The sequence below is a fragment of the Scyliorhinus torazame genome, chromosome 8, assembly GCF_047496885.1.
Source record: "Scyliorhinus torazame isolate Kashiwa2021f chromosome 8, sScyTor2.1, whole genome shotgun sequence".
Classification (NCBI taxonomy): domain Eukaryota; kingdom Metazoa; phylum Chordata; class Chondrichthyes; order Carcharhiniformes; family Scyliorhinidae; genus Scyliorhinus; species Scyliorhinus torazame.
The window spans coordinates 92864770-92936858 of record NC_092714.1 but is presented as its reverse complement, the minus strand read 5'-3'; the positions used below and the strand labels follow the sequence as shown (position 1 = coordinate 92936858).

Below are 72089 nucleotides of genomic sequence, written 5' to 3'. Positions count from 1 at the left end.
ACTGGATCATGTTTACACCCAGATAGGGCATGCAGCTCATTAGCATATTGTATAATAAATTTGAATCTCATTAAATGGCTTACCGTCGCTACTTCTGCCCTCATCGTAGCGTCCCATCAGCCGACATGCATCATGTCGGTGCAAATCACTACTGGCTTGCAAAAATAAAAACCAGTTGTGTTGAGCTAGGCTCATATTAGGCCAGAACTTGAAAAGCTCCCCAAGTTTACTTCAAGGCAATTAATGTCCAGACAAAGTAATTTTAAGCAACAGTATTTAATCTTTCCCCAACAACCAATAGTCGTCTCAACACAGAGCCAGTGTGTTAACTTGTATCACACTTCACAACCCCTCACTAAGCAACTTATCAGTTAAGGTATTATCACAAAAAAGATCACCAAATAATTACAAATCCTGTATCTTTGGAATTAAAAAAAAAAGATCCATAGTTGCTCTATAAGCAATGTACTAATTTCTCCTTCTGCTCCATCTCAGCTGACAAGCCCATCATCTTTCTACAATCTGCCCGACCCAATCCTGAGACTTTTTTAACTGACATTTTCTCTTTCTTATTTGATCTTGTATCATATAGCTCAATTCCCTGATTTATTTTATTCTTCATAATTTAGGAATGCTAAGCTTGAGGAAGTAGCCAACACAGATTTTAGGAACTTCATTACCTTTTCTCCATTTACTTACTTTCTGTCCCAATCAATAAGTCGATAATTAAAATCGTGCAGACAGACATACCTATTATATATCATCAGCTGTCTAATTTGACTGCGTATCTCCTGTACCCTTTTCTTCTCAACATTTTAATAGACTATTGGCAAGGCAACAAGACTTTTAATTCTTTGAGCTTTGCCTTCCTCATAACTTCTCCTTCATTACGTCGGAATAGACGCATTTCTGTTAAGAAATCCATTTCTTGAGTCCAAAAATGTAACTTCCTCCACTACTCACTTTGTGCAGGAGGCCTCTTTTGAGAAGCTCCAAACAGAAAGAGTAAAGTCCAGACAAATTTCTACAGGATTTCAGATCTCACAATGATAGATACCCTCATAAATAGGGATACAGTGGGGCTGCTCAAACCAGCATTTACATATTGGCAGTTTTCTCAGAGGTCATGTCTGTGGTAATAACTCTGGGGAACAACCTAATATGCAAGCGGCAGTGAGGGCTCCAGACAGCAAGTTTTCTAAACTACAATTATTTAAAAATGAGAATTTTCATGATCATTTTTGAGATAAAATTGAGGCTATAGTTCACAATACCCATTTTCTACGCATTCTGCTGCAAATGGGAGGTTTTTGAAATGAAAATGCAGTCATTGTATTCTTTATTGGAACTTTGACATGGTAATTATAATTTCCCTGTCCAGACTGAGCCCAGTTCATTCCTTTCTTAGCAGGAGTCCTGATTTTTAACAACTATGTCAATCGCTCTATAATAAGATCCATAGGTGGTAAATGATAATTTGGGAAAGTGCTTCAGTAAGTTTGAACTAGAAACAAAATGAGACGTAAATATCTGATGGATAATAACAATAGAAACAAATTTTCCACTGGAAAATGTGTCTAATACAGCCTGTTTTATGATTGCAAATGGAAAGATTGTAGCGCACAATGACTTACGAGAGAGACGAGTAGAGATGAAGTCGATGAGGCTTTATTAAGCGAGATTTATCCCCAGCAGTTCAGCAACAGAATGGAGCGGCGGGGAGAAGCTCGGGTTCTTATACTCCGCCTTCAGGGCAGAGCCAGGAGTCAACAGCCAACCAGGACCCGGGACCTGTCAGCCAATAGCATCACGGCTTCACAGTCCCACATGACCCCAATACATACTACCACATTCACCCCTTGTTAAAAATGAACCCGGTGGGGTGGTGGTTCGCATGGTGGTAGGGGTTTACAAGGCTGGTCCTGGGAGGAAAATTTCGGGCATGTCATTACAGTTTTAGTAAGAGAAAAACATTTTTTTGTTACAGTCCAACAACATTCTTGGTGTCACGCCGATGCCACGAGTCGAGCGGGCGGTCTGGTCTTCCTCGTCCATCTCCTCAGCCCCGGTGGTGGTGCAGGTGCTTGTTCCGGCGTTGTCGTCTCCGGGAGCATTTCGGTGTTTGTTCCTGTTTCACTCCTGGGCGGACACGGGAGGAGGACCGATCCTCCCGGGAAGGGGGCGGTCGCGGGGTGCGCCGGTGGCAGGGAGGGGATGATCGGTGTCGGGGGGGTGTGTGTGTTGCTGGCGGGCGCCAGGTCTCGCAGGGAGACCATGCTTGTCTGCCGTCGGGGTACGCCACGTAGGCGTACTGCGGGTTCGCGTGGAGGAGGTGAACCCTTTCGACCAACGGGTCCGACTTGTGCGCCCGCACATGTTTCCGGAGCAAGATGGGTCCTGGGGCCGCCAGCCAGGTCGGCAGCGACGTTCCGGAGGAGGACTTCCTGGGGAAGACAAGGAGGCGCTCATGAGGCGTTTGGTTAGTGGTGGTACACAGCAGCGACCGGATGGAGTGGAGAGCATCCGGGAGGACCTCCTGCCACCGGGAAACTGGGAGATCCCTGGACCGTAGGGCCAGTAGGACGGTCTTCCAGACCGTGCCGTTCTCCCTCTCTACTTGCCCGTTCCCCCGGGGGTTGTAGCTGGTCGTCCTGCTCGAGGCTATACCCTTGCTGAGCAGGAACTGGCGCAGCTCGTCACTCATGAAGGAGGACCCCCTGTCGCTATGGATATATGCGGGGCAACCGAACAGTGTGAATATGGTGCTAAGGGCTTTAATGACTGTGGCCGCTGTCATGTCGGGGCAGGGGATGGCGAAGGGGAAAAGGGAGTACTCGTCCACCACGTTCAGGAAGTTTGTGTTGCGATCGGTGGAGGGGAGGGGCCCTTTGAAATCCAGACTGAGGCGTTCAAAGGGGCGGGAAGCCTTGATCAGGTGCGCTCTATCCGGCCTGAAAAAGTGCGGTTTGCACTCCGCGCAGATGTGGCAGTTCCTGGTGACTGTACGGACCTCCTCCACAGAGTAGGGGAGGTTGCGGGACTTTATAAAATGGTAGAACCGAGTGACCCCCGGGTGGCAGAGGTCCTCGTGGAGGGCTTGGAGATGGTCTATTTGTGCGTTGGCACATGTGCCGCGGGATAGGGCATCGGATGGCTCGTTCAGCTTTCCAGGACAGTACAAGATCTCGTAGTTGAAGGTGGAGAGCTCGATCCTCCACCTTAAGTTCTTGTCATTTTTAATTTTGCCCCGCTGTGCATTATCGAACATGAAGGCTACCGAACGTTGGTCGGTGAGGAGAGTGAATCTCCTGCCGGCCAGGTAATGCCTCCAATGTCGCATAGTTTCCACTATGGCTTGGGCTTCCTTTTCCACTGAGGAGTGGCGGATTTCTGAGGAGTGGAGGGTTCGGGAGAAAAAGGCCACGGGTCTGCCCGCTTGGTTAAGGGTGGCCGCCACGTTGGAGGCGTCGCTCTTGACCTGGAAGGGGAGGGACTCGTCGATGGCACGCATCGTGGCCTTTGCGATATCCGCTTTGATGCGGCTGAAGGCCTGGCGAGCCTCTGTCGACAGGGGGAAGGTAGTGGACTGTATTAGCGGGCGGGCCTTGTCTGCATACTGGGGGACCCACTGGGCGTAATATGAAAAGAACCCCAGGCAACGTTTCAGGGCTTTGGAGCAGTGGTGGAGGGGAAATTCCATGAGGGGGCGCATGCGTTCGGGGTCGGGGCCTATTATCCCATTGCGCACTACGTATCCCAGGATGGCCAGCCGGTTTGTGCTAAAAATGCACTTTTCCTCGTTGTATGTGAGGTTCAAGGCGTTAGCGGTCTGGAGGAATTTCTGGAGGTTGGTGTCGTGGTCCTGCTGATCGTGGCCGCAGATGGTTACGTTGTCGAGATACGGGAACGGGGCCTGCAACCCGTGCTGGTCAACCATTTGTTCCATCTCCCGTTGGAAGACCGAGACCCCGTTCGTGACACCAAATGGGACCCTTAGGAAGTGGTATAGACGCCCGACTGCCTCGAAGGCTGTGTACTTGCCGTCACCTGGGTGGATGGGGAGCTGGTGGTAGGCGGACTTGAGGTCCACGGTGGAGAAAACCTTATACTGGGCAATCCGATTTACCATGTCGGATATGCGGGGGAGAGGGTACGCATCTAGCTGCGTGTACCTGTTGATGGTCTGACTATAGTCTATGACCATCCTTTGCTTCTCCCCGGTCTTTACTACTACCACCTGGGCTCTCCAGGGACTATTGTTGGCCTGGATTGTGCCTTCCTTCAGCAACCGCTGGACTTCAGACCGAATAAATATCCGGTCCTGGGCGCTGTACCGTCTGCTTCTAGTGGCGACGGGTTTGCAATCCGGGGTGAGGTTTGCAAACAAGGACGGCGGTTCAACCTTGAGAGTTGCGAGGCCGCAGATAGTAAGTGGGGGTATTGGGCCGCCGAATTGAAATGTTAGGCTCTGCAGGTTACACTGGAAACCTAATCCCAGTAATGTGGGCGCGCAGAGTTGGGGAAGGACGTAGAGCCTGTAGTTTTAAAACTCCCTCCCTTGCACCGTTAGGTTCGCGATGCAGAACCCTTTGATCTCTATGGAGTGGGATCCTGCAGCTAGGGAAATCTTTTGCGTACTTGGATGGATGGTCAGAAAACAGCGTCTTACCGTGTCGGGGTGGATGAAACTTTCGGTGCTCCCAGAGTCGATCAGGCATGGTGTCTCGTGTCCGTTGATCAGCACCGTTGTTGTCGTCGTCTGGAGCGTCTGGGGCCGTGATTGATCCAGCGTCACCGAGGCCAGTCGTGGTCGTAGTGTCTCGGCGTCTTCTTCGGACCCCGTGGAGCCGTCGATGCTGGGGTCCTTTGTTGTCATCCAAGATGGCGGCGTCCATGAATCGCACGCGGCCGGGGGTGGACAAAATGGCCGCCTCCATGGATCGCACGTGGTCGGGGGTGGACAAAATGGCCGCCCCCATGAATCGCACGTGGCTGGGGAGTCACAAGATGGCGGCGCCCATCCTCCCCTCGTGGTGGCCGGGACCCAAAATGACGGCGCCCGCGGGTCGCACATGGGGCGCTGGGCTCGTTCTTCTCCGGGGATTGCGGCAACCCCCCGGGTAATGGCCCTTCTTGCCGCAGCTTTTGTAAACAGCTGCGCGGGCCGGGCAGCGCTGCCGGGGGTGTTTCGCTTGCCCACAGAAATAGCAGCGGGCCCCCCCGGGATGATCTGGCGCTTTAACCGTGCAAGCCTGCGAAGGAGGGGGGGTGTTTGTCGCGATGGGGGTCCACGGAGCCCAAGGGGCTGCCGCGCGGTCGGGGACGTAGGCGCGGGCGTTTTGCGAGGTCACATCTAGGGAAGCTGCAATGGCCCGTGCCTCTGAGAGTCCTAGCGACTCTTTTTCTAAATGTCTTTGGCGGATTTGGGGAGAGTTCATACCTGCCACAAACGCATCGCGAATTAGCATGTCCGTGTGTTCAATCGCGTTCACCGGCGGGCAGCTGCAGCCCCGTCCCAAAATTAGCAGCGCGGCGTAGAATTCCTCTAACGATTCTCCGGGACTTTGCCGTCTCGTTGCGAGTTGGTAGCGTGCGTAGACCTGGTTCATGGGGCGAACGTAGATGCTCTTCAGTGCTGCGAACGCCGTCGGGAAATCCTCTGCGTCTTCTATGAGAGGGTAAATTTCCGGGCTTACCCTCGAATGCAGGACCTGCAGTTTCTGGTCTTCTGTGATCCGTCCGGGGGCCGTTCGGAGGTAGCCTTCAAAGCAAGCTTGCCAGTGTTTAAAAACTGCTGCCGAGTTCGCTGCGTGGGGGCTGATCCGCAGGCGTTCCAGCGCGATCCGGAGCTCCATAGTCCTTTAAGCTCGCTTAATAAATTGTAGCGCACAATGACTTACGAGAGAGACGAGTAGAGATGAAGTCGATGAGGCTTTATTAAGCGAGACTTGTCCCCAGCAGTTCAGCAACAGAATGGAGCGGCGGGGAGAAGCTCGGGTTCTTATACTCCGCCTTCAGGGCGGAGCCAGGAGTCAACAGCCAACCAGGACCCGGGATCTGTCAGCCAATAGCATCACGGCTTCACAGTCCCACATGACCCCTAATACATACTACCACAAAGATGTGCAACCGTTTTGGTCCGAACATCTGAAATTAATCTTTCTTGTTTTAAAATAGTAATGAAATTATGCTGCATGGAAGAGAGTTGAGAGAAACTGAAGCAAATCAATACTTACATTTAAATGGCACCCAACATAATTTCTCAGGCATTTATTCAAGGCATGACTTGTGGTCAAATTAACAACCATCTTTCACATAGAAAAATCCTGGAAGCAATGATGAGATAAATGACCAGCTAATCCCTTTCTTGTATTTTGAGTGAGGGAGGAATGTTGTTGGAAGTAGTTCTGAAAGTAGTGCAAAAGGATTTTTAATAAGCACCTGTGTTGGTTTGAGGCAATACTAGGTAAACGTCAGTGAGGAAGAACGGATGAATTATTGGCAGCTAACAAGGGTAATGCATATACAGGCACAGAGTGTCTATTCAGTTCTTCATACTTTAGGTCCCGGGTTCATTCAGACCATAACCCTGCTTCCCAGGTCCCGCACCCTTTCCCCATTGGCCAGCATTTGCGCACTCCCACACAGTAAGTCCCAAGCCAGTCATATGGACCGCGGGCGCACGCACTTGGAGGGGTCACGCCACCACATCCCTCTCCCCTTAAATCACTCAATAACATAAATGCAAATAAGCTATTTAAAGTACCTGTAAGACTGAGGAAATCAAGGGGAGAGTCCAAAACAATCCATCACAACAATAACGCGTTGGGGGATTCCTTGGGTTTCGTAGACTGCCTTAATCCTACAAGTGGTTCCACCAACTCAGAGGTAATGATGTCGTCATTTTTGGCAGAATGTTCCTGAGTGTCAACCAGCCCCGCAGGGTTATTCCCTTTCCGTAGCTCATTCTTGGATCATCGATGGGGCCTTCGCAAGGGTCCTGTATTCTCTCTGACTCCATCACTGGAGCACTGGTGCTGCCTGCCGACTTCTCACTTGGTCGACGTGATTCCACACTGTCCTGCTGTTCAAATCCACTGGGCCTGACTTGGACACAATTCAGCTTGGTAGCCATAGTTGGCCTGAGGCAAAGTTTCTGACGAGGATCAGATCACCCACTTGGAATGATCAGTCTCCTTTTTGTGAAACGTGCTGTTTCCTCTGGAAGGCCTGCCAAGTCTCCACTTTCCCCACCAAATTCGGGAAAGCTAAGACCAAATGGGTCCGGAGACAATGGCCCATAAGCAATTCTGCCAGCGTGAAGCTTGTAGTGGCATGGAGGATTGTATTTCTCAGACAAAAGAAAGTTGGCCAACCTAAGACATAGTGGTCTGCTAGCCTGCTTCTTCATAGCTGCCTTGAATGTTTGCACAGTTCTCTCCGCTAACCCGTTTGAGGTAGGGTGATCGGGTATAATGATGAACTTTCGTGTATGGCGAATGCCATTCATTCTGACAAAGTGCTGAAAGTCCTCACCAGTGAAGGGAGTGCGTTTTCAGACATTAATATTCGGGGATGCCATTAGTAGCAGGGACTCTACTGTGGCTGTTGAGGTCGTCGTTCCTATCTCTTAAACCTTCAAACACTTTGAATGAGCATTGACCAAAATGAGGAACATCTTGCCCAAGAAAAGACTAGCAAGGTCCACGTGTACCCTTGTCCATGGGCGACCAGGCCACTTGCAAGTGTGGAGGTTGGCTGTAGGTGGCAGCATCTGCTGTGTCTGACAGGGGTCACATTGGTACACTATGTATTCAATGTTCTTATCTATGCCAGTCATCAAATGTAGCCACAGGCGAGCATTTTCATTTTTGTTTGGCTCGGATAGGCACTGTGTAATTCTTGCAACAATAACTCTCAGGCCAGGGGTGGTACTACCATTCAAGATCTCCAGTGTATGACTCCAACCTCACAACTAAGTTCATCCTTACAAGTACGGTAAGATCTTTATTGGTCAGATTTATCATGTCCTACCCTGTTAAGATAATGCGTTTCATTTTGAACAGGGCTGGGTCTCTTGTGCCCAATTCTTTATGCAACTTGGGGAAACAGGCAAGGTGTTTAAAAAGTTCAATTTCAACATGATTACTTGAGGTACGAGTGGGAGTGCCAGGTTCTTTGCAAATGGGAGCAACTCCATGCATCAACATTTTAAATTTGTGTGCATGGCCTATGCTGAAAGATGTAACCGTAGGCCGCCAACCCTGTTGAAGGCAATTGGGGGTACCTGCTTATCTTCATGAAAGAGCTCCACGGGGGCTTGTGGTCCATTATTATTGTGAAACATCATCCATAACCATACTGGTGAAATTTCTTGATACCGTATTTTACGGCATAGCCTTCATAGAACATAGAACGATACAGCGCAGTACAGGCCCTTCGGCCCACGATGTTGCACCGACATGGGAAGTCAAAAAACAAAAGCCATCTAACCTACGCTATGCCATTATCATCCATATGCTTATCCAATAAACTTTTAAATGCCCTCAATGTTGGCGAGTTCACTATGGTGCAGGTAGGGCATTCCACGGTCTCACCACTCTTTGCGTAAAGAACCTACCTCTGACCTCTGTCCTATATCTACTACCCCTCAGTTTAAAGCTATGTCCCCTCGTGCTAGCCATTTCCATCCGTGGGAGAAGGCTCTCACTGTCCACCCTATCTAACCCTTTGATCATTTTGTATGCCTCTATTAAGTCTCCTCTTAACCTCTCTAACGAAAACAACCTCAAGTCCATCAGCCTTTCCTCATAAGATTTTCCCTCCATACCAGGCAACATCATGGTAAATCTCCTCTGCACCCGTTCCAAAGCTTCCGCGTCCTTCCTGTAATGAGGTGACCAGAACTGTACGCAATACTCCAAATGCGGCCGTACCAGAGTTTTGTACAGCTGCAACATGACCTCCCGACTCCGGAACTCAATCCCTCTACCAATAAAGGCCAACACACCATAGGCCTTCTTCACAACCCTATCAACCTGGGTGGCAACTTTCAGGGATCTGTGTACATGGACACTGAGATCCCTCTGCTCATCCACACTTCCAAGAATTTTACCATTAGCCAAATATTCCGCATTCCTGTTATTCCTTCCAAAGTGAATCACCTCACACTTCTCTACATTAACCTCCATTTGCCACCTCTCAGCCCAGCTCTGCAGCTTATCTATGTCCCTCTGTAACCTGCAACATCCTTCCGCACTGTCGACAACACCACCGGCTTTAGTGTCGTCTGCAAATTTACTCACCCACCCTTCTGCGCCTTCCTCTAGGTCATTTATAAAAATGACAAACAGCAACAGCCCCAAAACAGATCCTTGTGGTACGCCACTTGTAACTGAACTCCATTCTGAACATTTCCCATCAACCACCACCCTCTGTCTTCTTTCAGCTAGCCAATTTCTGATCCACATCTCTAAATCACCCTCAATCCCCAGCCTCCATATTTTCTGCAGTAGCCTACCGTAGGGAACCTTATCAAACGCTTTACTGAAATCCATATACACCACATCAACTGCTCTACCCTCGTCTACCTGTTCAGTCACCTTCTCAAAGAACTCGATAAGGTTTGTGAGGCATGACCTCCCCTTCACAAAGCCATGCTGACTATCCCTAATCATATTATTCCTATCTAGATGATTATAAATCTTGTCTCTTATAATCCCCTCCAAGACTTTACCCACAACAGACGTGAGGCTCACCGGTCTATAGTTGCAGGGGTTGTCACTACTCCCCTTCTTGAACAAAGGGACCACATTTGCTATCCTCCAGTCCTCTGGCACTATTCCTGTAGCCAATGATGACATAAAAATCAAAGCCAAAGGCTCAGCAACCTCTTCCCTGGCTTCCCAGAGAATCCTAGGATAAATCCCATCAGGCCCCGGGGACTTATCTATTTTCAGCCTGTCCAGAATTGCCAACACCTCTTCCCTACGTACCTCAATGCCATCTATTCTAATAGCCTGGGTCTCAGCATTCTCTTCCACAACATTCTCTTTTTCCTGAGTGAATACTGACGAAAAATATTCATTTAGTATTTCGCCTATCTCTTCAGACTCCACACACAACTTCCCATCCCTGTCCTTGACTGGTCCTACTCTTACCCTAGTCATTCGCTTATTCCTGACATACCTTTGGAAGGCTTTTGGGTTTTCCTTGATCCTACCTGCCAAATACTTCTCATGTTCCCTCCTTGCTCGTCTTAGCTCTCTCTTTAGATGCTTCCTCGCTACCTTGTAACTATCAAGCGCCCCAACTGAAATTTCACACCTCATCTTCACATAGGCCTCCTTCTTCCTCTTAACAAGAGATTCCACTTCTTTGGTAAACCACGGTTCCCTCGCTCGACGCCTTCCTCCCTGCCTGACCGGTACGTACTTATCAAGAACACGCAGTAGCTGTTCCTTGAACAAGCTCCACATATCCAGTGTGCCCAACACTTGCAGCCTACTTCTCCAACCTACCCCTCCCAAGTCATGTCTAGTGGCATCATAATTGCCCTTCCCCCAGCTATAACTCTTGCCTTGCGGGGTATACTTATCCCTTTCCATCACTAACGTAAACGTCACCGAATTGTGGTCACTGTCCCCAAAGTGCTCACCTACCTCCAAATCTAACACCTGGCCTGATTCATTGCCCAAAACCAAATCCAATGTGGCCTCGCCTCTTGTTGGCCTGTCAACATATTGTGTCAGGAAACCCTCCTGCACACATTGTACAAAAAACGACCCATCTAATGTACTCGAACTATATCTTTTCCAGTCAATATTTGGAAAGTTAAAGTCTCCCATAATAACTACCCTGTTACTTTCGCTCTTATCCAGAATCATCTTCGCCATCCTTTCCTCTACATCCCTAGAACTATTAGGAGGCCTATAGAAAACTCCCAACAGGGTGACCTCTCCTTTCCTGTTTCTAACCTCAGCCCATACTACCTCGGAAGAAGAGTCCGCATCTAGCATCCTCTCCGCCACCGTAATACTGTTATTGACTAGCAGCGCCACACCTCCCCCTCTTTTGCCTCCTTCTCTGAGCTTACTAAAACACCTAAACCCTGGAACCTGCAACAACCATTCCTGTCCCTGCTCTATCCATGTCTCCGAAATGGCCACAACATCGAAGTCCCAGATACCAACCCATGCTGCCAGTTCCCCTACCTTATTTTGTATACTCCTGGCATTGAAATAGACACACTTCAAACCACCTACCTGAACACTGGCCCCCTCCTGCGAAGTAAAATCTGTGCTCCTGACCTCTATACTCTCAATCTCCCGTACCCTAAAACTACAATCCAGGTTCCCATGCCCCTGCTGCATTAGTTTAAACCCCCCAAAGAGCACTAACAAATCTCCCCCCTAGGATATTTGTGCCCCTCAGGTTCAGATGTAGTCCATCCTGTCTGTAAAGGTCCCACCTTCCCCAGAAAGAGCCCCAGTTATCCAGAAATCTGAATCGCTCCCGCCTGCACCATCCCTGTAGCCACGTGTTTAATTGCTCTCTCTCCCTATTCCTCATCTCATTATCACGTGGCACGGGCAACAACCCAGAGATAACAACTCTGTTTGTTCTCGTTCTGAGCTTCGATCCTAGCTCCCTGAAAGCCTGCCTGACATCCTTGTCCCCTTTCCTAGCTATGTCGTTAGTGCCAATGTGGACCACGACTTCCTTCCTTCTCAATTTGTGCGTATTTATGCTGAGCATCAGAAAGTGTTCTAGAGGTGAAAGCAATTGGCCTCTCTGCGCCATACTCCATTTTATTGGTAGGACTGCCCGTGTCTCTCACGGTGATGCATCACAAGTCAGAATGATGGGTTTTCTTGGGTCAAAGTGAACCAATAGGGTCAATGACTGTAAGTTCTGCTTGACGTGTTCGAAGATTTGCTCCTGTGGTTCTTTCCAATGCCAAGAAAGGTGTTTTCTTCAGAGTAAGTGTAGTGGCACCAATGTCGTTGCTAGGTTGGGAAGTAAATGACCAGAGTAGTTTACCATGCCTAAGAAGGACTTTAATTCTGCCATATTCTTAGTTGCTGGGACTTCTCTAATGGCTCTCATATTGTCTTCAAGAGGGAGCAGGCCTTTTCAGTCCAGTTTGAGTCCGAGGTAAGTGACCTCATGAGCTTGGAAAGTGCACTTCTCATGTTCCAATCGGACCCGCATCTCTGAATCTTCTCAAAACCTCTTCTGAGATTGCCAGGTGCTCCTCATATGATGTTCCTGTTATGAGGACATCATCCAGGTAGAGCACAACCTTCGGGATGCCCTGGAGAAGATTCTCCGTTGCATGCTGGAATATCACAAAGGCCAAGAAGATGCCAAAGGGTAATCTGGTGAAAGGAAACAGTCCTTTAAGTGTGTTAATTGTTGCAAACTTGCAGAATTTGTAGGGCAGATGAGCTTAGAGCTTGGATTAGTACTTGCAACTATGATGTTGTTGCCATTACAGAGACCTGGTTGAGGGAAGGGCAGGATTGGCAGCTAAACGTTCCAGGATTTAGATGTTTCAGGCGGGATAGAGGGGGATGTAAAAGGGGTGGCGGAGTTGCGCTACTGGTTAGGGAGAATATCACAGCTGTACTGCGGGAGGACACCTCAGAGGGCAGTGAGGTTATATGGGTAGAGATCAGGAATAAGAAGGGTGCAGTCACAATGTTGGGGGTTTACTACAGGCCTCCCAACAGCCAGCGGGAGATAGAGGAGCAGATAGGTAGACAGATTTTGGAAAAGAGTGAAAACAACAGGGTTGTGGTGATGGGAGACTTCAACTTCCCCAATATTGACTGGGACTCACTTAGTGCCAGGGGCTTTGACGGGGCGGAGTTTGTAAGGAGCATCCAGGAGGGCTTCTTAAAACAATATGTGGACAGTCCAACTAGGGAAGGGGCGGTACTGGACCTGGTATTGGGGAATGAGCCCGGCCAGGTGGTAGATGTTTCAGTAGGGGAGCATTTCGGGAACAGTGACCACAATTCAGTAAGTTTTAAAGTGCTGGTGGACAAGGATAAGAGTGGTCCTAGGATGAATGTGCTAAATTGGGGGAAGGCTAATTATAACAATATTAGGCGGGAACTGAAGAACATAGATTGGAGGCGGATGTTTGAGGGCAAATCAACATCTGACATGTGGGAGGCTTTCAAGTGTCAGTTGAAAGGAATTCAGGACCGGCATGTTCCTGTCAGGAAGAAGGATAAATACGGCAATTTTCGGGAACCTTGGATAACGAGAAATATTGTAGGCCTCGTCAAAAAGAAAAAGGAGGCATTTGTCAGGGCTAAAAGGCTGGGAACAGACGAGGCCTGTGTGGAATATCAGGAAAGTAGGAAGGAACTTAAGCAAGGAGTCAGGAGGGCTAGAAGAGGTCACGAAAAGTCATTGGCAAATAGGGTTAAGGAAAATCCCAAGGCTTTTTACACGTACATAAAAAGCAAGAGGGTAGCCAGGGAAAGGTTGGCCCACTGAAGGATCGGCAAGGGAATCTATGTGTGGAGCCAGAGGAAATGGGCGAGGTACTAAATGAATACTTTGCATCAGTATTCACCAAAGAGAAGAAATTGGTAGATGTTGAGTCTGGAGAAGGGGGTGGAGATAGCCTGGGTCACATTGAGATCCAAAAAGACGAGGTGTTGGGTGTCTTAAAAAATATTAAGGTAGATAAGTCCCCAGGGCCTGATGGGATCTACCCCAGAAAACTGAAGGAGGCTGGAGAGGAAATTGCTGAGGCCTTGACAGAAATCTTTGGATCCTCACTGTCTTCAGGTGATGTCCCAGAGGACTGGAGGATAGCCAATGTTGTTCCTCTGTTTAAGAAGGGTAGCAAGGATAATCCAGGGAACTACAGGCCGGTGAGCCTTACTTCAGTGGTAGGGAAATTACTGGAGAGAATTCTTCGAGACAGGATCTACTCCCATTTGGAAGCAAATGGACGTATTAGTGAGAGGCAGCATGGTTTTGTGAAGGGGAGGTCGTGTCTCACTAACTTGATAGAGTTTTTCGAGGAGGTCACTAAGATGATTGATGCAGGTAGGGCAGTGGATGTTGTCTATATGGACTTCAGTAAGGCCTTTGACAAGGTTCCTCATGGTAGAGTAGTACAAAAGGTGAAGTCACACGGGATCAGGGGTTAGCTGGCAAGGTGGATACAGAACTGGCTAGGTCATAGAAGGCAGAGAGTAGCAATGGAAGGATGCTTTTCTAATTGGAGGGCTGTGACCAGTGGTGTTCCACAGGGATCAGTGCTGGGACCTTTGCTGTTTGTAGTATATATAAATGATTTGGAGGAAAATGTAACTGGTCTGATTAGCAAGTTTGCAGACGACACAAAGGTTGGTGGAATTGCGGATAGCGATGAGGACTGTCAGAGGATACAGCAGGATTTAGATTGTTTGGAGACTTGGGCGGAGAGATGGCAGATGGAGTTTAATCCAGACAAATGTGAGAATATACAGTGAATGGTAGAACCCTCAAGAGTATTGAAAGTCAAAGAGATCTAGGAGTACAGGTCCACAGGTCACTGAAAGGGGCAACACAGGTGGAGAAGGTAGTCAAGAAGGCATACGGCATGCTTGCCTTCATTGGCCGTGGCATTGAGTATAAGAATTGGCAAGTCATGTTGCAGCTGTATAGAACCTTAGTTCGGCCACACTTGGAGTTTTGTGATCAATTCTGGTCACCACACTACCAGAAGGATGTGGAGGCTTTAGAGAGGGTGCAGAAGAGATTTACCAGAATGTTGCCTGGTATGGAGGGCATTAGCTATGAGGAGCGGTTGAATAAACTCGGTTTGTTCTCACTGGAACGAAGGAGGTTGAGGGGCAACCTGATAGAGGTCTACAAAATTATGAGGGGCAAAGACAGAGTGGATAGTCAGAGGCTTTTCCCCGGGGTAGAGGGGTCAATTACTAAGGGGCATAGGTTTAAGGTGAGACGGCCGAGGTTTAGAGTAGATGTACGAGGCAAGTTTTTTACGCCGATGTTAGTGGGTGCCTGGAACTCGCTACCGGAGGAGGTGGTGGAAGCAGGGACGATAGTAACATTTAAGGGGCATCTTGACAAATACATGAATAGGATGGGAATAGAGGGATATGGACCCAGGAAGTGTAGAAGATTGTAGTTTAGTCGGGCAGCATGGTCGGCACGGGCTTGGAGGGCCGAAGGGCCTGTTCTTGTGCTGTACATTTCTTTGTTCTTTGTAAACCTTCATCCAGTTCAAATAAGCATAACTGAGGTTGTGTTTGGTGTGCATGAAGCACCTGACAATTCTGCATAATGATCTTCAATTTGTGGAATTGGGTCATTATACACTTGGCCTGCCTGGTTGATTGAAAGCTTGTAGCCCCCGTATATTCCCAATTTTAACATAGGGATGCTAGGGGTTGTCCATTCCAAAAACTGCATGGGTCTGATAATTTCCAGTTCTTCCAGGCATTTAAGCTTGGTTTCGACTTTTGGTGCAAGGCATAAGGGGCTGCTCTCAATCTAAAAAACTTTAGTGTTGACTTTGAGTCGACGTAAATCGTGGCATTTACTCCCTTTATTTGAATCAACTCATTTTGGAACATGTCCTTGTATTTGCATAAAAATTGCTGTCAGACTCTGTCTGAGATTGTGAAAATTTCCAACAAGGGAGACGGTGGTGTAGTGGCATTGTCACTGGACTGGTGATCAAGAGATCCAGCTTAATACCCTTGTTCAAATCCCCCCCATGTCAGAAACTGAATCCAATAAATACCTGGGACAGGATTCTCCGTTTCTGAGACTAAGCGTTGACACCAATGCAGAATTTGTGGACTTTCATGGCAACAAAACTGGTGCTGAACCTGGATCGATTCAGCAAATGTGGATGGGCTAGCACCGGCACCACGTGGAACACAATCAATTCCAATGAAAAACAATAAGGGAGTCACCGGGTCCGTGATTGACACTAGGGAGGCTGACAAGCTGCAAACCATATACACACTTCCCTCCTCACACACACTCATCCCAGCTAACAAAATGACATTGGTTGTGCTGGAGCGTGCCCATTTAGCTGATGGGTTGGCTGAGGCCAAAGGGCACAGAGGGGGATGGCCTGGGGGACACACCTATATGACCTATGGCCCTAAGTTCACAGTGGGCAGTCAGTGACATGCACAGCTGCCTTTTTGGTTGCGGCAGAGCCTTGAAAATGCCAGCAGTGGTACTGCCAGGCCACCATTCCGGCAGTGCCAATGTGCCTGGGTGACAACAGCTGTGCCAGGATGCCATCCTGCCCAGAGAACTCCACGAGTGCCATTCCATTTAATAATCAATAATCTTTTATTATTGTCACAAGTAGGGTGTGGTGTTCTTTGTGTTGCTTATTTCAAGATTTTTTTTCCCTAAATTTAGAGTACCCAATCATTTTTTCCAATTAAGGGGCAATTTATCGTGGCCAATTCACCTACCCTGCACATCTTTTGGGTTGTGGGGGCAAAACCCACGCAAACACGGGGAGAATGTGCAAACTCCACACGAACAGTGACCCAGAGCTGGGATCGAACCTGGGACCTCAGCGCCGTGAGGCAGCAGGGCTAACCCACTGCGCCACCGTGCTGCCCTTATTTCAGGATGGTTGGCGTAGTGTTCATATAGACCACAAAATATCTTTGATTTGAACAAAGCTATACATTTATTAACAATACTAATTTGGTTATGACACGTGCTCCTAAATAATACACAGATGATAATTAACATATAATCTAACTCACCTACATCTAATCATCAGACTATTATAAACTATGATCTACTCTTCCACTATCTTTCCTTCAGTCTGTACTCTAGCTAACTCTGTCACTTCTCTCCCCCATAAGGCTTCGCATCAATGTCTTATATACTTGTAACTCTAGCTCTCTCCAGTAGCTGATCTGGACATTTATTTAACCTTTGCAGTTCTTACATTTATGATAACACTACAGTACATAGAACATAGAACATACAGTGCAGAAGGAGGCCATTTGGCCCATCGAGTCTGCATCGACTCACTTAAGCCCTCACTTCCACCCGATCTCCGTAACCCAATAACCCCTCCAGTAGGCTTACATTAACACTGCAATTAAGTTACTGTGTACCTAGTCGCCACACTCCGGCACCTGTTCAGGTGCACTGAGGGAGAATTCAGAATGTCCAAATTACCAAACAGCATGTTTTGCGGCACTGCCAAGCTATACGGGTGGCACTGCAAAGCCGGCAGAAGCACTGCCAGGGTGCCAGAGTGGCAGTGCTAAGGTGCCAACCTGGCATTGCCAAGGTTCCCTCATTCCAAGGGGGACAGGAGGCCACCCTGCCCTATCCCTGACAACCCAGGGGCCTCCGAGGGTCTGGGAAACCCCCAAGTTGCCCCACATTTGTGTGGACCAAGACTGAACTTCACCCACCTGGGGTCTCCCAGTGAAGGCCTATAGATGCTGGGAGTCCAGTAGATCCCGAGAAATCATGCCTAAATAATAATAATAATCTTTGTTATTGTCGCAAGTATCATAGATTATCAGAGAATGTACAGTGCAGAAGGAGGCCATTCGGCCCATCGAGTCTGCACCGGCTCTTGGAAAGAGCACCCAACCCAAGGTCAACACCTCCACCCTTACATTAACACTGCAATGGCATAACTGTGAAAAGCCCCTAGTATTCACACTCCGGCGCCTCTTTGGGTACACAGAAGGAGAATTTAGAATGTCCAATTCACCTAACAAGCACATCTTTCAGGACTTGTGGGAGGAAACTGGAGCACCTGGAGGAAACTCACTCAGACACGGGGAGAACGTGCAGACTCGGCATAGACAGTGATCCAAACAGGAATCGTACCTGGGACTCTGGCGCTGTGAAGCAACAGTGCTAACCACTGTGCTACAGTGCCGCCCATGGTTTAAAGGTTTGAAATGGGTTTAAAGCACTCTGAGGCTTGCGAGACTTGGTCCCACCCATTGTGAGTGTGATTCCGATTGCGACACCTCATGCGATCTCATTAGATACTGCAAGGTGTACTGGCTGTCAGTGATCAGTCAGCGATCATGGCCCTGAGCCAGTCACATGGACTGCGAGGGCACACCCCTTAAAGGGGCCAGGCTGTCACAACCACCTGATCCTGAACAGGCAGAAAAGGCTGGAGTGTTATTCCTCCTCCAAAGAATGGCACCTGGAACAACAGAGTACTCCCTCAGTGTTGCATTAATGTGTCAGCCTAAATTATATGCTCGATAACTAGAGTTGAGTATCAATCCACAACCTTCTGACAGAGTCAAATGCCATTGCCGACAGCAAGCTGACACCTTAGCTCAGTGTTAATAAAGGACTTTCTTAAGAAAGCTTGTCATTTGGTTGGAAATCATTTTTTCACATCTAACCTCCAATCTCACTCGCTCTCCATTATCAATCTTCTTGTCTCTGGTTAATTTGTCAATACTGTTGTGATGATCACACGTGGTGGGGAAGAATGTACCTGTGAAAAACAAAGCTGAAACATTTTATGGCATTGTACTACCAAAATTATCATATAGTGGCAAAACATGAACTCATCCAACCACAACAATTGACAGCCTTCAACATCTTTTTTTCTTCTATTTTTTAAATTGAGAGTACCCAATTTTTTTTTTTTCCAATTAAGGGACAATTTAGTGTGACCATTGCACATCTTTTGGGGTTGTGGGTGTGAGGCACACGCAGACACAGGGAGAATGTGCAAATTCCACTCAGGTAAGTGATCCGGGGTGAGGTTCGAACCCGTGTCCTCGGCGCCGAGCCTTCAACATCTAATGTTATTATTTAACAATGCCCATTATAACTCCTAACCAGGTGACAATTTACCATCCACCAATGGCCTGATTCACTAGCTGGAGTACGGCCAAACGGATCATTGTTTTATTTTGGCTTGACTATGCCAAAGGTGGGATTTGCAAGCTCCCAAGGGGTGGATTGGCAAGTGAGGGGGGGTCATTTAATTGAGTGCCATGTCATGGGTGCCATTCCTGACACCTACATATTGGTGCTAAAAATGTATCCATGACGGGCGAGGCATTGGGAATGCCAACCTCCTTTTGCTAAATTGAGGCCCCCTCTTGCCACTGCTGAGATTTCAAAGTGAGCAGGAGGATGCTGCTCACACATGTGCAGCATGGCAACTAGAACATAGAACATACAGTGCAGAAGGAGGACATTCGGCCCATCGAGTCTGCACCAACCCACTTAAACCCTCACTTCAACTCTATCCCCTTAACCCCATAAGCCCTCCTAACCTTTTTTGGACCCGAAGGGAAATTTAACCTGGCCAATCCACCTAACCTGCACGTCTTTGAACTGTGGGAGGAAACCGGAGCACCCGGAGGAAACCCACGCAGACACGGGAAGAATGTGCAGACTCCGAACAGACAGTGACCCAGCTTGGGCTGGTGACTGGTGTTTTTGAAAACTCACCACTATTCTTAGAAGTCCCCCTATACCAAAAAGGGCCGACATTCTAAATGGTGATCAGGGATTCTCACTCCCCGACTCCGATGCAAGCTTCAGTGGGTGCTATTCAGGTCAAACTATATTTTCAAGTTATCCCCCGGTATAACCCATACCTTCACCAAAGATTTCATCTACTTACCACTTAGTAGCATCGATCCTGGGTCCCGCATTGCTAAGTAAGTAAAGTAGACTTTGGAATAACCACTATTTCAGGTTAAATTAAGTTATTTTATTATTATATTTTTTCTTTTAAAAGCTGCAATTACTGTCTTTACAGAAAGGTAAAAGGTCTTGCTTCTGCATCCTTCTGGTTGGTTGAAGGGACCTTCAGGCCCAACTTGACAATCAATCTTCTTTTTAAAGTCTGGTCTTGTTTAGGTGTATTCGCTGGTTAGCTCGGTTGCTGTGTTCTATCTTTCCCATGTACAGAGCTGTGAGAGCTGACTCTGCTGTCTATCTCTGAGCTGACTCTGAGCTGAGTCTGCCTACTCTTTAAATTCTAGTCTTCCTTAGATGTATTAGTTATTTTAGCTTGGCTGCTTTGCCCTGTCCCTTTCCCATGGCCGAGCTGACTGTAATCTGACTCTGAGCTGCTTCCCTTGTTCCTTCTCTGATTCTCTCTGAGTTCTGGTTCTGGGTAGTTCCTGTGTCCCTTTTCCTCAGGTTTATATATTTTTCTAACAGTTATTAAGTTTTTATGACATTATTGGAAAGTAACATTTTTCACTTTGATTGTAAAAAGTATCTTTGATCTGAACTTTCTAATCCAACTAAGTATTCATTTTGACATGACTTCATCTCATTGATCTGATTACATTGTTTCCTTTGTGATTTGACTTCAAGAGGTGTTACTTTTGGTTTGGTTCCTGCCATTTCTATAGTTTTATTTTCCAATTGTGTCCTCAGCTCATAATTTTGACTTTGATTTTGGCTTTGAATTATGTTTCTCGTAGACTGATAGTCTCCAGTTTTCTTTAATTTACCTGGTATTTGCAAATTTTCACACCTAGAATTATCACCAAATTCAACTGAACCTCATCCATTCTTTTCCAGCTGTTCACTGAGATAGTTACTTTCAATGAAGGAGTGAGCCATTGTTTTGGGCTTAATTCAAAATCCTGTTTGTCTTGTTTGCTAAGCCTGCTTGACCAAGGCTATCTGCATTTTACAATCCTTCCCTGACAGCTGCTGTTAACCCTTTGTGGGATCTTTCCCTACATTCTCTCATGTTTCTCTCAGACCAGATATTGCCAGACTTCCATGTTTCAAATTACACATCTTTCCATATTTTCAATTACACTGGTCAAGGCGTTGGTAACTGCTTTATCCTGCGCACGCTGCAGATCACCGCCCTTGGTCTTCCTATAATTGTGTTTCCTCTCCTCATTGCTCTGTCCATTCCTCCCCTTCAACCCCCATGCCCCAGCCTGCCAGCTGGGCTTGCCAATACTCCTCCACTTATGTTTGTGTCCGCTTCATCGACGATCCCCATGAAGGAATGGATGCACTCCCAGCAGTAGCTATTTGTCCCGCTGGTGTTGTTGGGACCAGAGTGCTTCCAGCCATTTTATTGGCCAACAATGTTCTGCGGTAGGATCTTCATCCTCATGGGGGAAAAAGTCCCAATGGGTGAAAAACCCCCAACAACTGTTAAACAGATGTGGAGCAAGCTGGACAGTTGGGGTGGGCTCATAAGACGTCTTACTGTGCTCAACCACACCCGACATTTACACTACAGACGCAGGAACTCTGCCTCATAATAAAATTCCATTTTGGAAGTTAAGTAGAAAATCCTTCTCAATCCAAAACTGTTATATTTCGTTGTTGCTGAAAAGAGAAAAAGTATGGAGGTGCGGAAACTCTGGATTCTTGTCAGCACAATGAGAGTCTGAGGTGACTTCCATGTAATTGGCAGCTTCCCCATGCAGCAGGGGCCCACTTAATTGCTACCAGGCAGGCTAGAAAAATAATAATCAATCAGCCCTTTAATTATGATGTGGAGATGCCGGTGTTGGACTGGGGTGAGCACAGTAAGAAGTCTTACACACCAGGTTAAAGTCCAACAGGTTAGTTTCAAATCACTAGCTTTCGAAGCACTGCTCCTTCCGCAGGTGAATTGAGAGGTAGGTTCCAGAAACATGTATATACACAATTCACACCTCTTTAACCTGGCATTACCCCTCTCTCTGGATCTGTAAAGACTTAATTACCTGCAAATGCTCGCATTCAAAGTATTGTCTTGCATCTTGGACTTTGTCTATATATATGTTTCTGGAACCTACCTCTTCATTCACCTGAGGAAGGAGCAGTGCTCCGAAAGCTAGTGATTTGAAACAAACCTGTTGGACTTTAACCTGGTGTTGTAAGACTTCTTAATGTGCCCTTTAATTATGTAAGTCGGCTGCTCATCTGTAGTTGACAGGCAGCCTAGCCATGCTATTTCTGGCACTGGGAAAATAAGACATTAGCAGGACTGCATCAGAAAGCCTCCCAACATGGCACGCTGGCAATTTACTCTTCCTCTACCCTGCCCCCATCTCCCAGTCGACCATCTGAGGGCCAGTAAAATCCTGGCCCTTGTCTTTGGAATGGTGAGTTATCTCTCTGCCACTTTATAATTTATCTGTTTGTCTAATCTTCACAACATTAGTGATCCTTTGCACTGTAAATTTTGGTGCTTTACATAAGCGTTTCTCAATAAAAAGCACTTTGTGCATTTTTAATTCTTATGAAGTACTAAAAATAATGGTATTACTGAAAGATTTGGGGGGAAAATTCTTCAACGTTTGAAATTGCAGTGGTCACTAATTCTTATTGGATTTACATTGTGTATTCAGTGCACTTCTCAACCCATCGACACTGACCTGTGATTAGATGAAATATTCTAATATTCTTGTGAAATCAGGAGCACTGTGATGACCTACTCAGTGTTTGAGGCAAACCTTGAACTGTACATCTATGTGCAGCCATCAAGGTGAGAGCTGGTATTTTTCTCTCTTATGTTTAGGATGAATTTCATATTGGACTTACTGAAGCAATCTCTAGCACTGTAGCAGCCTCAGGGCTCCCATTTTTTAAAGGCAATCAGCATTCTTCCGAATATTTTATAGCCTTAATTGTACACAATGGAAAATAAGGGATGGCTGCACGTTATATATTTTGTTTCATAAAATACATTTATTTTGCATTTTCCATCACCTTCATGGTTTCAAAATATCAGTAATGCATCTTTACACACCATAAATATTTAACACATGGTATAACCCACTGGCGTTTTCATCATTCACGCGTTATACAGGCTGGAAATTTGACATGTTCCAATAACCTTGCCATATGTCCCATAGTATGCACTGTGTATTAAAATCTGTCTAAAATGACACTTTTATAGATGTTAAGCCACAGCAAATTTGTATTTTAAAAGATGCAAAGGTCGTTCAATGCCCCAAGGTTAATCATTCAAGTAAGCTGGTGAGCAGAAATGACAGTTCAAGAGTTCAATATGAAGAAAGGGAGCATTTAAAGAAATACAATTAAAGAAACAAAATAATAGAGAGCACAAGGTAAAAAAAATGTTTTAATTGGATAAAGTCCTCCTCCTCCTGCAGGTGTCATCCCTAAAAGGGCATTGGTGTCAGGTATCATACCCTAAGAGGGCTTTGCCATTGCCTACTGCAGTATAGCTGACCAGCAAACTGCCAAGCTCTTATCACCTGCCATCAGGCATATTGGAAGCATTTACAGGCTGATAATCAATCTGTCTGGCCAAGTAGTGAATTCACCTTCCATAGCTATCAAATCCTGGAGTGGGACTCAGCAGAGGTAGGAATGCTACCCACAGTCCTTTAAGCCCCCCACAGGCGCAGTTTACATTGGTTAAATCATCTAAATCATCTAAATTTTGAAAATGTAATAACACAAGTTTTTAAATGCTATCATGCACAAAACAGAGAAAATGTCTGTTGATCGCAACACATAAAATTCTCATGACTCAGACATACAGCAAATACTACTCTTGTTTTTGATGGCCTGTCCATATGGGATTTCTGACACCACTAGATTTCTGACACCACTTAAAGTCAGTCAGCACCACTTAAAGACTGCCTGTCTGGTTGCAAAATAAGGAAATACTTCTCAAAGTGCAATTAGCTACAGCAGGCAGTGAGAAGTCACCAGAGATTTTGACAATTCTGAAAGAGAGGACATGCATCATTTCTTCATTCTGTATGCTCTTCTTACTTTTGTCCTTTTGTTCTGGATTTAATGTTGGTGTTTATATTGTGGTGAACTAAAGATTTGGCAAATTATTAATGATACTAAGGATGCTGGTGATAAGGATTGTTTTTGCATTGGAGATGGAAGGGGTGCTTCAGGTGAAGGGGCCTTCAATGAGTTGCTTTGTGAGAGCTGTATCAGCTAGAGGAATTGGGGTTAATGCTTCATCTCCTCCTCTTCGTGCTCCTCTTTCTCCCCTCTATACCCTGTTCCTCCTGCTCATGCTACACCTCTTGTGCCCAAATGATGGTAAGTGCTGCTCTTGCACGATAGAATTCTACACAGCATGCAGCAGACAACCACAATCTGGATTTCGGTTGTCAGGGTCCTTCCTGTTTATTTCCTTAGTTACACTTACTTTTATTTCGCCATTGCCATTATTGATCCATGGATTATTATTGGACATGTACCTTTAAGTCAAGCAGCAGGTGAGAGATTCAGAAGCTGCAGGAGAGAACACTCTGCCAGTCTCCGTTAGTTTGAACAGGAGACCTCAGACTTTTTGGCACCAGAGAGAGAGAGAGATATGGCGGGACTCAGTTTGATTGATTAGCTGGTGGTCAATAAGTTAGCCAAAAGGCTGTACTCTGCCCGGTAACAGGTGATGATTGGATCCTATCCCAGTGGGATGGTTCTGAGAGATCTCAGGGCACAGTTGAGTCCAAGACACACAGAGAGAAGGCCTTGCTTACTCGCTTTCCTCCGTGTTTTCTCCAGGAAGGCTGTGAGTGCTGTATTTCTGAAGCTCCAGAGAATCTGAATGAATGAATGAATTTACTGGGAAATCATTAAAGGAACAATGACAGAGAAGCTGTGAGTGTTGTATTTCTGAAAGCACATAGACTTGAAAAAATCTACAGTAAGAATTCCGGACTAAAACCAAAGTTTGAAGGAGAGAAAGGTGAAACTGTAGCCATCTAAGATGGCCACCTGCAAAGGACCATGGGAATTATGGCCAACCCAGGACTCAGACAGACACAGAGCTTATGTGTATCTGAAACGCAGGGAGCCAAGCCCGATCGAAACCCCGCTCGTTTACATTTAAATGGCCCATTTTCCCTGGACAATAGAGCTCCAATCAAAAAACTGGTACAGCCACAGACTGATCGGCGCCACTCCCTTTACTCAGAAAGCCCAACTGCCAAGGTCAATGCTAAGGACCAGCCCAGCTACCAAGGCACCCGCCCCTTTATTGGCCGAAATCGAAGACCGTGATCAGAGCCCTGTCGAACTATTGGCTCCAAGGTTAAGGACCGCACCAAAGAGCGCGAAATCCCAGAGGGATAAAAGAGGACACAGCCATGTGTTCTGTCTCTTTTGGATCCGGCCTGTGCCAGCCAACTGTAGCAGGAACAGCCAGCCAAGTTCAAGACCAACGATCGCTTCCTGACGGCTGAGCCCAGCAGAGACAGAACCACTTTCTTCAAACCAGCTGAGTGAAATCCAAATAAAGGCCTTATCCATTTGCACAGTGCCGGTCACCCTGAAGTTAAGTATATGTTATTGTAGCTGATAGGTGTAGTTTAACTCGGAGTAGATATTGTGTTTGCATGTTGAGGTAACTCTAGTGTATGTAAATAAACCATCTTTTGAACTAACTAACTGGTTGTGTGGTCATTTGATCGATATAAGGGAAGGCTTGTGGTTCACCAACATTATCATTAATATTAGCAACAGTATTGGCGACGCTGTTGGGATCGAAAACAAGCAACAAAACAAAGACTCTTTTTGCCTTGTATATAATTTTCTCCTCCCCTATGCGTTTGTCAGTTTTGTGTGAGTGTGTTGAGGATGGGGGTGGGGGGGGGGCAAGGTAAAGTGGGGACTTAGAAATTAGATAATAGTTAACCGGTTGTATTTGCTAAATATTCCAATACAATTCTTGTTATTAATCAAAAGTAATTGTGCTTACATTTACAAACCTGGTGATTGGAATTATTGGGCAGCCAAGGGCCAAAGACTTAGGGCATATTTCTAAGAATTATTGGTTAATTCACTTGTGTTGCGACTCCGGGCCAAGTGGAGCTGGAATTGACTGTGCACTACCCAAGGTGTTATCACAATGTTCAGTGATGTATTGCAAAGCTCGTTTTGACAGCCATGGCAGCAAAAGAATGACTGAAATGTTTTGATTGTTTGCATGATCCCTCTTGCGGCGGAATGACTCTCATTTTAGGCTAGATCTGCAACTATGCCCGCATTCCTTATAGGAGTCATGAATCATGTTGGGAGGGGATAATCCTTGTCACTCATTAGCCAGCCTATTACTTAACTTGTTAATTGGAGTAAAGAGGTTTGACACATGACTGGTGCAAAGATATTAGGAACAAACCTGCTTGGTGCAATGTTTGTGGTCGCAGACCAGCTGGACGTTTGGGGAATGGAATCCATATCTATTGATAACGTTACAAGGCTGGTGATAGTGAATATACAGGGCAATGTGTATATCGTCTATGGCTCCTTGCAAAATGTGGAGGCCTGCAATTTGGCAGAGCCCAACGCTCTCTCATCATGCTTTGCTGTGTTTACAGCAAAGGAGATGCAGGTGTTCCTCCAAGCAAACAGTGGCAGGCTTCAAAATAGAATTCTTTGCTGATATCTGGCAACCCAAGATCAACCAATTACTTTAAAGTTAAGGCCTACGGTGACTTTGGCAACCACAGATAAATCTGTCTGTGCCCTGATGAAAGGTTGGGTTTATGACAGCAGGAGAAAAAATAGCTTAAAGACAGCCTCTTCTATGAAATGAAAGCACCATATTGCTCATCACTAAAGTAGAGATTTGAAAAATACCCCCTGAATACCCGCTATGGATTTGGCCCCCATTGCTGTATCCATTTCAGTTTCTCTCTCTCTCATGGCAGCTGCTTCTGCCCTCTGCCATCCTCTTTTGTTGGTTCCTCTCATTATCCAGTTTCGAAGGCATCCCTAACAGACCATGCACAGCTGTAAAATACTATTTAAAGGCAGCCACAGTGCAGGGTTACGCCATCAAAAACCTTTTCTCAGCATCAAACCCAACCTTCCAGAGCCAGAAATCAGGCCACAAATCTCCAGAGGTCAACAAGTAAATTGAAATGACATATCAGCAATCAACCTGTAAATACTGCATGAACCTTTTAAGAGTAGTGGTGATGGGTCCTTTCTACTTTTGAGCACCATAAGTTGCTTGGTGAGCTCAGCACGTTGTGAGTCAAGCAGGCACTTGAGCAGCCTAAAGTCAGGAAAGGCTTCTTCCCCAGGATGCACATTTGAATAAATTAATCAGTGTTTTTCATAGTTCTGGCACGTACCTTTGCCACCTGATTCAGTATTGTTGGTAGCGCAGATATATGAGCCGCCATTTTAGAGCTTCTTGCATCCATGAAGTTATTGGAAAACAGATGAGGTACAATCACATTTCTGGTATGAAATGCCACAGTATGAAAACTGACAAATCCACTTTATATAATTTAAATAACATTCCATTTACAGTAACACTTTGTTTTGTCTTTGTTGTAGAAGAAAATAATCTACCTGCAGGAATTCCTAGGGACAACAACCTATGCTCCTGTGCAAAATCTGATGGACAGATGTAATCTATCATTCTGTATAACCTTCTTGAGGGTTAAATTGGTGCTACTGGCTTTAATAGGTAAAAGCAGTAATTTTACTGAACCAGAAGTCCTTTAGCTGACAGATATATAGCTCAAATCCATTTATTGGAAGGAATACTTTGCCCTTATTGATCTTCTAATCAAAATCAAGCGCTGGCTACAATCCTCTGTGGATTATCATAGTCACTTGACCCCACTCATTTTTCTTTTACCATTTTCGTTTTTTGTGTCTTTCTTTTTTAAATTTTACAAGGTACTGGAATATTGCTTGAAAGAAATGCAATTATTCCATAATAGTGGTTCTCTTTATGTGCCCAGGTGTTTAGTGTTACCAGTTGGTATGACCCAACAAAATCCGGCCGCTTGTTTTCCTTTTGATTTGTTTCTCATAGATCATGTCTAACCTCATATCGTGTCATTTGTACCACCTGCCATAGGTGTTTCGGCAGCATTTTCAGGTTGATAATCAACCTGCTGAGCCACATTATGAACACAGTTTCTGAGGCCATTGAGATTTGAACCCCCACAATATGCTAAATGGGATAAATTCAGAACAGGTTTACCAGCTCAAAACTGGGCAAGTGAGGAATCATTGGAATTGTATTTAGCCACAATCTGTAACCCCATGGCTTGGCATATTCTTCATTCTACAAGTGCCATTAAGACAAGAGAGAAACCCGGGTTCAATGGGGAATATCGGGTGATATGCTTGAAGCAGTAGCAAAATGAGGTGCTAATCTGGTGGAACTACAATCAGGTCTACATGCATGCTAAATGGTGGCCGCGGCATGCTACAGGCAGAATCTCACCAAAAACAGATCATGTCAAATTTCTCGATTTCTGCCACACACAGTTGCGAATGGTGGTAGAAAATAAAGGAGAAGAGTGGTGGCCAACTCTATATCAGCTCCCACGGCACAGGGCCTGGCCTCCAAGGTCTCATCTTCCATTACAGCATGGATGGAAGTCACTTCTTGCTTCGGTGCCACATTGGAAGCTCAAATGAAGATAATGAGCTCCTGGTTTGCAACTATACAGGCTCATCATGACTGTGGATCTCAGCATTCAAAGAGAAATGCAGATCCTCAGGGCAATTCAGTCATTTATCCAATAGGTTTTTAAGATTGCGGAGATGCTGCAATGGAGTGGCATACACACCCTAATGTAAGAAGGTGATGCCCTCTATTAGAATGGTAGCATTCATGCTCCACCCACTGGCACACTGCCAGTAATCTTGCTGTTCCCACTCAGACAGCCAGCCCAGACATCTAAGTGAAGGTAGTGCAGTCCGAAGCTGCACCCTGAAGGCTCAGAGGCAATACTACAGAATGTACTCTGGACAGGGGACCATCACCAAAAGTAGTTCAGTTGTGTAAGATCGGAATTCCACCCCATCACCCCTGCCCTGTCGCCCCTCAATCCACACCCAGCCCATTCCCAATTTCCCCCCCACCACACACCCCCTCCACAAATGGACTGCTACCAAAGATAAAATCCCCAAAACATCATGGACATCAATACTGCAAACAGGCCAAACCTCAACTGTACTATAAGGGGTTAATCTTCAAGTCATGCCGATACCGAAACAAAGACACTGGGACATTGACATCTCAAAAGCAAAACAATTGCCTTCAGACAATCCAATTAAATAAACAGGGAGAGCATTAGAGCTGATGGCCCCAGACAACAACTACTATAGAAGCAAGCATCAACAACAGCTCAGGTGAAATGGACTTTATCACATACACATCAAGCTGACAGCTAGAGACACTACACCTGAATGGGTCCATTGTTCCTGTCAACGAAACAGCATCATGATGAATGGTTCATATGGACTAAGGCAGCAACCAGGTGAAAAGAGAGTAACAGGTTCTGAACTTTGACCATCCAAACAGGATGTCTCCAAGAACAGGCTTTGATATTTTTGATGAAGTTTTGCAAGGAAAATGCAAGGCATTTGAGTCTTGCACTTCAGTCACGAAGGAAGGCCCGGAACAGTCACCTTGATTCACGGCCTACAGTTCCAACTAGAGGGACCAACTGTGTGGGGAGTTGTATGTATCAGCCAGATTTGGGGGATATTGAGGCTGAGATTTAAAAATAGCTTAAGGGTCGCATTTAAACCCTGAGAGAATTTGAGTTGAGGTTTAGGCAGCAACATGGGGTTTTTCATGGAGGCTTTTTACTAATAAGCCATTGTTTTGAGTGTTGTCTGGCACCATTACACAAGTTTAAAGCTCTTGTATTCGGGCATCAGAGTTTTTTTGCTCATAAAAATGTTTGTGGTTCAATCTAAAAGCTTCTGTCTGTGTAAATTTGTCCTTTATGAATTACTAAATTTAAGAAATGACAGTAAGAATAAGCGGAAGCGTGACCTCTTACAGTAGTATCACTATTAACCAAATCTTGAGGGACAAAGCTGCCAGACTGGGACTGTGACAGGTAGTGAAGGAAACAAGAGTAAAATCCTACTGGACCTCATCCACACCAATGTACATGTCAGCGATAGATCTGTCCATGGCAGTATAGGTAGGAATGACCACTGCATGGTCCTTGTGAAAACTAAGTCATGTCTTAATTATGAGGATACCCTCCAACATGCTGTGTAACATCACAACTGTGTTAATTGGGATAGATTCAGAACAGGGCAGCATGGTAGCACAGCTCCAGGGCCCCAGGTTCAATTCTCGGCTAGGGTCACTGTCTGTGTGGAGTCTGCACATTCTCCCCGTGTCTGCGTGGGTTTCCTCCAGTGCTCCGGTTTCCTCCCACAAGTCCCGAAAGATGTGGGGCGAAATTCTCCTACCCGCCCCGCCACATTTCTGCCCCGATCGGCCGGCGGGAGTCTCCGTAACACCGGACGGTCAATGGGGTTTCCCATTGTGGGGCAGCCCCACGCCGTCGGGAAACCACCGGGCGCCGGCAAAACGGAGACTCCCGCCGGCGGAGAATGACGCCCGTGTTGTTACATAATTTGGACATTCTGAATTCTCCCTCTGTGTACCCGAACAGCCGCCGTAATGTGGCGACCAGGGGATTTTCACAAGAACTTCATTGCAGTGTTAATGTAAGCCTACCTGTGACAACAAATATTATTATTACATATCTAGCAGCTTAATCCGAGGCATGCATGTGGTGCTGGAGGCCATTGGCAGCAGCAGAATTGTATTCAACGACAATCTGTAACCTCATGGCTAAAGTATCAACCCTGGTTCACTGAAGAGCAGGAGGGCATGCTAGGTGCAACACCAGGCATACCTAAAAATGAGGTGTCAAGCTGGTAAACTACAACACAGGATTATTTACATGCCAAACGGCAGAAACAGTAAGCAGTAGACAGGAATAAACAATTCCACAACCAACAGATCAGATCAAAGCGTAGATGTTCTGAAGAAGATTCATATTGGACACAAAATGTTAATTTGGTTTCTCTATCCACAGATGCTACCAGACCTACTGAGTTTTTATTCCATACCCAGGGACTCTATTACCTAGAAGGACTAGGGCAGCAGATGTGGGGAACACCACAACCTGCAACTTCTCCAAGTCACACACAATCCTGATTTGGAATTATATCACCATTCCTTTTTGCAGGATCAAAACCTTAGAATTCCCTAGCCAGTAGCACCAAACTGCAGCAGTTAAAGAAGGTGGGTCAGCATCACCTTCTCAAGGGCAATCAGGGATAGGAAAAATAAGCTGACCTTGCCATTGATGCCCACATCCCATGATAGAATTTAAACAAACACATGCCCTTTTACTCTGTTGAGAGCGAAGTTAATGTGCTGTTCTGATCTGGGATAGATGGCTTCTGTGACCTGGATGCTCTGATGAGTGAAGTTCTGGGATGTGTTTGACATGCCTCCCGGTCCCTTCAGAAAGGACCCAAATGCAATAGAGGTCAGATTCATTGTGACCTGTATGGCACTGGCAGCACACCAGCACCCTGATTTGAGGGTGTCACTGCCTCCTTGCTGAACCTGAGTCAGTTCAGGCACTGTTCCAGATGGAGGTGAAGATGGGAGAAGTGTTCCTGAAAATCCTCTCATGGATATGGCCTTCTGTGGAGAATCCTTCTCCCTCTTCGCAGAGCTTTTCCACTTTGCAGCCTTCTGCTCTGCTGATAAAATTGCCCCATACCTTGGTCACAAACTCCTGTGACCTCCTTGATTTTAAGCACCAGCTCTCCAAAGGATCTCTAAAAATGCAGTGCAGTACTTCCACACATTCAGCTTAAATAAAAGTATATCAAAAGCATCTCATCTCCAAGTTGGACCTGGCCCTTTAAGTAGTGCTGCCATTGGGATGGAGGTGGGAGTTCATGCGGCTGAACATCTATCTGATTCGCAGGGAGTAATCAGCACAGTTGTTCCTTGGGCATATGCAGGCAAAGTTGCTAATCCAACTAATGTCAAATCATCTGGAATGGTCATTTGATGTCATGATAGCACCAATGCTGCCATTTATTTTTTTAAAAAATATTTTTATTCTCCTCCTTTTCACATTTTCTTTCAAATTTGCACCCAACAATTAACAATAATCAGTAACGAATGCAATGTCTGGTGTATACACAGCACACCTGTGGGAAACTCTTTCCCAGTGGTGGCTGGAAGCAGGGGACGCACCATCTTCTTGCCTCAGGGCTTCTATAGCACCAATGCCAATGGAACCAATTTCCGGTTCTTTGCCCCTATTCCTGTGAAATGCTCTTCGCAGCAGTTCAACAGTTAAAAATGATCAGTGTCTCCACAAGCAAATGCTCACTTGGTGACTCACAAGCCATGAATCAATGAGTGAGTTAAAGCGCACTAAAACATTAGACATTGTCATAATATACACCAGTATATCATGCACACACACACTGATGGACATGCAGTGGGACCAATCAGCATACACAACACCTCAGCCAATCACCAGTGAGAGCACACGCACTATAAAGACAGGGGACGGGAGAGTTCCCGCTTTTTCTAGTATCAGCCAGCTCGGAGCACAGAGCTCACAGCCTACAACACAGACATTCACCATGTGCTGAGTGCATCACCTGGTTAGGACTAGGCAAGGGTCAACAGTTAAAGCTGGTATTGCATTTACCCACAGTTCAAGTATGTTAATATAGTTAACCTTACAATAAAATAGAGTTGCACCACTTCCAGTGTTGGTGACCTGTTTCTGATCCCGAACACCCAACATATCATGGTACTAGGATTGGTTGCATACTAGCACTTCTGAGACCCACCTGAAACTAATCAGCATTACGGCATCCTGAAGTATGGAGAACATCAACCCGCCGCTCCGCATCGCTGGCACCTCAGTGTACAGTGACAACCAACAACGATACCCAGGCAAGATGTTCAAGATCCGGGTTCCGCAGCAGCTCCAGTGCCACGGCGATCTCCGTGAAAACTGGCGGGCATTCCGGCAAACGTTTGAAATCGTCCTGCTGGCAGCCGAGCTAGAAGACCTGGCCGATCCTGAAAAGACAGAGCTTCTCCTCACCATCACAGGTGCCAGAGCAGAAGAAATCTTTAAAAAATTCAAATTCTCCAAGGGGCAAAACAGGAGCGACTTCCAGGCAGTCCTGGACAAATTCGGCAAACACTGTGAGGAAAACACACTCCAACCAGCAAGGAAAGGTAACAGAAGCACCAGTACTCACCTCAAGGCCGAAATCCCGGGACACAGAACGATTTTTGTCGGCGGCCATCTTTCTAAAGGGACTGCAATTGCGCAGTTGCGCGACGCCGCGCATGCGCAATCACGAAAATGGCCATCGGTAAAGGAACTGCGATCTGCGCATGTGCAAACGCCTCCTACGTGCTATGTCACACGCGTCATGACGTCAGAGGCCCCGGACCACGCCCATTTAAAGGGGAAACGTCCCAAATCAAAGAAAAAATCTTTTAAAGCTGTAAAACAACCTTCCTGCACCTGGAATGACAGCACAATGCCTCAAATTGAACCAGGAAATGAAATAAACCTCTGAAGAACCCTGCAACAAGCAGTTATCTACCCCAAAACCGAGTCCGATTCCGACTTCCCGCAGACCAGTGACACTGAAGACCCGAGGGAGCCTTTTCCAGTCGCTGTTATAACAAAGAACAGGTTGTCCCCGAATCAAAGCCACCAGCCACTGTCGGTGCACAGCATTGATCCAGACGACGAGTGGTGTGCCACCCTGACAGTCAACCAGAATTTGTCGCCCACCTCAGAGACTTGACTTATGAGTTTTACGATGTTGGACTCTGTGATCTGGTCTGTTATCCTGTTTCATCGCTCCAGTAGTTTGTACATAATGGTCATTTTGTTGTTGGTGTGACACCCTATTTCTCGGCACCAGGCACCTTCCCGTGTAAATAGATTAGCCTCATGTACATGGTCATGTAAATAACACGCACACACATAGTCAGGTACATTCACTACACAATATTTATTGTCATGCAGGCACATATTCTTTATATAAAAGGGGGGATGTCATAATATACACCAGTATATCATGGTGCAGACACACACACACACACTGATGGACATGCAGTGGGACCAATCAGAATACACAACACCACAGCCAATCACCAGTGAGAGCACACGCACTATAAAGACAGGGGACGGGAGAGTTCCCGTTTTTTCTAGTATCAGCCAGCTCGGAGCACAGAGCTCACAGACTACAACACAGACATTCACCATGTGCTGAGTGCATCACCTGGTTAGGACTAGGCAAGGGTCAACAGTTAAAGCTGGTATTGCATTTACCCACAGTTCAAGTATGTTAATATAGTTAACTTTATAATAAAATAGAGTTGCACCACTTCCAGTGTTGGTGACCTGTTTCTGATCCAGAACACCCAACACATCAGACATATTTGTAACTCATTGCTGCCATGTTTTCACTTATTTTTCTTGCAATTGTAAAGTATTAGTTTTGAACAATTATGTGCATCTATATCATTACAAGTGTGGAGACATGAAGCATAGCTGCACAGTGACCAAACCATGTCTGTGGCAAAATATTATTTATGTCACAATAATATTGCACTGAAGAAATCAGTTATTTTTATTTCGCCATTTGCAATGAAATGTACTATAAACTCTATTCCATGCAACAATAAAGGTTATTTATTGTATTAATTTTCAAGTAATGCCGAACTGCTCCCTCTGCTTGCTTGGCAGAAATACTAGAAATGCCTAATTATGTCAATCAACATTTGTTTAGGGCCTATATTGTTCTGTATGAAGGTGAGTAAATAAGAACAGTTCTTCAGCGCTATGAAGTGGTATCAGTTTTGATATCCAGTTCAAATGTTTTCACAAGAAAAATGCTGTATGGCAGCTTGGATGTGCTGATCGGATCTATCTGATTTTGGGGTGTAAATCAGGTAGATGTGAACAGCAGGCTGAAATCTCCAATGCCCAGTTTCCACCCGCTTTACACATCACCTCTATTTCTGGGCCTGGAGTAAACGTGTGAAGGACGCATCTATCTGAAACAGGCTGGAACTTTCTTTTTGCATTCATTTGGACAGGCAATTTTTTTGGACACGATTTGCAGGTATTACGGCATCCTAGGTATCTCTGTGAAGTTCCTCCATCTGCTTGAGCTGATATAAGCACATAGAAAAATAGGAGCAGATATAGACCATTCAGCCCCTGGAGCCTGATGCACTCTTCAATACAATCATGGCTGATCTTCTGCCTCAGCTCTATTTTTCTGCCTGCTCCCCATATCTTTAATTCCCTTACTGACCAAAACATCTATTTATCTCAGCTTTAACTATATTCATAAAAATAAAAGCAAGAGGAGGCCATTCAGCCCTTCAAGTCTGCTCTGCTGTTCATTTTGATCATGGCTAATCATCAAGTTCTATATCCTGATCCGCCTTCCCCTCCGTATCCCTTGATCCCTTTAGTTCCAAGAGCTTTTTTAATTCATTCTTGAAATTACAAAACATTTTAGCCTCAACTACTTTCTGTGATTTCCACAGATTCACCTCTCTCTGGGTGAAGACATTTCTCCTCACCTCAGTCCAAAAAGGTTTACCCTTTATCCTCAAACTATGACCCCTAGTTCCGGACACCCCTCCATCGGGAACATTCTTTCTGAATCTATCCTGTCTAATTCTGTTTGAATTTTATAAGTTTCTATGAGTTCCCCTCTCACTCTTCTAACACCAATGATTATAATCCTAACTGACTTAGTCTTTCCTGACAGATTCGCCATCCCAGGAATCAGCCTGGTAAACCTTTGCTGCACTCTCCATAGCAAGAACATCCTTCTTCAGATAAGGACAGCAAAACTGCACACAATACTCCAGGTGTGGCCTCACCAATGCCCTATACAGTTGCAGTGAAACATTTCTATTCCTATACTCAAGTCCTCTCGCTATGAAGGTCAAATACCATTTGTCTTCTTTCCTGCCTGCTGTACCTGGGCTTACTTTCAGTGACTGATGCACGAGGACACTAAGGTCTCACTGAGTATCCCCCTCTCTCAATTTACACCCATTGAAATAATAATCTGCCTCCCTATATTTGCCACCGAAGCGGATAACTTCACATTTATCCACATTATACTGCATCTGCCATGCATGGGCACACTCACTCAGCCTGTCCAAATCCCTCTGAAGCATCTCTGCATCCTTCTCACAGCTCACCCTCGCACCTAACTTTGTATGCTATATTCATTGATGGGGCATCCAAACCCTCTGCTGTAGACATTTCCAAGATTCCAAGATTCAAGTGAATAAATAATTCCTCATCTCAGAACAAAATGATTGGCTCCTTATCTGAGATTGTGCCCCCATGTTCTCGATTCCCAGGGAAGGAGCAACAATGTCTCAGTGTTCACTTTGTCAAGTCATGTCAGAATCTTGTATATTTCCCTTGAATCACTTGAGTGCAGAAGGAGACCATTCGGCCCATCAAGTCTGCACCGACCACCTGAAAGTGCACCTTACCTATGCCCACTCCCCCACCCTATCTCTGTAACCCGATAACCATCGTAAACCTGCACATCTTTGGACACCAAGGGGCAATTTAGCATGACCAATCCGCCTAACGTGAACATCTTTGAGCTGTTGGAGGAAACCAGTGCACCCGAAGGAAACCCACGCAGACACAGGGAGGAAATGTAAACTCCACACAGTCACCCAATGCAGGAATCGAACTTGAGTCCCTGGCGCTGTGAGACAGCAATGCTCACAATTGTGCCCCTATAATAGGTACTCGTTACGTTGAAATCTAAAGATTTCCTGTTCACTCAAACCAGTGATGAATATATTATCTAAATAACATTGCACGCCATTCAGCCGCCTTAGAATTTGATCCATTGATCGTGGAAAAAGAGCAGGATAAGATGTTATTCTGAAAAGACGCCTTCTGTAATTAAACAGACCTTTGTGCGTCACGATGGTGAGTAGCGGCTGTGATTCAACAGCCACAATCATCTGCAGATATGCCTGTGAAAGATCAATTTTACTCAATTTCTGTCTCCCAGAACATCCAGTGAATCTTCAATCAGCGGCACTGGATAATGGTTTGCACACAATACTGGGTTAATAGTTGTTTTTAAATCTCCACAAATTCGCACTGAGCCATCACGTTTCAATACAGGAACACGTGTTGCCCAATCATTTGTAGCAACAGGTTCAATGACTTCTATTCATACTAGTCTTTCTAGTTCTTTATCAACTTCTTACCTGATGGCATATGGTACAGTTCTTGCTTTGAGACATTTGGATATGCTGTCTGGCTTGATCTTCAGGTGTACCTCAACTTTAGTCATAAAACCTAGCAGATTTTTGAAGAACTTCTCACACTTTATCAGAAGTTGCTGTAAGTTGCTCTTTGAATCCACTAATTAATTGACTGTTTTCCAGTTGAGCCTGATATTTGCAAATGCCATACTCTGCCAAATGGAGCATGAAACTTTCCACGGACAACATGAAGAGGCAATTTTGCCATTTGTCCATTTTCTTCAACTTTCATCATAATGCACCCTTTTAATGGCCCAACCTCTTCTGTGTACCTCCTTAAGATCAGATTTGATTGTGTTAAAGGCCGTTGCTTCAGCTTTTGCTGATAAATTATCACAGGTATTAATGATACTGCTGTGCCCATTTTCACCTCTATTTTAATCTTGTGTCCTTTGAGTTTTGTAGATGCCGATAAGCGTTATTGATTGCCGCGCATCTAGCTTCAGCTCCTACAGTAGCATGGTTTTGTTGTCCTGTGAGTGATCTTGAGTTTAGTCTACTAATTGATGGACATGATTAATCTGTTTAGCTGTGGGGGGTTTTCTTGCACCTTCTTAGTGTAGGTATCGTTTTCTGAGCCCAATATGTTTTGGCAATATGGCCCTTCTTGCCACAGTCCTTGCATGAATTTGCTTTACTCCAGAAATTCCCCCCCCCCCCGAGTTTCGAACCTTTGTACATCGGTGACATGGTTACAAACTTGAAGCCTAGTTCCATGTGGTATCCATTTTGTGGATCTTTGTTCCAGCCCCTATCTGTGAAGATTTTTTTTGTTGCTAGCTCCATAGATGTGGCAACGTCCACAGCAGTGTTTAGTGTTAAATCACTTCCAGTCAGCAGCTTCCTCTGAATAGCTCACTGCAAAGTCCACAAACCAGTCTATCACAAAGAGTATCATCAAGTGTTGCACCAAATTCACAATAGTTTGCTAACCTTCCTAAAGTTGCTATGAATTGTAAAATGCTTTCACCTTCTTCCTGACTGCAGAGGTGGAACCAAAACCTTTCTGCAATTAATAACAGTCTAGGAGCAAATGCCCCTGTAAGATTTTCATTAGTTCAATATAGAACTCATCTCCAGGTTTTTCTGGGTGAATTAGGTTTTATAGCAGCATAAAAGTTTACTCTCTCCTGAGCTGAGAAAAGTTTTCACCTTTAGGTCCTCCGGTGTCTGATGTGCTATGAGATATAATTTCCTCATATGAATTCCAAGTCTTACAATCTTTATCAAATACATCCATGACATCTTTTTTTCACTCCATTTCGCATCCTGGCTCCTGGGCTCCATCTTCAACCAACTTCCTCCCTTCCAATTTTTTGCAGAAACGACCCCCTTCCTCACAAGCAAGTCAAACGTTTTTCTATTTTGCCTGACTGTAGTTTGGCTTTTTCACTGAGTGGTGACCCGGGCAGAGTCAGCAGACTTCAAAATCCCTGTACCACTGTTTTGCTTTGCTATGTGTGAGATGCCTGCAGCCCAGACCTATTCATTTTAAGCAGGTTTTCCCTGACTGCCAGTCTTCTTACTCGCAGTTGCAGTTGGAATTTTTATAAAATTTCTGCATCGGCAGCAGTTTTACGCCCGCATGTGTATGAGAGTCCAGCCCCAAGAATCTTCCTTTGCTCCCAAAGCCATTTCCAATGTTTAATCAATGAATTTCTTCTTCCAGCATTTTCCTGCTTCAATCTAAAGATGTCGCTCATACTATCTGTGATGGAAAACTCTGCAAAGCTGGTGCAAACACTCTGCTGATGTCACTGCACATCACATGATGCTTTAACAGCAGTGATCTATTCTCTGATCCATAACACTATCTGGACTAATATATTACCCCCAACACTATGAGACCTTATCTTGTGCATTAAACTTTTGGGTGACATCTTACTGAACCTGGAGTCAAGCACGGAAATGACATGTCCCACCCAGTAGAGCTGGTCTGAAGTGATTAGCACCTCAATGCTGGGTGTGTTGGTCTGGAAGAGGATACTATTGTTAGAACCTTAATACAAATACTATCCAATACCCTAATACTATGATTATTCTTAACTTGACTACTTCTACTGGAGGGTCTATTGGGTCACAAACTGCCGAAAATCCAACGTTTAAGATGTTGTAATTGAGGACACAATATGGAAAATTCAACATAACCATGATAAGGGATGTCTGATCATTGCGAAGCAGAGATTCAGATGAGTGAGGAGACATCTACCAGCTTACACTCTTCAATAGGTGTTCCCTAAAGCATTAGTGGGTAATATTTGACTCATAGAATCATAGAGTAGAACCCCTGCAGTGGAAAATGAGCCATCGACTCATCAAGTCTGCACCAACCCACTGAAAGAGCACCCGACGTAGGCCACCCTATCCCCATAACCCTCTAACCCCACTAACCATGGGACATAGAACATAGAACATAGAAAATACAGCACAGAACAGGCCCTTCGGCCCACGATGTTGTGCCGAACCTTTGTCCTAGATTAATCATAGATTATCATTGAATTTACAGTGCAGAAGGAGGCCATTCGGCCCTTTGAGTCTGCACCGGCTCTTGGAAAGAGCACCCTACCCAAACTCAACACCTTCACCCAACACCAAGGGCAATTTGGACATTAAGGGCAATTTATCATTGGCCAATTCACCTAACCTGCACATCTTTGGATTGTGGGAGGAAACCGGAGCACCCGGAGGAAACCCATGCAGACACGGGGAGGACGTGCAGACTCCGCACAGTCAGTGACCCAAGCCGGAATCGAACCTGGGACCCTGGAGCTGTGAAGCAATTGTGCTATCCACAATGCTACCGTGCTGACACTAATGGGCAGTTTTGCATGGCCAATCCATCTAACCTGCACATCCATGCACTGTGGGAGGAAATAGGAGAACCCGGAGAAAACTCAAGTAGACACAGGGAGAATGTGAAAACTCCACAGTCACCCAACTCTTCCGCTCCTGTACGAATTAAACACAACGCTTATCCCCCACCAATCAATGAACACATGCCTTTTGTTTTTCATCAGACTGAGAATCTTGCTAAAATAATCTTGTACCCCCAGATCCCCCTGTCTGGCTTTCTGTGGAAACTTTGATTAGTTTAGCATCTGGTGAACTAGCAGGGAGAATGCAGTTGTGTCCTGGGATTTCACTTCCTGCTGCCTCTGGGGTATCAAGTTGCTGAAGGCAATCTCGTTTAATGTGCTTGACACTGTTGCAATTCCAGCACCTTTTTGAAGTATCTCTTGGGCATGATCAGCCTTGAGGCTTGATTTGGAGGTATGACAGCAAAGATTGGATCTGCACTTACTGGGTAGCAGTCTGTTCTGTTGTCTGCTCAGCATGATGTTTATGTTTCCATCAGTGCCAACACTCACCTCTCTGATAATGTGATAATGACCACCAAAGAAGGACATTTGTAATTTGCCACTGAATTGTCTTCCTAGCTCCATCTGGACATTGTCATCCCTCACTGCTTCAGATTAATGGTTTTTCGACTCTATCCCTTATTGGCTTGAAGGAGGGATCCAGGGAGAGGATTCATCAAAAAGCTCCAGGGATACTGAAATATTCCCTTGTCTTCAGAATGCTTATATCTTCAGAATTTCTGCTGCAACTACAGCAGACTACTACCATCACCTACCAATCTTGACAGGATTTCAAAGATGAGTTGCAGGCTCTTTTAGACCTCTCCCTCATATTTCTACATTGTCTCTTATTAGATGCTCAACTTCATTTTTCAAATGTTTTGCCTCCACTAAAGCTGAAGCTGCTTTGCCCTCGTTCTTTGACATACCCTGTTTCAGTTCCTCAACCATTGATTTCATTTCTGCCAAGTGCTTCCCCATATCTCCAGACATGATTAAAGACACTGAGAATAGCGCAAGGTTTTTAGCCATTATGACGTCACCTGTGATGTCCATTGTGCAGAAGCTGCCCTGGGTCTTGTCGGCCATAAAATAAACTTGCTAGAGTTTGCTGCCTGTGTTGTGCAATCCTGCCAACTATGTCAAAAGTGTAACACAGGAATAATATCCTGGATATATGAAGGGTTCCAGTCAGTGGCTTCTTATTCCACTGGCATCAAATGTAACTGCATGCCAGTTCCTTCACACTCACCCCACCGGACTGTCCATCATTCAGTTGGTCAAGGACTCCAATATGTAAGCACGGAGAAACAATCACATGGATTCCCCTCAATAGAACTCCATTCTGCACTATCAACTCAAGACTTCATGTGATGTAGAGCTTGAGATCTGCATTTTTCCTATGAACTTCTGACAACGTTCCTTTTTGGTGCAATTCCATCACCTTCCCCATCACTGGCCCAAGTCTTGTGTATCTTTAAACTTGAGAACAAGTCACAGGTACACTATCCATGAGCGACAATTACAGATGTTGCCAAAGGTTATTTTAAGGATACAATAAAAATAAAACATGTTGTTAGCTCATCCCCAATCCAGACAGTTGGGAACAGGCCCACCTTGTGCTAAGCACTCATAGCCCTGGATCCATTCCCCATGAGCTCACCAAAACCACTTTCCAATCCCAAGGGAATCACAGTGTACTCACAAAGTGTCCTCCACTGCCATCTACACCAGATCCTGGGGCTGCACCTGGCCTGGTAACAGCCATCACAGCAACCGCAGGGTCCAGCCTACAGGGGGTCATTCAGATAATGCCCCGCAGAAGTCGCATCCCCACAGAGATCATGGGGACAATGCAATCTCCCTGCTAGACTACAGCTTTTCGATTCATTTGAACAGATATTCTCTGGAATTCCCACAGAGTACAGAAGTAAAATGGAACACAATTTGAGACACCATCAACAAAACCTCACTCAAAATAGGGGAAGCGTATTTGGGAGGCTAACACCACTGTGACAGAACCTGTTGCCAAGCGGTCTTAATTAAAAGAGAAATCAAGGAGAGAAAACTGTGAATGCACTAAGGTCCACTCAAACTAAAGTCCAAAAGCTAGGCAGTGCACCAATAACTATTGGTTCGACCTTTGCCAGAATATCCAGATGCCCTTCAACACAGGAAATGAGAAGGGCATGTAGCAAATGATTAATGAGTTCATCAGCAAAGAAAACAACTCTGTTGAAAACAAAGGCAGGGGAGTGCATCGCTGACTGCCATGAGGGCAATGCGTGAACATGAACACTGGAGGTTGAGGCATCATAGAGAGATGGCGCGGTTCGCTTGTATTTTTAAAAATCATGAAACCGGCATGGGGGCTGCTGAGCGAGAGAGGGTATGGAAAGTGTCCAACATCTCCATAGTTTGCTGACAGTTGTGCCGCTGGCCGGAGGGCTTCTGCCAGGGCCGGGGAGCAGTGGGGTGTAGCCAGGAGGTGGGCTGTGGGGTCGGGGTGGACGGGCATGGAACACAATTGCTGCAGCCGACAAGGCAGCCATGCGGCTGCGTACACCGCTAACAGCCCACTTTGAACCTAGTGCCACGGGTTGTATAGGTGTCCTCCCAGGACACCCCCCCTGGGAGCCCCCTGGCCCCAGCCGACCCATCAGCTCCAGCACAAACAGTGCCATCTTTTTGGCTGGGATAACTGTGTGTGGGTAGTGTATTGTGTCTGTGCGGCTGCAGCGTGTCAGCCTCCCAAGTGTCGATCATTAACTCGGCAAATCCCACACCGTTTTTCATTGGAATCGATTGTGTTCCACGTGGTGCCGGTTTTTCTGTCGTAAAAGTCCACGGATTCTGCGTCAGCGTCATCACTTAGTCTCAGAAATGGAGAATCCCGCCCAGACACTCTAATGCTTGAAAACATTTTGTTTGACCATCAGCACCAGGAATACAAATGTCACGTTCCAAGACATTGTCTTGCCGTCACTTATCAGCATTGACAATGTGATGCTGGAGGTTGTTCATAGCTTCACATATCTAGGTTCAACAATCACCAGAAAGCTGTCACTTGATACTGAAATCAACACACACATCACAAAATCTGCAGGTGTTGTGTCCAAACTGGTTAAGAGAGTGTGGAACAACAGAAGCCTGATTGAGAACATCAAACTCTGAGTCGAACAAGTCTGGATCCTCAGTGCACTTCTACATAGTGGTATGAAAATCTACAAGCTAGATATGAAAATGGTGGACATTAACACTGACAACTGGGAGTGAGTTGCTGATGGTCATGACCTCTGGAGGCTGACTGTTTGGAGGGGCATTGGGAGAGGTGAGTGAAAGTGGAAAGCTCAGCTGGTTGAGAAGAGGGCCCAGAAGAAACAGAGACCAATGAATCTTACTCTTTCTCACCCCACTATCTTACTCTGCAGCAAATGTGGTGGTGATTGTTATGTCAGAGCTCCTGAGTCACACCTGGGAATACTTAACATAGAGTTAACCACCGAGGCACAAGCTATCGTCTCATGAGACGTAAGACCACCGTTGGAATTTGCTACTGGATGTGATATTTTTGCTTTGCGAAAGCATCTGATCTTGCAGCAAGTGGTAAGAGAACCTAAACGAGGAAATAACTTACTTGACTTCATCCTCGCTAATCTACCTTTCACAGATGAGTCTTTCCATCACTTGTTAGAGTAATTTAGCACAAGCTCCCTGAAAACCGCATGCTATCTTCAGACAGAGGACATTATCCCATGACAAAACTGGAGGTCCTTGAAGCTTTTTGAGCCATGAACAGCAGCAGAATTGAATATTATCAAAATCCGTAATGCTCTCCAACTGAACTCATTGGAAAGCTGGGAAGAACATCTCAGCAGCTGAAGTCATACATGGCACAAGGAAAGGTGGTTGTGGTTGTTGGATGCCAATTGATCCCACTGCAGGACATCTCTGCAAGAGTTCCTCAGCAGTTTCATCAATGATCTTCCCTCCAGCATGCAAAAGTGGGACTGTTTGATGATTACATAATGTTTAGCTTCCTTCACAATTCCTCAGATAATAAAGCTGTCCATACCCATGTATAGCAAGACATGAACAGCTTCCAGGCTTGGGCTGATAAGTGGCAAGTAATATTTTCAACAGACTCATTCAGCCAATGACCCAACCACCTCCCTTTGATAATAAGCTGCATTGACATCACAAAGATTGTTTACTCCTTCCTTCTCCCATTCCCACATCATTAACATCCTGGGGAGAGGGGCGGATTAGGGTGGAAGAACTTAATTGGACCAACGACCTAACTGCCACAATAACCAGAACAGGTCAGAGACTGGGTATTTTCTGGTAAATCGTTCAGCTCCACCTTACAAATGGGCTCTGATGGAATATTCTCTATTTGCTGCGCTGGGTTCAACTGCAACAACACTGACGAATCTTGACACCATACAGGACAAAACTATCCACTTAATCACCATTTTATCCACTAATCTGAATATATACCATCTCCACCACCAGAATACTGTGCCTACAGTGTGGAGTATCTATAGGGTTCATTTTAGTAACTCAACTAGGCCTTTTCAATGGCACTTCCTAAATCTGCAACCACCACTATCTATTATAGGACAAGCAGTGGCATGGGAACATCGTCATCCAAAAGCTCCCCTCCAAGCTCCACACTATCCTGGGTTACACAGGTGTCTACTGATCTTTCATTGCCGCTAGATCAATCCCTGGAACTCCCTATTTAACAGAATTATGGAAGCAAATTAATTCCATGAACAACAGCGGTTCAAGACACACAGTTACCTTTGTAATGGCAACTAGGACTCGTGACAAAATGTTTGCCTTACTTGCAACGGCTACACCACAAGGATGAATTAAAATATTCATGGATAGTTTACTCCTCCTGAGGCAGAATTACAGAAAAATTGGTCTTCTGTTCACTGCTCCAACCTTGCCCAACCCAAAGTCTTCAGAGATTGTTGAAGATGCTTGAGCAGGTCATAACAAGATGACTGCTGACAAGAGGAAGCCCACAAACCTCTTCCCACAAACCTGTTGGACTGCCATTTTGGAACTAGAAGCAGTGACTAGACATTTTAAAGCAGAAGAGCCCTAAGGATAAATGGCACAAGCTGAGCCCGCTGTGTGGGGTCTAGATGATGAAAAGGCCTCTGTTAAACTCTCTTCCATTTTGAAGTGTTGGGTACTCTGAGACACAGACGAACCAACACGGTTGCGATTGGTACAACCCAGTTTTATTTCTTTTAACTATTTATATAACAAACTCTGGTACTCAGCACATGGTGACTGTCTGAGTGTCTGGCATGGAGGTCCTTGCCCTGAGCCGTCTCCTGCTGGACTGCCCAGGAAGTGTTGTGTTCCTTGTTTTGTACTGTGTATGCTCTTGTCTGTGATTGGCTGTCGTGTTCTGTGTGCTAATTGGTCCGTTGATCTGTCCATCATTATGTATGTGTGTATGTGCTGTGATGTTCACTTGAATATCATGACACATTTCTTGATCTCTGAGCCTATATTTGCGAAACCCCGGTCACCTCCATCTACCACATGAAGTGGCAGTAACAGACGGAATGAAGGATATGGGCCAGGGACCTGTGCCACTGCTCTTGTTTGCATGTGGTAGGCTGGGAAGAGATTGCCATCCGCAATCTTGACATGGGAAGTGGGAGGGAAATCCAAACTTGTTAGTGAGGCCATGATGGGCCTCATTATCTGCATTCACCTTTATCTGTATTATAATTTGCATTCCTTCATTAAGATTATTTGTTTCTGTGCATTTAAAATAATAGAACGAAAATTAGACAATAATTATTCACTCATATTTCTAGAACATACTTTAAAAACAAATGGCTTCTGTTGTTTTAGGAGCTATTCAAATAACTGGGAATTTTAAATGTCATACTGGTGAGTATAGAATCATAGAATTTACAGTGCTGAAGGAGGCCATTCGGCCTATCTTGGAAAGAGCATCCTACCCAAGCCCACACCTTCACCCTATCTCTGTAACCCAGTAACCCCACTTAACCTTTTTGGACACTAAAGGCAATTGAGCATGGCCAATCCACCTAACCTGCCCATCTTTGTACAGCAGTTTGATAAATGACCATAACAGTTAGGCAATAAAATAAACTGAAGTATAACTCCCTGTAAATCACTCCAGGTAACAATACTTGGGAGGTATAACCTGGGGAATTTACTTAAATCGGCCTACCTTTCAATTCACCAGTACAATGCTGGAGGCATTCATTGAAAATTGATGTATTGGAAATAAAAGACACATTTTTGGGAACAGTTGGTCATAGCTCATCAGAAACACAAATTGAAAAGCACAGTTTGCAAGATTCTTGAATCATACCAAGCATCAAAATGGAAGTGTCTTGATGTAGGATCCACACCTGAAATGTGAATTCCTTTGTTCTATCAATAGCTGCTGTCTAACCTGCTGAGTGCTGTCAACATTTTTGATTTTTGCTTCTGATCTTTAATTTTTTTTCAACTTTTAGTAAATAGTCTTGTTTAGGCAGTTATGTCATTAGCTGGCATATATTGACATGCATTTAAAATGATGGTTCTCTGTTGGAAACGACAATTAAGAGATGGTTTCAAGACCAATTAATCTGAGAATATGGCAGGCAGGATTCTCCAATAATGGGGCTATGTCCCCATGCCTGCGAGAAAACGGGTGCGAATCACTCTGGACTTTCTTGGAGAAAGTCCAGAGCGATTCTCCATTTTGAAAGGGGCTTGCAGGGCCCTGGAGCGCTCCTCGCAGCTCCGGCTGCCGATACGGGGCCCTGCACTTCTGGGGCTGCAGCCCCGCGCAACATGGCAGACCCACACAGCGGGCTGGCCCCGTAAATCGTAAGATCGGGTCCGCAGCCGCCACTCCGAGCACCCGCCGGGGGAACCATGAGTGAACGACGCCAGCGGGACCTCGGCCAGTTGTAGGCGGAGAATCGTCGCTTTTAATGGCCCCCGACCGGCGCCGCATCGACTGCGCATGCGCGACTAGCGGCGATTCTCCGTGGGTCTGATGCCCCATTCTCCGCCCCTGCGTTGAATGTGATTTTGGCGCGGAGGCTCGGAGAATCCCGCCCTGCATTTTCCATGTATTTACGCAGCCAATAGTGGACAACTAATGTTTTCATTCCTGTTCTGGCTTTATTTTTTTGAGTTGACTGTTGAACATCATGATGGTAGTTGGCCAAGAACAAATGCCACAAATAATTTAGGATAGCTGTGTTAGATTCTCCGTTTGGGAGACTATGGCTGGGATTCTCCATAGACCGACGCCGAAACTGTGATCAGCGATCGGGCGGAGAATGGATTCTGACTCCGGAATTGGGGCTGGTTTAATTCCGGTCCGCCATGTTCTGCCATGCGCCGCCTCCTCTAAAATGGCGTAATCGTGATGCACGCCACGCGCCGTTTCAACTGCGTTGGTGCGTCATCGGCCAGCCCACCTGCGATGCTCCACCCACGATGGGCCGGGTTCCTGACGGCACGGGCTGCGTGTGATCCCGAGCGTGTGGGAACCCAGCGTGCCGGCTGCAGATTGTGTCCAGCGCCGCCACGCTCGGCTGGGATCTGTGCCTCAGGCCAGGGGGGCTTCTGCTACGGCTGGGGGGACTGGTGCCGAGTGGCCAGGGGGTAGTGTATGGGGTCGTGGTTGGCGGGTTGGGTTCATGCACGGCTGGCACCATGTTGTACAGCGTAACCGGTGCAGGTCGTCAGCAATGTGCATGCGCGGCCTTGCACCCGGCCATTCACTGGCCGTTTTTGCCGCAGTCCACAGACGTTTCTTTTTTTTTTTCACGTTTCACTCTGTGCCGGTGCTAGCCCCTCACTGGTACCAGAATTGGTAAGGGTTCTGTGACGATTTTCCGGTCGTGAAAGTCCACACATGCACAGCTGGGGTCAACACTTCGTCTCCCAAATGGAGAATCCAGCCCTATGTTCTCCCACCAGTTTTACCATCCCCTTGTGGTCGTAAAGCGGAATGCAATTCAGTGTTCCACCCCATGCAATACGAGGGATTCCCAGGGAACCCCACTACTGGACCACCATCTTGAATGGGTGGCCTGATAGCGAGGTCCCGCTGCCGACCACCGTCCCCCAACACTGCAAAACAGCCCCGGCCCCCCACCACTGCAAATTAGCCCTGACCACTCCCCAAAGTATTGCAGCTCCCCACCCCAGATTACATGAGTGCCCCTCCACCATCAAGTAAGGGGGTGACACAACCAATATCCCCAGGGACCCCTGTAATAGTGGGATCCCCAACAGGACCCCTGTAAGAGGGGACACCCCTAGGAACTCCTGTAATAAGGGGACCCCCTTCCTAAAGGAACCCCTTCCACAGACCCCCCCACAAATGCCCCCACTGCAAAGACTTCCCTCCTCAGAAAAGGGACTCCTTTCTGGAAGCTAGAGAGCAGTCCTGTCAGGGGCACTGGGAAGCATTATCGCTGTAATACTTACCTTGCAGTTCCATGTATTCATTCCTGGAAGGAAAGCAGCTGTGCCTGCATCTAGTTCCCACAGAGCCATTAACTGCAGGCCATTCATAGCTTTCCAGTAGTAGTCTGCGATTGACAACTTGCAAAAACCACCTTCAGCTTTGATCTAGTGATATCCTTTCACGCTTCAGGAGCCAGTGGTGAAGCCCCAATGTTTGTAAACATTGACCACATCAAAGGGAGTTAAGTGCAGTGAAATCACACACTTGAATGATCGGAATGCACTTAGTTCTTGGAATACACTTACATTTCTTGACCAATCCACCTAACTGGCATATCTTTGCACCGTAGCAATTCTATGTTTATATTACAAACAAACCATTTCCTAAAGGTGGCTATAAAAGGTATTATTGACTGCTTTTCTTAATCCTCATTATTTTCTTCCATCAACATTGCAAACTGGGGAATCCTAAAGGAACCCATGTTGTTTCATGGTAATCTTGATCATGGATGGAAGCAGAAAATATATGAGTGACCACAGAATCTACCAGGCTCAAGAGCTCTTGAAAGCGAAAGATACATATGACCTGGATCATCCGAGCAACAGCAATGATAGTCAGATTGCTACTTTGTTCACAAATTGTCCCCCCTCGACCCTACTGTGCATCTCTTTCAGGGCCTTCAAAGCTCAGCTGTCACAGAAATGTGCTGCACAGCATTTTCCGGGGAATGCCGTTGGTGCAGAGTAGAGTCAGGGGAAGAAAGCACACTTTAAATCATGTTCCTCAAAATTGAGATACCTTCACATTGCGCCACTAATTTTGGGCAACAAAGTTGACTTTTGGTGCCATACTGTCTTATCAACATCTGTGATTTCAATGCGAAGAACATGAATCTAAACCATAAATATAAAAGGTATATTATATTTTTTTCACTAAGTTATCTTTGTTTCAATTTGTAAATGATCACTACAAAACATACACTTTACCGAAAAATATTTTCACCAACAAGATAATTTACTTATAAATACTTAAACTCATTGTGCATCAGGTTAAATTATAGCGGCAGACCTTTATATTTATGTTTTATATTTATTAACGGTATATATATATCATTTCGGCACAGCAAATGTTACTGCAACCGAATACAAATGTATAACATAATAATGTTCCACTGATGAAATGCAATATTTCAAGAATGTAACTGGGTAATGGTGGAAATGCACAGTGGTTACATCTATTACCTGCTTGAATGAGATATGGTTAGCACCAATCCAAATCCTGCAAGGGCCTAAACCATGTGCATTGTGGCTTTTTTGGTTCCCTAGTGATTTTGATGATAAAGAAGCATTGTTCTTAATATTGTTTTTTCCTACGAGTACTTAAAGTGATAAAATACTGACATTGGAAATATAGAATTCTATTGTCAGCAGCTGATGAAAGCAGAAGCTGTAAATGTGCATATTAAAGAGATGCTCCAAACAAACGAGAGCTGAAGCAAATCATTACTGTTGTTCAAAGTAAATGGGCTGCAAAATTCTGAAGTATAATTTTAACTATAGCTATGTTGCGAATGATTGTGCAACATATCTTAAATAAAGCACATACCGATTTGATTCCAACAAGATGATAGAGTGAAGATGGCAAACGAGTATCGGCCTAATGGATGCTGTGTTCACAGTTTGCAGATACATTATCAGGAACAGACAATAGTGGAATGTCACAGTGATGCACAAGAAACAGCAGTGGAAGAGGACATGGTACAGAGCAGAGGCTCTCAGTCATTTTAAAATTCTGAGGCCCACTCCGAGTGTTCTAAAATATCCACAGATCGCCTGTAAAACAACGCATGTGCTTTTCTGTGTCAGAATTAAGTATATATTTATTGCTTCTTGTTTTATTTGTTAGCATAATCGGAAACTTCTTGAGTGAAAATTAGGAATTTACATATGGTATTATTAACAAAGAAATAGTACTCAGAAATTAATGGTATGAATAGTTGAGAAAGCCCCTGGACCTGATGGCCTGAGTCCTAGTTTTCCAAAAGAGGTAACTACAGAAGTAATGGGTCAAATATTACCATATTTTATCAAACTGTCAGGTTCAGACTGAAAACCGGCATGCGATTCTCCAGCTGGACAGACCAATTTTCTCTCCAGGTATTGAACCTTGTTAAATAAAAAAAAGTGGGCGTGGTTTACCGTATCACTCTGGTGGGGCAGCAGCTCGTAGAGCCGGCACTAGGCTCCACAGGGATCAGAACTGAAATTGAACGCACTCCAGCAGCACCCCGCCCCCCCCCCCCCGCCAAAGGGTCGGGCATCCCCCCCATGGAAAATCACCGTGGGCTCCCCCACCACTACCACAAATGCATAGCCGGCGAATGTTCTCCTCCCCCTCTGTGGCCGTTCTGCCATGCCTACAAGTTCCCCCACCAAACAGGACTGGAACATCCACATGGAGCTTCCATGAAGACCTGCCCCTGGCATCCCCCTCCCCCTCCCCTCGGGAGGCTGGCACTGCTGGGCTGACAATTCCAGGTTGGCAGTGTGACAACCTGGCAGTGTCATTCTGGCAGCACCAACATGGCCATGCCAATCCAGCAATATCAACCTGTGCCAGAGGGCTGTGCCAGGGGGCTGACTGGATATGTCCCTCGTCCCCGGGGACTATACTTATCTTTGTGCTCCCGGAGGGACCTCTCGACTGAATCTCATTTTGCCAACCTGGTGTAAACCTCACCAATGTATGAATTTTCAGTGGCCAGGAGGTCTGTTAATAATATTGAAATTTATTCCAATTTTTTACAATGAGGTTCTTTCCCTTTGTACGTCACCGGCGAGGTGCGAGGAGCGAGGAAAATCGAGAACCACAGTCTCTCCGGATTTTGCGCCCGTGTCGTCATTTTATCTGACTGCGAACACGGACCGAAAATCAACACCCCACATGGATGCAATTGTTTCAATCTTCCAGAAATCTCTAGATTCTAGAATAGTTCATGTGGATTGGAAGGTAAAAAAGGCTATCATTATTGAGAGAGGTGGGAGAGAGAAAACAGGAAACTGTAAGCCAGTTAGCCTGACATCAGTAGTCAGGAAAATGGTAGAACCTTTTATGTTTGGGCAGAGTCTTCTTCATCGAAGGAGAATCATTTTCGACTTGAAAGTTCATTCTGTTTATCTCTCCACAGCTGCTGCCAGGCCTGCTGAGGTTTTTCCAGCACGTTCTGTTTTTATATTATTTTGTGGAAAATTGCCCCGGTATGTTCTATTCACAACAATCAGGACAAGGGCAAACCAATTACCAATCTAACAGTCCGCACTCTTTTTTTTTCCTTTTTTAAATAAATTTAGCATATCCAATTCATTTTTTAAAAATTAAGGGGCAATTTAGCGTGGCCAATCTACCAACTCTGCACATCTTTTGGGTAGTGGGGGCGAAACCCACACAAACACGGGGAAAATGTGCAAACTCCACACAGACAGTGACCCAGAACCGGGATTGAACCCGGGACCTTGGCGCTGTGAGGCAGCAGTGCTAACCACTGCGCAACTGTGCTGCCCGTAGCAGTCCACACTCTTGATCATCAGCAAATTGATGGAAGGGTCAGCACTGCTGTCTCAAAGTGCCAGAGACCTGGGTTCAATTCTGGCCTTGAGTGACTCTGTGTAGTTTGCAATTTCTCCCAGTGTCTGCGTGGGTTCTTCCGGGTGCTCCAGTTTCCTCCCATAGTCCAAAGAAGTGCAGAGTAGGTGGAGTTATGGGGATAGCGCAGGGGTTGGGCCTATTCGGAGGGTCAGAGAAGACTCGATGGGGTAAATGGCCTCCTTCTGCACTGTAGGAATTCTATGATTCTATGGTGTCATCAACAGTACTATTAAGCCAAACTTATACACACATAATCTGCTCACTGGTGCTCAGGTTGTGTTCTGCTTGGGTCACTCAGCTTCAGACCTCATTACAGTCCTAGTCCAATCATGGAAGAAAGAATTCAGGTGCTCCAGTTTCCTCCAACAATCCAAAGATATGCAGGATAGGTGGCTTGGCCAAGCTAAATTTCCCCCCAGTGACCAAATATGTAAAGGTCAGGTGGGGTTATGGTGATAGGACAGAGCATCGGCCTAGGTAGGGTGCTCTTTCAGAGGGTCAAAGTAGAATCGACGAGCTGAATGCCCTTCTCTTCCACTGTAGGGATTCTGCAAATTCTTTGGGCATGATGCCTCACTCTAAGGTGCAGATTTCTGAGGTACCTGAGGCTTTGGAATTCAACCTATGTGCCTCAGAGACCTCGAGTGACTTCTGTACAGCACTGGTCCCCACAAATTGAGACGAGGCAGAATGGCACTCGTGGGGGTCTCCCAGGAGATTGGAGTCCCCCAGCCCCTTGCCCTTTGGGCAGAATTGTGCCCTGGTACTGCTGGTGCCACCTGGACAGCCTGGCACTGCCAGCCTGGCACCCTGGCAGTGCCAAATGTGTGCCAGTCTGGTGTTGCCAAGGTGGCACTGGCCTGGGCACTGCCAAGCTGGCAGTTTTTGCACATGATCAGGCCGAGGCTGCCCAGCATGGATGTTGGGGCTGGGGGGCTCTCCCATATTGCGTTCGGGCTCAGGAGGAGGTTGGGTATTTTTTCGGGGGCATCGGAGATCAGGACATCATTTAAAAATGACATCCCGATCTCTCGTTACAATGGGGAGTTCCAGCGAGCGAAGCTCCTCACTGCACAAAATGGGGCTATGTGCAGTCTCGGCTGCATGTTCCCCATTCAGGCCCCTTACTCAACGAATCTCCCGTTGAATAGCCATGTGTTTCTCGGCACTCCAAGTGCTGGGAAACACGCAGCAAAACGTGCTCACTCGGGGACATTGTTCCCTTTTGGGAAAATCGTGCCCTTTATCTTAAATAGGTGACCTCCTGTTTTTAAACAGTGACCCCTAGTTCTAGATTCTCCCACAAGAGGAAACATCGTCTTCACATCCACCCTGTCAAGATGCCTCAGGATTTTACATGTTTCAATCAAGTTGCCCCTTGCTCTTCTAAACTCCAGCGGAAACAATCATAGCCTGTCTAACCTTTCCTCAAACGACAACTTACACATTCTACATATTAGTCTCATAAACCTTCAATGAACTGCTTCTAAAACATTTATGCCCTTGCTTAAATAAAGAGACCTATTTTTTACACTGTATTCCAGATGTCGTCTCACCAATGGCCTCTATAATGGAAGAAAACCTGCCTACTTTTGTATTCAGTCCCTGTCATGATAAATGATAACATTCTTATTAGGTTTATAGATATAGGTTGAGAGGTGGTAGATTTTAAACAGAGATGAGGGGGAACTACTTCTCGCAGAGGGTGGTGAATTTATGGGACTCGCTGTCCCATAGTGCGGTGGAGTCTGAATCATTAAATGGTTACAAGAAGGAGATATATTTCAGATTGAAAATATATGAATTAAGGGGATATGGCAATCAGGTAGGGAGGTGGATTTGAGACCAGGAAGAGAGGAGCCAAGATCTGATTGAATGGCGGAGCAGGCTCGAAGGGCTGACATTCCTACTTCTGCTCCTAATTCCTATGTTCCTAGCTTTTCTAACTCCTTGCTGTACCTGCATACTAATCTTTTGTGATTCATGCATTGGGATACCTAGATTCCTCTGCATCTCTGCACTCTGTCATTTCTCACCATTCAGATAATATGTTTATTTTTTAATTTTTCCTGCCAAATGTTAGCCTTCTGTTATCTATCTGTATCCCTTTGAAGCCTCCTTTTACCTTCCCACCTTATTATCCTACCTATCTTTGTGTCATAAGCAAACTTAGGAACTATACCTTTGATCCTTTCATTCAAGTCACTGAAATAATTTGTAAAATGTTGAGACCCCAGCACTAATCCCACTGGCACACCACTTGCGACATGTGCCAACTTGAAAATAACCCATTTATGCCTACTCTCTGTTCCTATTGGTAGGTTAGTCTTCTATCATGCCAATATGTTACCCCTTAAACCAGGAGATTTCATTCTTCACAGTAACCTTTGATGTGATACCTTATCCAATGCCTTCTGGAAATCTAAGTACAGTACGTCCACTGATTCCCCTTTATCCATGGCTTATGTTACTTTTTCAAAGAATTCCAATAAATTAGTTAAACATGAATTCCTTTCCAAAAACCATGATGACTCTGCCTGAGTACTTTGAATTTTTCCATGTGTCTTGCTAGACATTTTTAATAATAGCTTCCAACATTTTCCCAATGGCAGATGTCAAGTTAACTACCCTGTAATTTCCAGCTTTCTGTCTCCCTCCCTTTTTGAATAAAGGAGTCACACTTGACTATTTTCCAAACTCATGGAGCTTTCCCGAATCTAGGGATTTTGGAAAATTAAAACCAATGCATCATCTACCTCACTAGCCACTTCTTTTAAGGCCACAGGATGACTTCCATTAGGACCTGTGGACTTGTCAGCCCAAATCCAACAACTTGATCAGTACCACTTCTACGGTGATTGTAAATTTCTTGAGTTCCTCCCTCCCATCCATTTCCTAATTTATAGCTATTTCTGGGATGTTACTTGTATCCTCCATAATGAAAACTGATGCAAAAACATCTCCTCATTTTCCATTATTAATTTTCTAGATTCACTTTTTATAGGACCAATGCTCAAGTTGCCAATTCTTTTAAAAATATCCATAGAAACTCCTACTAATTGTCTTTATATTTCTCGATAGCTTTTTCCTTCTTTATCAGTCGCTTAGTCATTCTTCACTGCTTTATATATTCTGTCCAATCTTCTGACTTGCCACCCATTTTGCACACTTACACATTTTTGTTTATAATTTTGATACTGCCTTTAACCTTTTTAGTTAACAACAGTGATGGGTCCTCCTCTTGGACTTTTTCTCTCTCATTGCATGGTATCGATTCTTTGCATTCTGAAATATCCCATTAAATATCTGTCACTGCATCTCTATGGCTCTATTTCTCAAACCTAATTTGTCAATCCACTTTAGCTAGCTTTTCTTTTATACCCACATAATCGCCATTATTTAAGTTTAAAATACATCTTTTAGGTTCTCTCTTCTCTCCCTCGATCTGAATGTAAAACTCATATCATATTATGATTGCTGCTATCTAGGGGTGCCTTCACTATGAATTCATTAATTGAACCTATCTCATTGCACAATACCAGGTCTCATATAGCCTGCTGTCTGTTTTGTACCAGAACTTGCTGTTCTAAGGAACTATCCCCAAAACATTCTATGAATTCCTGTCTGGACTGTCTTTTCCAATCTTATTTTTCCAATCTATATGTAGATTAAAATCCCTTATTATAATCACCATACATTTCTAACAAGCTCCAACTATTTCTTCTTTGATATCCTGTTCTACTGTGTTATTACTATTAGGGGGCCTATAAACCAATCCTACAAGTACCATCTTACCTTTACGATCTTTCATGTCCACTCAAACCATTTCTACCTCCTGGTTTCCTGAACATGGGTCATCCCTCTCTATTGTGCTAATACCATCGTTATTAAGAAAGCTACCCCTCCACCTTTTCCTAGCTTCCTATCCTCCCTGAATGTCATGTACACATCAATATTCAGATGCACATTTATGTCATCCTGCAGCCATGTCTCTATCATGGCTATCAGATTGTAGTTATTTCTATTGGAACTTTCAAATCATCTGTTTTATTTAGAATACTACATGCATTGCAAACACAGCTGTTAGTTTTCTCCTTTGACTATTTTTAATGGGTCATAACTTCTTCGTTCCCCAGAATTGCATTTGGGGAATACCCTCATGATGCACTGACATTCCCACGTAAAGGTTTACCCAGTAATTGCCAAGATGTGCTAAATGCCTCTGAACAATTGTGCTGGGTTGGCAACCATCCAATAGAAGCAATTTAAATCACTAACTTTGGATGGTTCTGACAGTTTTACCCTGACAGTTACTCTGAAAGAGTTAAAGGAAAAAATTCACTTCTAACTTCTGAGTAAGTATTTGAAAACCTAGACCCAGCCTTGCACAGAACATACCGCACAGATTACCCCCCAGGGGACCCACCAAACCAATCCCCCCCCCCTCCCCCACCATCCAAACCCCCCCATCCTCTCCCTCCTCCACAACCCCACTAGCCTGACCTGACCAACCCATTGCCACTTGGTCTGACATCGCTCCTGACCTGGCCCGACCTAACCATCTCACCGACCGTCACTTCCCCATGCTTCACTGCTCCTGTGTCACCCAGCCTTAGTCATGAAGGGTTTTGGAAGGTAAGGCTGGTGAAAGTGGCAATGCGATGGAGATTACTCCTTTGAGGACGTTATGGGCATTGTCTCGAGCATCTTCTGCTGATTTAATCTGAGATTTGCACTGTCTGTACCTTCCTATCATGGTCTCTTTATCATTTCTCACATTAATACCTTTCTCTCTTGCCTTGTGTCTACTCTTTGATTTAACGCATCTTCCAAATTTGATCTCTTCACTTTACTGTCCTCCACAACCACAACATTCCTTTTTACTCCCCCCACTTGAACGGCTTCCGGTACCATGGGAAGATTGCACATTCGCCCTGAAGTCCCTACAGTCATCCAAACAATCTGAGAGAACCTCAAACCTAGTAGACAATTGCAAAGGCTGATGTTCCTGCTCTAAAGCCCTCTGGGTCCCTTAACGTGCCTCACTCATAGCCTCCTGTCCCTAACCACTGACCTCTTGGTACAAAGTCTCTAGGTAATTCTCCCCCTCCCTGATGCATTGCAGCATCTCCAGCTTGGCCTGCAGTTCAATAACTCAGAGCTAAAGCTCCTCAAGCCACAAACACGAGCTTCAGATGTGTTTGCCCTGGATCACACTGGCATCCAGGAGCTCCTGCATGCTATTACACATCACCTGCCCTGTCATCCTTAATCTGTTTTAATTATCTGCTTAATTGCATTATTCAATTATTTACTTTCCTATTTTAATATATTTTATTAACTTTACCACCAGTTCCTGTAATATTTAAAACTGAGTAATAGAATAGATCTTAACTGCTTACCAGATTCTCACCAGGCATAGAGCATAGTAATAGAACAGTACAGCACGGTACAGGCCCTTCAGCCCACGATGTTGTGCTGACCATTTATCCTAATCTAAGATCAACCTAACCTACACCCCTTCAATTTACTGCTGTCCATGTGCCTGGCTTAGAGTCGCTTAAATGTCCCGAATGACTCTGACACCACCACCTCTGCTGGCAGTGCATTCCACACACCCACCACTCTCTGGGTAAAGAACCTACCTCTGACATCTCCCCTATACCTTCCTCCAATCACCTTAAAATTATGTGACCTCGTGACAGCCATTTCCACCCTGGGGAAAAGTCTCCATGCCTCTCATCATCTTGTACACCTCTATCAAGTCACTTCTCTGCCGTCTTTGTTCTAGTGAGAAAAGCCCTAGCTCTCTCAACCTTTCTTCATATCAACCTTTCTTCATAAGACATGCCCTCCAGTCCAGGCAGCATCCTGGTAAATATCCTCTGTACCCTCTCCAAAGCATCCACATCCTTCCTATAATGAGGCGACCAGAAGTGGACACAATATTCCAAGTGTGATCTAACTAGGGTTTTATAAAGCTGCAGCAAAACCTCGCGGCTCTTAAACTCAATCCACCTGTTAATGAAAGCCAACACACCATATGCCTTCTTAACAATCCTATCAACCTGGGTGGCAACTTTGAGGGATCTATGTACGTGGACCCCAAGATCCCTCTGTTCCTCCACACTTCCAAGAATCATGCCTTTAACCCTGTATGCAGCATTCAAATTCGACCTTCCAAAATGAATCACTTCACATTTATCAAGGTTGAACTCCATCTGCCACTTCTCAGCTCAGCTCTGCATCCTGTCAATGTCCTGTTGTAACCTGCAACAACCCTCAACACTATCCACAACTCCCCCAACCTTGGTGTCATCAGCAAACTTACTAACCCACCCTTCCACTTCCTCATCCAAGTCATTGATAAAAACCACAAAGAGCAGAGGTCCCAGAACAGATCCTTGCGGGACACCACTGGGCACCGACCACCTGGCAGAATACTTTCCATCCACTCGCTGTCTTCTTTCGGCCAGCCAATTCTGTATCCAGACAGCCAAATTTTCCTGTATCCAATGCCCCTTAACTTTGTGAATGAGCCTACCATGAGGAACCTTATCAAATGCCTTACTGAAATCCATATTCACCACATCCACTGCCCGGCCTTCATCAATGTGTCTCGTCCATTCCAATGCTGGAATGCCTGTCCCGCTGGCGAGAATCAAACCACCTCTCTTACCGGCGGGACAAGGTGGCGCGGGCGGGCTCCGGGGTCCTGGGGGGGGCGCGGGGCGATCTGGCCCCGGGGGGGGGTGCCCCCACGGTGGCCTGGCCTGCGGTCGGGGCCCACCGATCTGCGGGCGGGCCTGTGCCATGGGGCACTCTTTTCCTTCCGCCTTCGTCGTGGTCTCCACCATGGCGGAGGCGGAAGAGACCCCCTTCACTGCGCATGCGCGGGGATGCCGTGAGCGGCCGCTGACGCTCCTGCGCATGCGCCGCCCGGCAAAGTCATTTCCGCACCAGCTGGCAGGGCATCAAAGGCCTTTCCCGCCAGCTGGCGGGGCGGAAATCAGTCCGGCGCAGGCCTAGCCCCTCAAGGTGAGGGCTCGGCCCCTCAAGATGCGGAGACTTCCGCACCTTTGGGGTGGTGCGATACCAGACTGATTCGCGCCATTTTTGGCCCGGTCGGCGGACATCGCACCGATTGTGGAGAATCCCCCCCCTATCTCTCAGAATCCTTTCCAATATTTTGCTCACCACAGACGTAAGACTGATGGGTCTGTAATTCCCAGGGATTTCCCTATTCCCTTTCTTGGACAGAGGAACAACATTCGCCTCCCTCCAATCATCAGGTACTACTCCACTGGAGAGTGAGGACGCAAAGATCATCGGCAACAGCGCAGAAATCTCCTCCCTCGCTTCCCGTAGTAACCTTGGGTATATCCCGTCAGGCCCAGGGGACATATCTATCCTGATGTTTTTCAAAATTTCCAGCACATCCTCCTTCTCAATATGAACCTGCTCGAGTCTATTAACCTGGTTCACACTGTTCTCATGAGCAACAAGGTCCCTCTCTCTAGTGAATACTGAAGCAAAATATTCATTTAAGGCTTCCCCTACTTCCTCAGATTCTAGGCACAAGTTCACTCCACTATCCCTGATCAGCTCTACTCTCACTCTGATCATCCTCTTATTTCTCACATAAGTATAGAACGCCTTGCGGTTTTCCCTAATCCTTCCCGCCAGGTCTTTTTCATGCCCCCTTCTAGCTCTCCTCAGTCCATTTTTGAGTTCCTTCCTGGCTACCTTGTAACCCTCTAGAGTCGAGTCAGATCCTTGTTTCCTCAACCTTACGTAATCTTCCTTCTTCCTCTCACCAAACAGTTAGCTTCTTTCCCTGCAGTCAGGGAAGAACCTTCCCATATCACCTAACTTCCCCACTCACCCAACTCCAAATATACACTCAGTTCGAAAAACTTGTTTGCAAGGCTGCAATAAATTCTCCTGAATTTTTTTACCAAATTGAATTATAAGATTAAGTTATCGAAACCAGGGCTGGAATTTTCAGGACGGTAGGCGCTCAGCATGAATGAGTGTTTATTGACAGCGGGCATGACCTGAAGGAAGTCTCGCTTTGGAGAGCTGTTGGTCAATCAGTGCACATCCAGGTACAGCGCTACAGTGGCCTGAAGAGATACTGCAGTTCCATCCCTGAGATTAAGTCCTGAGAAAGATAGTGCTTCAGTGCCTACCAGGGGTCCTTTTGGGGGGGGGGGGGGGGGGGGGGGGGGGGGAGCGGGGGGGGGGGGGCGGGGGGAACCTCCTGGGGAGTCGTGAAGGGGGGAAAACCATCTCACTGTTAGCGGGTAGATCAGGGCAGCCACAGGGAAGGTCACAGGTCTCTGGTCAAAGAGGGGTGGGCCACTCCTATCTGAAGGAACCTTCCGATAGAGGTACCTCCCAACCCCACCCCCCGACGTTCCAACCCAAGGTGGAGGGTGAGAATTTTTTCTGTTTCCTACCATGGATGCCAGGTGGGATGTCCTGTTCCCCCAAGAATGCAGGCGAGTCAGCCACAAGGCAGTCAGTGCTGCCTGGGATGAAGCGGCAGCAGTTGTCAGTTCGGGGAGTGTGATCAGGCAGACTTTCCTTCAGTGTTGGTAAAAGACCAAAGACCTACACTGGGCAGCACAAGTGAGTTGACGCCCCCAACATCTCAACTCCCCATGCGTCCCCCAGCACTTCCTCCCCTCCCCCTTCAAACCCCCCAACCCCTCCTTCACCCCCCTGCTCCCACCACTTTCAAACACGCGTGTGCTAACGATGCCTTCTCTGTGTGTCCACAGTTAAATCTCTCCCATAACCGTTGGAAGAGGGCCCAGACTGGTAGAGGAGTGCCGGACATAAGAATCCTCACTTCCTTCGAGGAGCATGCCCTGAAGGTGACTGGGGTGGCTGAGGACAGATCAATCATCCATGCGGAGGCTGGCAGATGCCGCAGAGATAAGGAACCACAGGGCTCCACCCGGAGGACCTGTCAAAGGTGAGTTGTGATTGCCTTACTGACTAATCCATCCCTCTCACTGACCACATGTCCATTCTCCCGCAGGTCCTCCAGGCAACGGCGCCCGCCCATCCTGGGCGGCCCCTCTCCTGACTCCGAGGAAAACACCTTGGAGGGGAGCCCCGAGGATGCAACTGCTATAGTCATCCCACCCTCCACCAGCTCAGATACACGCACCGCAATGGGACATGTTAGGGGACAGGCTTCTGGGGCACAACCTGGTGAGCACTGAGCTGCTGATGATGCACATCTGGTGGAGGCAGAAACCCCCAGGCGAGACAGCAGTCGGAGGGCTGTTGGATCCCAGGACCCAGCTGGGTGCCAAACTGATGCTGAGCCTGTGGTACTGAGGCACTCAGAGCTGATGGAAATGATAGACAATGGCCGGGACATTCAGAGGGAGATGTCAGCGTCACCCCAGCAGATCTGTAGCCACTTGGAGGAGTCCCAGTTACAGTGGGCATGGCTGAGGTGCTGCAGAGCATAGCCCAGTCACTGAGGAGTTTCACTGAGGGCATCGACACAATGGTGTGGACCATGAAGAACCACCAGGGCTGGCAGAGCCAGATGATGCTGGGGCAGCTGGGGCTCGAACCAGCTGCTCCTCCATCTCAAGGTGAACCCCAGGGCCCTATTGGCAACACCCGGGAGGAGGGGGTGCTGAGTGCCAACCCGGACCCATCCCCACTAGCTCCCCCGCGTTCCACCCCTCTGATGAAGCCACACAGCACCATCGAGAGTGGGTATTGTACAGTATATTAAATAACTTTCCGCACAACCAGTATGATGCCTCTGTCAGTTTCTTCCGCACTGCAGGCTGACCACTGGACCCTTTGCCCATCTCTCTAGACAACACCCCCCCCCCCCCCCCCTTTGTGGCGCTCACCCCACCCTCTGGCCATGGACATGGCCCTGTAGCTGTGTCCCCAGGGTTTTTGGATGTTGCCTCCCACAGTAAAAGTGTCCAGGCATCAAGGTTTGATTCAGATATTAGGCAATGACTCCCGCATGCTACATGGCCTGCCCCATTCATGGGAATCCATTTGGCACCTGTGAAGTGCTCACTTAACCATGAGTGGCAATTCCAATTAACGATAGCCTTCAGCTGTGCAGTCAGAGGCCTTAGCAGTCAGTCGGTGGGTGTATGGGTGGTCATTGGGGCAGATGGGCAGGGATAGGGCTGCCCCCGGAAAGGGTACACATGATCCAGGGGTTGGCATGGTGGTGCCGCGAGCAGTTCCGCCCCCCCCCCCCCCCCCCCCCCCCGGTTGCCACACCATCGCACCCACCCCCCTCACCCCCAGCCGAGAGTCCCCAACCTCTACCGAGCACTGGGGTGGCAAGCCCAGCACCCCCTGCCCCACTGCCTGTGAGCAGAGATGGCTACTCACCTCCTCGGCTCCCCACAGAAGCCCTTCTGCCAGGTTCACGATTTTCAAAAGAAGTACTAATCGGTGGCAGTGTGACCACTTGCTGGGAAGGCCGCTGAATGACAGGAGGCCGTTGGATATGGGGTGGCTCTCTGTAATTGTATGGAAATGCTTAAGTGGTGATAATTGGTTTGTATGGCTAGATCCCAATTTCGCTGACAGGGGTGGGCCGGTTGCATCGCAAACTGTTTGGCGCCTGGCTCGGTTCTCGTTTTTGGCCTCTCCCGATATTCATCGGCCTCATTGCGCTTGAGCGAGAGCTCAACGTCGCCAGAGAAACACATTCAAATTCCTTGATCTGCCAAGATACCATTGACTATTTCTGAATGCCCTGGAAAATCAAACTGGAAACTCAGTGTCCCAGGGTTTGGGTGAGCTGAAGAATATGCTATCTACAGTGAGGGTATCTGCAACACTGTGCTTCCATAGATATACTGAAAGTGAAGATTAGCCTGTAGTGTATTCTCCCTGTCAAAAAAGACATTGACTCATATAAATGCTTGTCACATGAAAACAAGGGGCCTCAGACTTTTCTGATTGTGCAAAGAAATGTGTCCTGGCATCATTTGTTTTGATTTTAAAACATTTTTTAAATGTCAGGAAGACTGAAGTAAATGGAGTTTTGCCATCATGGAACTCAATCGTACATTAAACTGCTGCAAAGGATTGTGCTTCATTTCAACAAATTTCTGTTCTCTGATTTTCTGGATTTTGTTTGAGGTGTTGAATGCAAATTGCAGCACAGGGGGAATTGACTCCAAGTTGCCAAGCCTGATGGTTGGAGGGGATACATTAACATTCACCATTAAAATGATATGATTGCTGAAACATTCTGGCTTAATGTTTATGAATAGGAATGTCCTGTGGGTGGAGATGATTTTGCTTGACAAATTCAGAGCAGCAAATTGTTTGTGGGTGGTAAATCTACTATAGGCTTTGTTACAATGAGTCACATAGAGCACTGTCAGTTCATTCCAAGCATTATGCGTTAGCATGAGATTGGAAAAACATTAATTAACCCAATATTTAAGAGGTAAAATAGATTACAATAAGGCCAGTAACAATCATTTGTCCTAAAATGCTAACACTTATGTAATAAGTGTTACAAACAATCAATATTTATTGTGTATTATGTGACTTTCTTGACTGTATAGTTTTTGATAAGCAAACCCTCGCTCTCTGTATGCTAGAGAGTATATTCACTTATTCAGATATCACAATAAATTTGTAGCATGCTAAAGATTTAAAAATAACTCAAAAAACCCTCTTCACGTTATTTTGCTTATTGATTTCATTCCTGTTCCCTTCAGTGATCATTCCAATATTTGACCAGCAGCAAAATAAAGCCCTACTTGACTATGGCTTAGGCTTTACATTTATTAAATTGTGGCAGAAAAAGAATGATTACTTGCAATGAGACAATATAGATTCGACATCCACTCGAACTATCTCCTTGACTGAGTAGAAACTAACAAATGGCTATTGATTGCTGCCCTGAACTATTAATTTTCAACAGCTTGCTCAGATGCTAATGAGCCTCCAAGATAACTAAGCTGGGGTCCAGAGTTGGATGTTGGGTTTGCTCGTATTTAACACAAGACACCACCTTGGTAAAGGGTGGAAGGTTGTGCTAAATATGGTTGCCCAGCATGTCATCAAGAAGCTGATTGTCGCTTAAATTATCTGATGGTGCTCATTAACGAGGCTGAATGGCACTCGGCCTTAGCTAAAGTGAACTGGGAAATTAGGTTAAGGGATAAGTCAGTAGAGATACAGTGGCAGACATTTAAGGAGGTATTTCATAATGTTCAGTAATGATACATTCAGTGAAAAAGAAAGGCTCTAGGGGAAGGTGTTAGGATCAATGTGCAACTTTAGGTTTTAATTTATATTTTATATGTACCAGGGCTGAAGATCTGCGAAGAAAACAAGATTCTTTGAAGATCTGAACATCTAAAGATAACTCTGAAATAAGAAAGAAAAAATCTACTAACCTCATAATCTAATGGCAACTTGTACTCAATGCACAGATATACTTCAAAGTCCAGGATGGAAGGTCTGAAGACCCCACACCAGCTTTGAGTCACTGGTAATTTAGATGAGAATTGGTATGTATTCAAACAGCAATTCTCTATGTTGCAGCTCTTAGTCTGCAGGCACAGCCTGATGAGAGATGCATAGCATTGACATTTGTCCATTTTGGCAGGTGTTACAATCCCAGTTGATGTTATAACTGGTTGAGAAAATCCCAAAATGAAACCATGGGTGAAAAGATTGTAACTTTGTCTGTATAAAACATAGAGGGAAAAGTCACAGGAGCGCTAATTTGTTTTAACAACAAGGAAAAAAGCCTTATTAAACATAAAAAATTAGATTGTAATACAATACTCCTTTATTCCTACCTTAGTTTAACAAATGCATGCAAATGTAAAGATTAACATGGATTACAAAGTACATATTAAGCTACAATAGTCTCATGAACACAAAAAGTCCCTTTCAAGCACACAAGATGACTGTGGTCAAATGCACACTCCACTCCAAAATCAAGATAGTGTCTGTGGTTTTCGCCTCAGCATCCCCCCAGATGTTTGTCACATGAGAGTTCCAAACACACACCAAAAACATGCTTTAAAATCTTCTCTCATGATAATAATTTCCCTTGCCGGTTTGCATTCTGAAATGTAAGGATGTACTGATTAGGTGGATCGGCCATGCTAAATTCCCCTTAGTGTCCAAAAAGGTTAGGTGGGGTTACAGGGTTCCGAGGATATGGTGGAGATATGGGCTTAAGTAGGGTGCTCTTTCTAAGGGCCAGTGCAGACTCGATGGGCCAAATGGCCTCCTTCTGCACTGTAAATTCTATGATCCAGTCCATTTTCACAAATGACATTTTCGAACAAAGCTTCCGCTCCACATTTAACAATTAATCCAGTCCAGGATTTCACATCAAACCCGTTGTTTTCCTAACACAGGAAGAAGAGATCGAGATCTTATCTAAATGGAAAGAGATTTCAGAAATCCGAGGTATTGAGGGATCTGGATGTCCGGGTACATGAATCACAAAATGTTGGTGCGCAGGTACAGCAAGTCATTAGGAAGGCAAATGGAAGTTTGTTGTTTATTGCAAGTGGAATAAAATATAAAAGTAGGGATGTTTCGATCGAGATGTACCGGATATTGGTGAGAAAAAGTACTGTGCTCCGGTTATAGTCTATTTGTTTCGGGGAAAATATATATTTGCGCAGGAAGCAGTTTAGAGAAGATCCACTTGACTGGTTCCTGGGATGAGTGTGTTATCTTATAAGGAAAGGTTGGACAGATTGGACTGCATCCATTACTGTTGAGAAAAATAAGAAGTGATCCTGAGTGGACTTGACAGGGTGGATGTTAAAAGGAAGTTTCTCCTTGTTGGAGCAACCACATTAAAGGGACACCATTTAAAAATAAGGGGCCTCCTGTTTAAGACAGAGATCAGGAGTAATTTTTTTTTCAAATATTCCTTTGTTAGTCCAGAACTTGAATATTGTTGAAGAAAGATCATGGGCGCGATTCTCTGCTCTGATGGCAGAGTGTCGGCACCGGCGTCAAAACGGGAGAGTTTCACTCCGCGGCTGGCGCCCGTTCCGGGACCCCATTCTGTGCCGTGCAAGGGGGGCGTGGCATCAGAGCCGCGTCGGAGACCCGGCGCCACGGAATCGACCTGGCGCCACGTCACACATAAGGCGACGCGAGCACACAGGCTGCCGATGGAGCAACATGGCCCCACACTGTGCAACGTCCCGGTTCACCGACCACGACCTGGAGACGCTCCTGGATGCCGTCGAGGAGAGTACCCTGTACCCTCTGTACCCTGGACCCGGCCAGAGGGTCCCACCCAACGTGGCCTGGCATCTGTGGAGGGAGGTGGGTGCGGCCGTCAGTGCCATCGCGTTGACACCCAGGGCTGGCGGGCAGTGTCGCTAAAAGCTCAATGATCTACTGTGGGCTGCCAAGGTGAGTACCCAGCAATGTGCCCATGGCACCAACCCCCCTACTCCCCACATGTGTGACACCCACCCCCTCCCCAGAGGGAGGGTACAACCACAGCCGTGACCTACATGGCCGCAGCCACCCATGCAAGCCGCGTTGGCCGTGGGCCCTGCGCACCCATGCCAACATAGATCCAACGGCATGCATCAGACCGCCTAACAATGCCGTCATACCCCCCCCCCCCGAGGAGGTGAGCACCCATAGTCAGCGAGAGCGTGCCCGAACCGAAGGGGGTGAACCTGACTTGCGGCCCCACATCGTGCATGAGCAGAGAGCACTGGACATAGGTGGTGCACCCGGGGACCGGGAGATTGCCCATGCCAAGATCGGGGGCGCACCACCAAGTGAGATCCCCCCACTTGCCTGGCCCCTTTCCCCTCAGCACTCTCCCCTCCGCACTCTCCCCTCAGCACTCTCCCCCCAGCCGGTTCCCCTCAGAACTCTGCCCTAAGCACTCTCCCCTCAGCATTCTCCCCTCAGCCGGTTCCCCTCAGTACTCTCCCCTCAGCACTCTCCCCTCAGTACTCTCCCCTCAGCACTCTCCCCTCAGTACTCTCCCCTCAGCACTCTTCCCTCAGTACTCTCCCCTCAGCACTCTCCCCTCAGCACTTTCCCCTCAGTACTCTCCCCTCAGCACTCTCCCCACAGCACTCTCCACTCAGTACTCTCCCCTCAGCACTCTCCCCTCAGCACTCTTTCCTCAGCACTCTCCCCTCAGTACTCTCCTCTCAGCACTCTCCCCTCAGCACTTTCCCCTCAGTACTCTCCCCTCAGCACTCTCCCCTCAGCACTCTCCCCTCAGTACTCTCCCCTCAGCACTCTCCCCTCAGCACTCTCTCCTCAACATTCTCCCCTCAGTACTCTCCTCTCAGCACTCTCCCCTCAGCACTTTCCCCTCAGCACTCTCGCCTCAGCACTCTCCCCTCAGCACTTTCCCCTCAGCACTCTCCCCTCAGTACTCTCCCCTCAGCACTCTCCCCTCAGCACTCTCCCCTCAGCACTCTCCCCTCAGTACTCTCCCCTCAGCAAGTTCCACTCAGCCCTCTCCCCTCAGCACTCTCGCCTCAGCACTCTCCCCTCAGTACTCTCCCCTCAGCCCTCTCCCCTCAGCCCTCTCCCCTGAGCACTCACCCCTCAGCACTCTCCCCTCAGCAAGTTCCCCTCAGCCCTTTCCCCTCAGCACTCTCCCCTCAGCCGTTTCCTCATAGCACTCTCCCCTCAGCCGTTTCCCCTCAGCACTCTCCCCTCAGCAAGTTCCCCTCAGCCCTTTCCCCTCAGCACTCTCCCCTCATCCGTTTCCCCTCAGCACTCTACCCTCAGCACTCTTCCCTCAAGACTCTCCCCTCAGCCCTTTCCCCTCAGCACTCTCCCCTCAGCACTCTCCCCTCAGCACTATCCCCTCATCCGTTTCCCCTCAACACTCTCCCCTCAGCACTCTCCCAACAGCACTTTCCCCTCAGCACTCTCCCCTCAGCCGTTTCCCCTCAGCCCTTTCCCCTCAGCACTCTCCCCTCAGCACTCCCCCCTCAGCAAGTTCCACTCAGCCCTCTCCCCTCAGCACTCTCACCTCAGCACTCTCCCCTCAGTACTCTCACCTCAGCCCTCTCCCCTCAGCCCTCTCCCCTCAGCCCTCTCCCCTCAGCACTCTCCCCTCAGTACTCTCCCCTCAGCCCTCTCCCCTCAGCCCTCTCCCCTCAGCACTCTCCCCTCAGCACTCACCCCTCAGCCCTCTCCCCTCAGCACTCACCGCTCAGCACTCTCCCCTCAGCCCTTTCCCCTCAGTACTCTCCTCTCAGCACTCTCCCCTCAGCACTCTCCCCTCAGTACTCTCCCCTCAGCACTCTCCCCTCAGTACTCTCCCCTCAGCACTCTTCCCTCAGTACTCTCCCCTCAGCACTCTCCCCTCAGCACTTTCCCCTCAGTACTCTCCCCTCAGCACTCTCCCCACAGCACTCTCCACTCAGTACTCTCCCCTCAGCACTCTCCCCTCAGCACTCTCTCCTCAGCACTCTCCCCTCAGTACTCTCCTCTCAGCACTCTCCCCTCAGCACTTTCCCCTCAGTACTCTCCCCTCAGCACTCTCCCCTCAGCACTCTCCCCTCAGTACTCTCCCCTCAGCACTCTCCCCTCAGCACTCTCTCCTCAACATTCTCCCCTCAGTACTCTCCTCTCAGCACTCTCCCCTCAGCACTTTCCCCTCAGCACTCTCGCCTCAGCACTCTCCCCTCAGCACTTTCCCCTCAGCACTCTCCCCTCAGCACTCTCCCCTCAGCACTCTCCACTCAGTACTCTCCCCTCAGCACTCTCCCCTCAGTACTCTCCCCTCAGCACTCTCCCCTCAGCACTCTCCCCTCAGCACTCTCCCCTCAGTACTCTCCCCTCAGCAAGTTCCACTCAGCCCTCTCCCCTCAGCACTCTCGCCTCAGCACTCTCCCCTCAGTACTCTCCCCTCAGCCCTCTCCCCACAGCCCTCTCCCCTCAGCACTCACCGCTCAGCACTCTCCCCTCAGCAAGTTCCCCTCAGCCCTTTCCCCTCAGCACTCTCCCCTCAGCCGTTTCCTCTCAGCACTCTCCCCTCAGCCGTTTCCCCTCAGCACTCTCCCCTCAGCCGTTTCCTCTCAGCACTCTCCCCTCAGCCGTTTCCCCTCAGCACTCTCCCCTCAGCAAGTTCCCCTCAGCCCTTTCCCCTCAGCACTCTCCCCTCAGCCGTTTCCCCTCAGCACTCTACCCTCAGCACTCTTCCCTCAGGACTCTCCCCTCAGCCCTTTCCCCTCAGCACTCTCCCCTCAGCACTCTCCCCTCAGCACTATCCCCTCATCCGTTTCCCCTCAGCACTCTCCCCTCAGCACTCTCCCATCAGCACTTTCCCCTCAGCACTCTCCCCTCAGCCGTTTCCCCTCAGCCCTTTCCCCGCAGCACTCTCCCCTCAGCACTCCCCCCTCAGCAAGTTCCCCTCAGCCCTTTCCCCTCAGCACTCTCCCCTCAGCCGTTTCCTCTCAGCACTCTCCCCTCAGCCGTTTCCCCTCAGCACTCTCCCCTCAGCAAGTTCCCCTCAGCCCTTTCCCCTCAGCACTCTCCCCTCAGCCGTTTCCCCTCAGCACTCTCCCCTCAGCACTCTCCCCTCAGTACTCTCCCCTCAGCAGTCTCCCCTCAGCACTCTCCCCTCAGCACTCTCCCCTCAGCACTATCCCCTCATCCGTTTCCCCTCAGCACTCTCCCCTCAGCACTCTCCCATCAGCACTTTCCCCTCAGCACTCTCCCCTCAGCCGTTTCCCCTCAGCCCTTTCCCCTCAGCACTCTCCCCTCAGCACTCCCCCCTCAGCAAGTTCCACTCAGCCCTCTCCCCTCAGCACTCTCACCTCAGCCCTCTCCCCTCAGCCCTCTCCCCTCAGCCCTCTCCCCTCAGCACTCTCCCCTCAGTACTCTCCCCTCAGCCCTCTCCCCTCAGCCCTCTCCCCTCAGCACTCTCCCCTCAGCACTCACCCCTCAGCACTCTCCCCTCAGCACTCACCGCTCAGCACTCTCCCCTCAGCCCTTTCCCCTCAGTACTCTCCTCTCAGCACTCTCCCCTCAGCACTCACCCCTCAGCACTCTCCCCTCAGCCGTTTCCCCTCAGCACTCTACCCTCAGCACTCTTCCCTCAGGACTCTCCCCTCAGCCCTTTCCCCTCAGCCCTTTCCCCTCAGCACTCTCCCCTCAGCACTCACCCCTCAGCACTCACCCCTCAGCACTCTACCCTCAGCACTCTTCCCTCAGGACTCTCCCCTCAGCACTCTCCCCTCAGCCCTTTTCCCTCAGCACTCTCCCCTCAGCCCTTTCCACTCAGCACTCGCCACTCAGCACACTCCCCTCAGCACTCTCCCCTCAGCCCTTTTCCCTCAGCACTCTCCCGTCAGCCCTTTTCCCTCAGCACTCTCCCCTCAGCACTCTCCCCTCAGTACTCTCCCCTCAGCCCTCTCCCCTTAGCCCTCTCCGCTCAGCACTCTCCCCTCAGCACTCACCCCTCAGCACTCTCCCCTCAGCACTCACCCCTCAGCACTCACCCCTCAGCACTCTCCCCTCAGCCCTTTCCCCTCAGTATTCTCCTCTCAGCACTCTCCCCTCAGCACTCACCCCTCAGCACTCACCCCTCAGCCCTTTCCTCTCAGCACTCTCCCCTCAGCCCTCTCCCCTCAGTATTCTCCCCTCAGCTCTCTCCCCTCAGCCCTTTCCACTCAGCACTCTCCCCTCCGCCCTTTCCCCTCGGCACTCTCCCCTCAGCACTCTCCCCACAGCACTCTCCCCTCAACCCTTTCCACTCAGCCCTCTCCCCTCAGCCCTCTCCCCTCAGCACTCTCCCCTCAGTACTCTCCCCTCAGCCCTCTCCCCTCAGCACTCTCCCCTCAGCCCTCTCCCCTCAGCACTCACCCCTCAGCACTCTCCCCTCAGCAAGTTCCCCTCAGCCCTTTCCCCTCAGTACTCTCCCCTCAGCACTCTCCCCTCAGCACTCTCCCCTCAGCCCTTTCCACTCAGCACTCTCCCCTCAGCACTCTCCCCTCAGCCATTTCCACTCAGCACTCTCCCCTCAGCACTCTCCCCTCAGCCCTTTCCACTCAGCATTCTCCCCTCAGCACTCTCCCCTCAGCACTCTCCCCTCAGCCCTTTCCACTCAGTACTCCCCCCTCAGCACTCTCCCGTCAGCCCTTTCCCCTCAGCACTCTCCCCTCAGCACTCTCCCCTCAGCCCTTTCCACTCAGCACTCTCCCCTCAGCACTCTCCCCTCAGCCCTTTCCACTCAGCACTCTCCCCTCAGCACTCTCCCCTCAGCCCTTTCCACTCAGCACTCTCCCCTCAGCACTCTCCCCTCAGCACTCTCCCCTCCGCCCTTTCTCCTCGGCACTCTCCCTTCAGCACTCTCCCCTCAGCACTCTCCCCTCAGCCCTGTCCACTCAGCACTCTCCCCTCAGCACTCTCCCCTCAGCCCTTTCCACTCAGCACTCTCCCCTCAGCACTCTCCCCTCAGCACTCTCCCCTCAGCCCTTTCCACTCAGCACTCTCCCCTCAGCACTCTCCCCTCAGCACTCTCCCCTCAGCACTCACCCCTCAGCACTCTCCCCTCAGCGCTCACCGCGCAGGACTCTCCCCTCAGCAAGTTCCCCTCAGCCCTTTCCCCTCAGTACTCTCCTCTCAGCACTCTCCCCTCAGCCCTCTCCCCTCAGCACTCTCCCCTCAGCCCTTTCCACTCAGCACTCTCCCCTCAGCACTCTCCCCTCAGCACTCTCCCCTCAGCAGCCTCCCCTCAGCCCTTTCCCCTCAGCACTCTCCCCTCAGCACTCTCCCCTCAGCACTCTCCCCTCAGCCCTTTCCCCTCAGCACTCTCCCCTCAGCACTCTCCCCTCAGCACTCTCCCCTCAGCCCTTTCCCCTCAGCACTCACCCCTCAGCACTCTCCCCTCAGCGCTCACCGCGCAGCACTCTCCCCTCAGCAAGTTCCCCTCAGCCCTTTCCCCTCAGTACTCTCCTCTCAGCACTCTCCC

The 72089-nt window shown here is 47.2% G+C and overlaps 1 long non-coding RNA gene across 1 annotated transcript; it reads left to right on the top strand.

Annotated features, from left to right (window-relative positions):
• Positions 1-21978: 21978 nt before the first annotated feature.
• Positions 21979-64917, top strand: LOC140428759 (uncharacterized). The gene is made up of 3 exons (XR_011948860.1): positions 21979-22103; positions 60898-61094; positions 64452-64917. It is a non-coding gene; the product is annotated as an uncharacterized lncRNA (long non-coding RNA).
• The last annotated feature ends 7172 nt before the right edge of the window (positions 64918-72089 follow it).